The 72,089-nt window shown below is 40.1% G+C and overlaps 1 protein-coding gene across 2 annotated transcripts; it reads right to left on the bottom strand.

Moving 5' to 3' along the window:
- Nucleotides 1-35,993: 35,993 nt before the first annotated feature.
- pdgfab (platelet-derived growth factor alpha polypeptide b) lies at nt 35,994-59,158 on the bottom strand. 2 transcript variants are annotated; one of them, XR_011980694.1, is made up of 7 exons: nt 58,508-59,158; nt 57,903-58,008; nt 50,474-50,593; nt 47,800-47,990; nt 41,894-42,023; nt 41,286-41,422; nt 35,994-39,126 (listed from the first exon to the last, which is right to left on the bottom strand). XR_011980694.1 is itself a non-coding variant. In XM_072693698.1 (6 exons), exons 1-6 carry the CDS (start codon nt 58,565-58,567, stop codon nt 39,113-39,115), a joined length of 621 nt encoding a protein of 206 aa, XP_072549799.1. In that variant the 5' UTR covers nt 58,568-59,158; the 3' UTR covers nt 35,994-39,112. The 2 variants fall into 2 exon arrangements, 1 of the variants encoding a protein (XP_072549799.1); XM_072693698.1 differs by lacking the exon at nt 41,286-41,422.
- Between the last annotated feature and the right edge of the window lie 12,931 nt (nt 59,159-72,089).

Genomic DNA, 72,089 nt, shown 5'->3' with positions numbered 1-72,089 from the left:
TAGGAAGACGGATCCAGTGACATCACAGCATTTTTGATCTTTCAAAGATGGTGCATGAGTTCATTTGCCTCGTTATTACTGAGAAAATTGTTCCAGGGAACTGGCACACCCACGTTTGGTAGGCATGGTATTGAGCGTTGCTAAAGTTTTAAGAGAGTCCACAAGTTTTTACCTTTTGTCCTCTTGTCCATTGTCCTCCATTGTCTCTTCAATTCAACTATCATCTGTTTAAAAACAACTGCAGATTTGTGCAAATGGTTGATAGCCATACTTTTTAAAACACCATACATTACAGTTTTACAACTTATGGCAATGAGTCCAATGCCTTTCATTCTGGTCCATATTCACACTGCCCTTTCATATTCAGTTCAAATCTGTTCAGTGTATACACTATACATTCAGAGACTTGATATTGTCAGATCTTGGGAGTGACTTAACAGCTCCACCTAACAGTGCATCTCAAGGCTAATGTACCAACACTTTATAACCACATTACATCATATGTGTTCTCAGAGATATATTTAGACTGTAGGTTATGTTAAAAGACATTACCATAGTTACAGTCACAAACTGAATTATATAAATAAATATAAATGCTTTTACTTGTATTATCAGTCCAATCTATATTTAAATCCCCATATCTGAGCTTAAAAGGTCAATAAATCCATTTATGATACTCAGTTTTTCACCTGGCTTTACCCTTCTGCTTATCCAATGTATTCTTATAAGCAATCCAAGCTGCTTTGTGTTTCATTGCCTGTGCAACATTTTTGCAAATTTTAATTTCAAGTACACACTTGTTATGTAACGTAATATGTTACTTATGTTATGTAATTTGTAACTTTTTTAATGTTTTTGATGTTCACAAAATGTAAAAATAATGTTTTCAAATGTACCATTCACTCTCCAGTCCCTAGGGTCATATATGGAATCACATCTGCATTCATTCTGTTTTGATTTCACAACATTATGCTCATTTACATATATTCACCTATTCAGCCAACAAGCCCTTAACCTTGCCCAATCATAATAAGTAGTATTTCAGCTTGGACTGCTTTTGAATGAGATACAATACAGGGCAACCAATCAGAACCAAGCATTAGATGTCCTCTACCTTTTCTTACTTCAAAACTATGAAATGTGTGTTATTTTCATGATGATCTCAGCACATGTATATTAGGTGCCTGAGAAAGTCTGTTTAAGAAACAACACCCTGGGCTAAGGCCTTGTCTGTGCTCTCCTGTCAGTCTGTATGTGACACTGCAGCACCCCCATTACTTCACCCTATCTCTGTCTGTTTTTCTAACACACATGGGGAAAGCCGGTCACTTCTTTTCCAAACAGGAGAGATTTATTACACATATCACAGACCAGATCCAGTTAAGGGCAAAAAAAATAGACTTGACTATTCTCACAGCAGCTAATCATTACGGGATTATATTACTGGGAATGAAAGACTGATCTAAAAGGAAAAAATGAAAAGAAAAGTTTCACTTCTTAACTGTGTCTTTAAACTAGTGCTGTTGGCATTAATGCATAAAAGAACACCTTTTCTTTAATGCAAATTAATCATAATGTAAATCAATACCAAGTTAGGCCCCAACTTTGTCCCATAGGTCCCTCTCTTTACAGAGCCTATTGACTGTTTTATTTAGCGATGTAAACACAGCATCACTACTGTTGAGCTCAGAGGGTAAATTACACTTTATTTAAGCTGAAATATGGATGAATTTCATAATTCTCATTCTCTCACCCCTCCATCATCTCTCTCTCACACACACAGCTACTCCTCTTTTAGCTCTCATCTTAATCCAGCCCAATGACTGATCATCCATTTATCTCTTAAAAAGTTGTTGAAGCATTTTCACTATTAAAGCTACTGTGTCTGAGCTTAATCATGTTCAAGGCTACAGTTCTCAAAGTACTCTGAGATATTATAAGAAACAACTGCATTGCTCCTGCCAGTTTATTAGTTCTCCTGACCAAAAATTTAAGGGTGTGCTAGCTAGCATTTTAACTTGTGATTAACATGATTAAACGTTTCAATTGACACCACTACTTTAAACATGTTGAATTACCTGTTTAGTTCTAAAGAATTAGAGATTGGAAAATGGGCAAAACTCTATATTGCAAATTATATGATATGTGAACCAGTGATGGACATTGTTCTCTAGGGAGACATGTGTTAGCAGGTGTGTGTATATGACAGGGCGGGAGTATGAGAGTGTAAGGGGCAGCAGAAGCATGATTTAGTGCTGCAGTTTCATATTTAACGAGGGGAAGGATTCCCAGACTAATCTGTGGGGCCCTAGGAAGTGTGTGTGTGTGTGTGTGTGTCTGTGTGTGTCTGTGTGTGTGTGTGTGTGTGTTCGCTGCAACAGGACTGTGGTTGTTTACTGAAGAAAAAGTGAAAAGAAAACCTGTGCTGAGTGCTAGGATGAAATGAACAGAGTCACCTGCATGGTAACTCCAGCACTGTTCTACAGAACAACCTGCAGAATCAAGCATGGCTCGAACAGGGTCAAAATTCAGATTCCAGCCCTGCATACAATTCTGGTGTGTGTGGGTGTGTGTGTGTGGGTGTATGTATGTTGGTTTACATACATTGTAGTACAAATCCAATATGACTTTCAGAACAAAAACTGGGCTAATCTGACAAAATGCTCATTTTGCTTTCACTATTTTTCATCTCTTAATTTCAAGACACCATATTGTTTGTGACCTATGGCTTTACAGGTGGTTGACTACTTTGGCGTGTTTTATGGCTTTATTAGTCGAGGCATAAGATACCTGGCCTTGCAAACTTTCAAATACCTTTTGGGGCCTATAGATACTTACAAATACATATATAATGAAGATATGTAGAATTAAAGACTTAACAATGACCAAAGCATGTTATAGTTTATGTTCAAATAATTTATATATATTTGTTTTTAAGTCTTTAAACATTTAAAGAGCCCCCCGACCCCCGCCCCCCCCTTCCCTACCCCCCCCCCCCCCCATTCTGCCTTTTGTTGCCTTGGCATCCCCTTGTCAGCTAAAAAGACTCTCTGCCCTGCCACTTTGTTGGAGTTTCTTGGCATTCTTCTTTCATTCTGTTCTTGGCGCCCTTTCCGACTTTCTTGCCAGCCCCCGCTGTATGAAGCAACAGCTTCTTTCTCTTTTGCGGCATCTCAACTATGCCATGCGCATCATTCTTCACAGCCGCTCTCTCATTTCTCACTTTCAAACTCTCGCCTCCTCCACCACTTATCTATTTAAGCATGTGTCACTGGACCATGCATGTATTTTGGAACTGTGCCTTTGGCTTCTCCTTCTGAAATGTTGGAAGGGATCTTAATGGTCACCTCGGCGTCACAATTTTGTTTACCAACACAGCTTCATCTGTCGGTTTTGGAGGTTTTTGTGGCAGCCGCTGCCCCCACAAGCTCACCAACCTTTCAACCCACAGCCTAATTCCACTCCACCATCTTCCCGTTTCACGCAAATTCTGCCCACTCAGAATCCCAAGATTTAATTCTAAAAGCCATCACACTGAAAACACTATTAACACACTGGATCAGCTGGCAATCACTGCTTCCTCACAGCCATGAACGTTTTAGTTCATCATCTTCAGATCATCTCATCCCTTGACTAGCCATCTTTAGTTTTCTTCACGGTTCTGAATTTACTACAGCTTCAGCTACACACAGTCTTTTTCACCATCTGTGTTCGTCTGACCTCACCATCCTGAATAAAAAACAGTCCTTAAGAACCCTGAACCCTGAGGATTGTGGTCATCTTAAGCTTATCATAGTTACATTAGAACTTAGTTCTAAGACCTCTGAAAAGTCCACAAACGCTTGCACATGTGTGCAACATTGGGGCTTCGGGCTAGGTAAGGCTTCACGCACCCGCTCCAAACTCCAGCCTAAAAGTCCTCGGAGTTTGTCTCCCCATTACACTTCATTCTCACTCCCTGCTCACAGTCTCCCGAAACAGGACAATTTTGATGGGAGACCGTTGTCAACAGAAAGTGAAACAGAAATAATGTATGTGTTGGTGTGCTTTTTACATGGGACAGCAGAAACGGATCTCATGTGGTCACCCTGGGGATGCATGATGACCAACGTAAACAGAATCTGGTTAAAGTAGGTCCATATACTATCCGGATACAAAACGAATGTTAATGCCAGGTGTAAACAGGCCCGAAAACTCAAGTTTGCCTCCCCGTTCCAGTCTTCGAGGGCGTTGGACATACTAGTACAAAGTACATATAAAGGAGGAATACACAATTAAATTAAATACTTTTACAGACATCAAAATGTCACTCATCTCTTATGGCTGTCACATATGTATAACAGGGACATTTAAAGTTATATATATCTCCACATTATTATTACATAAAAAATAAAATACAAACAGAATAAATTATTAGTATTTTAAAAATAGTACATTATGGGACAGGTATATTGAATAAAACTTAACCTGTGTGCATGTGATGGCTTTGCATTATAATTGCAGATTAGCTGTAAAAAATCTGATTCCACTACTTTAATACATCAATGGATCAATGGATTCTTGATGGGTAATTTGCAACAGAATACATTTGAACATAATCTTTCTTGTGTGTGTATAAAATGGAAATGTTGAGGGAGGTGTGTGTGTATAAAGTGTCAGGTTCACTCCATAAACACACTTGGACTTACCCTTGTACACAAGCTCTACTAATTCTAACACACACACACACACACACACACACACACAAACTGCTTATAGCCCAGCTCCCTGGTAACTGAAGCCCTAATGAAGTTACAAGAGAGGTGATGGCAAGTCACCTGATTTAAAGCTCAGAGTTCAGCAGCTTGGCCTCAGGAGATGGGAAAGACACACATGTTCAGAAAGACAACAGTGTAATGTTGTTCAGTGAAGACTTAAGCAGCTGCAAGCAGAATAGTCTCATAAGTCTTAAAGATTAGGATAACTCTTGCCATTATTTGTTCAGATAAGGCAGATGGTAGAATGTAAAATAAGTTCATTTTTTTTTTTTCAAAATGAATAGAGCAAAACAATTAAAAATAAAAAAACATGAACTTATTTTACATTCTACCATCTGCCTTATCTGAGATAACTCACCCCACTACTGTAATGAAATTTCTAATGCTGATGTGGTAGAATGTCAAACTGAGTTTTCCTTGGCATATTTGAGTTCAGTAAATGAACCTGACATACTGTGCACGGTTGTGTCCTCCTTCATCAGAAAGTCAGCCAACGAATGAAAGCTCTAGTCAAAGCGTAGTCGAAACGATAAAATACAGTGCAGCTTCAGGAGAATATGGTGGTAACTAGGCCTTATAATGTAGCTTTTCCTGTGCCCGTGTCCACAGAAGGCGAGCTCAAACTCAGTACAGGATGAAACAAAAGCTGCAGAGGGAAACAGGGATCCATGCTAGGATAAATGCTAATGCTATTTGCTGCTAGCCTTTACCATGTCTTGCTTCCTCGAAAACAAACTGTACCAGGAAGGAAAACGCTGTAAGACTCGAGCCAAAACCAAGGAAGTGCTTGCAGGCAGGGCTAACAGCTAACATGGCTACAATCTCTGCAGCTTGCTAACAGCATGTTGTGATTACCACAAGGACCAAAACACTATTTAGGAAAACTCTGGAATAATACAAATATGCTAGATGTGACTTTTATGAACCTGTTGCAGAGCTTATTCATACATGATCAAAAAAACTGACAAATCTATTATTAACATATGGCTAACAGAACAGACTATCTCCCAAATAGCTTGAAAGGTGTAGGGATGTAGTTTGTTTTTTCTTTTTTTCTTTTTTTTTACTAAAATGATCCACTTTTAAACCCATACTGGAGCTTTTTCCCAATACAAGATTCATGATTTCCCTGCTTTTTTAAACATGTAGCTAGTTCAATACACATATTCTGTAAAAACCTCATGAAACAGAAGCAAAGTATCTAAGAATAAACACTTCTCTAAATTTGACTTCGGCAGTTGCTCTGTGGTTTAGGGGGCGGAGGTGGAGGTGGGGGAGTGCAAGAGAGAAAGTAATGTAGTGCTTGATGACACAGCTCACTGTTGACATAGCAAACTATCAGTTACGGTGTTAATTGAACATCTAATAGTTTGCATGCATAAGATAACTCACAGTAGGGTATATCTCATTGGGTTTATTTTGAGATTTGGCTTGGGGCAAATGTGCTGGCATACACACTCACGCTACAGTACATGCTGCAACTCCTCCCTCTCCTATTTCTCGAACATGTTTCCCAAAGCAAAGCTATAAAGGACACATTTGAGGGGATGGTTAGATATAGAGGACTTCTGGAGCCAGCCAAGCCAAATTTTACTTGCACGTTACACTTGTTGCTAAATATGCTTGGAGATTCGTGTAGGGGGAGCGGGGGTCGAGAGGTTGAAGATGGAACAAGTAAGGAGTTTGCCAAAGTGAAATCATGAATGCACTCTTTCACAAGCTCACACCTTTGAAGCAAGCTATAATTGCTACCCACTTGTTTCCCCCAGTTAGAGCGGTCACCGAGGAGATTAAGCTAAGCTTTTTCTGTGTGTTTGGGGAGAGCTTTACACTTTTAAAGATTTTGCCGTGTCAGCTAAATAACATTTGGTTTGCTGTCATTTGATCCTTGCTTCAGGCAAAGTCCCATTTTATCCTAAAAGTAAGAAAGGGGATCCACACTAGGCTACAAGCAAAGCTAGAAAGTAAAAAGTAGCAGCAGAATATACATTTTTATTTCGAATGAGTAACTTTACAGATACAATGTGTTTGCTTCTTTCCTTGGGTTCATCTTTAGCTTGTAAGGTAGACTGTTTTTTGAACATACTTTTAACTAGATCCTCCTAATAACACTTGTCTTTTGGTTAAATTAGGAGCTTGGTGCTCATTATTTAATTGAGGTGCTGATTCTGGTGGAGTTTCAAAATAGCTGAAGTGCATCAGCCATGTTGCTGGCATCAGATTGAATTAGATCAGATTGAAAGCCCTGACTTTGAAACTTCCCCTGGGTGTCTGAATAACAGAAGTTGCTTGCTGTCTTCAAATGCAGACTGAAGACCCATCTCTTCCAAGAGTACTGGGAAGAAGTGTAATGTCAAGTCCTGTGAATATGGATGTTGTTGATACTGGAGAGCAGCAAATCACCTTAAGCCTCTGCTAGTTTTGGAATATGATGTTGCTACGTGAAAAAGGCCTTATGATCACAGCTCTTCCTGTGCCAGTGTCCACAGAAAGAGAGATTGAAAGAACTTGGCATTTGATGAAGCCAAAGCTGCAAACAAGGATTTGTACTAGGCTACAAGCAAATGCTAGGTATCTCTTTGCTCAAATGACTGCTACCTCATCTAAACCAAACTGGATCTAAACACACATCAAAAGAGAAAGCACAGTCTTATTTGTTATCTGGTTAATAGTGAACTGGTTTCCTTAGAAATGTCCTGAGAAAATTCCTTAGAAATGAAAATCTTTAGAATTTTTGTCTGAAACATTCTATGAACAGGAGTTCATGTAAAGGGGTAATTGAAGAAGCCTGCAATCAGGTGTGAGTTTATCAGGCCCTCCCTTTACAAGCTTTACAAGAGCATAAACTTGGATCTTCACTATCAAAGTCTTCACACACAGGTTATGGAGGTGTACCATGCCTTCAAAAAATGAGCTCATCAAAGCTAACCAAGCTGAAAAAATGGCTACAGAACTATTTCTAGAGGCTGGCTTCCACTACCCCACTAAAGATGATACAGGAAATTCAGCATCGGTAATACTCTCTTAAGGAGTGGTCGTCAAGCAAAAATCACTCCATGGGTGCCGCAAATTATATTATAGGATATCCCAGATGTGAGGTCACATCTAAGGACATGGAGGCCTTTGTGCAGTACCATCAATGCAACTACACATGGATTAGGCAGACGCCTATGTTCTGTGGATAGAAGACTCCAAAACAGAACATTCGACATTTGAGAACATGAAACATGTACATTTTGGCAAAAAGCAAACAGAACCTCTTTCCAACTGTTAAGCATGAGGGTGGAAGTAACTGAATCTGGGGCTGCTTTGGTAAGAAGATTTTAATGTTGGATAAATTGGTTTAATTCGGTTTACTTAACCTAGTTTTATCACTTCAGGTCAAGTTTCTGCAGCTAAACAAAAAACTGCAAAAATATTTGTATTTCAAGATGTTTCTAATCAGCTGCAATTATTAAATGGAGATAAAGCAAATGACTGAATTATAATGCAATCCAATTTGTTCAAGTTAAGAGTACTGGAAAATCAGGATTTTAATATTTGGGAGCATGGGAGCTCTGTTGATAAGCTTCGTACTGTCGGTTCTTAACTAATTTGACAACTAAAATAAGGATGATGTTGGCTTGTTTGGAAACCATATCAACAATTTAACTAAGAGTGAAATTGTTTTTTTTTTTAAGTTAAAGGGAATCCTTGTTTACATTTTTCAAAATCCTTTTTTTTCTTTTGTTGTCTCCACACAGTGACGGTCCTTGCCTTTCTAGGGTAAGTAATGGCATTTTAATACCTGCACTTTTTGGTCCGGTTAAATCGGACTCTGGTTCGTTTTGATCATTGGTGTGATTTGTTTGGGCAGATGTGAATCACACAATACAGTAAGAGAGCCTTGAGAGGAAGTGGTCTCGGTCCAGTCCAAAACAAACTCTGGAGCAGTTTGTTTGTGGTGAGAACATGATCTGACCTTAATTCAACCCAACTATCAAGTTGTGCTAAACACGTTCTGCAGGTGTAGTTTAACCTGGTATAATGTACAGATAATTACTACAGTTATGAACAAAGGGCATCTCTGCCATTGCTCTATGTTGAATGGCATAGAAACATGCACGGGTCCAGAACACGGGAACTTCGTCCTGTGTTTACTTTCTTGCTCCCGCCCCAAACAGGTCTGACAAATAAGCAGAGAGGAAGTTCTCATGTGGTTTGTTGTGAAACATTTTGATGCATTTGGATTTTTCTGTGTGAAAGCAAAACAAACTAAGGAGGAAAAGCTCCAAGTTTTCAAACTTAGCTGGTTCGGACCAAAACAAATGAACTAGGTGTAAAACGCTACTTAGTACTAATGAACCTAACCTAAACTCTTCACAAACCCTTCTTTTTTTCCTATTAAAATCAGCTTCAGTAAACCCCTATGTTCACCCAACTTACAGTAAAGTTATTGATAGTATCTTATTAAAATACATATCTACTGATATGTTTAGCTTTACAATTATGTCCTTACATTTAAGCTTACAGATGACCTTAGTATTGACCGCAATTGGGACGAGCCCATTCAAAACTCTTAGCACATGAGTTTGGCTGTGTTAAATAACATTGCTGAATGATTATCATGACAATCAACTTCTACATTACATCTGTTTTTTTCTAGCTTGGCACTTGAGTTATAAAATAATAAGTGAATGTTTATTTGAGGCACAGTCATTCTCAGTCTTGTTCTGTGTCGTTGTTGAGATTTGCCACGTAAATATTTTTTTTAATTGTGCCAGCTGTTGCATACAGATGCTGTGAACAGTATGGAGAGAAGTGTTAAATATATATTACAATATTGTATAACAAATCATCAAAAGGAAGGTTTATATGTTTACAATAAGTTTCAGCTTGAATCTTAGCATGTCTCTCTGATGTCTCGTCTTGGATGGCAGCCCATCACCATAAACTCAACCCCAGCATGAACAAGCTGTACATCTCAGAAACTATTGGACTTTACCATGAAAAGGGGGAAAAAGAAATAAGAAAGCCTTGCTGGCCAAGAGAAACTTGTGAGTCCTTAGACATGACAAGGGACAAGGCTAAGGCTGGACTCAAGCATTACAACGCTAACTCATAGACAACCAAAATGGTGTCCAGCAAAGCTTTGAGAAAAAGGAGAAAATCTATCTCCCCTCTCGCTTTCAGGCTGAAAAATGCAAAGTCCATCTACAGAAAAAGAATTCTGTGGGTCTGAAAGGATGTGGAGATTTTTATTGTATTGGAGGTTTTTATTATCTTATTTACTAAGAAAGCAAACAGACAAAGAAGAACATTTACTAAGCAAACAAAGAAGCCCCTGGGGTCCAGACCTTAGCATTATTGAATAATTTTTCAATCATGTGAATGAAAAGAAACTGAAAAGAAAATGTTGCACCTTTCAAGATTGAACTTTGAACATCTTTTCTCAGATTTGTCAAAAGATCACTAAAGTGGATTAACTCAAACTAACACAAAAAAAAAATAGTTAGAAATACACTCGCAGGTGAATTCCTTCAGTTGTGTTGACTGAGTGAACTGAGTTGTTTCAATGAAATATGGCGACCTGTAAGGTGTGCTTTATGTTTGGCCAGTGCAAAACTCAAACCTTTTCCATTGGCTCCTGGCACCACCTATTTGCATATTGGGTGTGGGGTCCTTCCAATCCGCACTCACCATCATTGCGTAGTCACTCCCCCAGGCTTCCTTCCTGCCTGGCCTCAGTGTTTAAGGATATAGAAGCAAGTTACCATGTTTGTGCTTTTACTGCTCAAACAAACTTGATTCAACCAGGTAGGTTTGAATAGGTCTGTTAGAGCAGTGAAATGAGTATGCTGTGCTGGATTTTGGACCACACTGCGCTCTCCTACCCAGCTCTTCAAATCTGGACCTTGAATCCAGTTTCCAGTGCTGGATTTTCTTCTTCCTGGAAGCTAAGGGATGAGCTATTGAAATTAATTGACCACATAGTGCCACACTTATAAAAAGGAAAACAAAGTCCAGGACTAATAACTGGATTCAATCCTTATTTAATTTTATTTATCCTCATTTTTACAGTGTAATAAAAGGTGAAGGGTAAATACGCTAAACATTTGATTTTAATATTTGGTTGATGAGCATTCTGGGTTAAAAAAGATGCTGAAAAAGTATTATCTTGCCCTAAATAGTTGTTTTGACTGAAAATAAAACAAATGAAGGGTGGTCTTTGACCTTTCCACAGCACTGTATATTAAACCGATGAACTGGGGGAAAGTCCCACACGGTTTGCTGCCATTTTATTTGCTGTCATTCTTTCTTAAACCACTTCTTCCTTTCATTCCTACTCTCGTTCTCTCTCTTTAGCTAGGGCAGGAATTGGACTGAAGTCAGCTCCTTGCTGAAGTGCAGGGCCTGTCGAGGCAAATCCTTGAAGAAGAAAGAGCCTTTCTTCGGTCTGATAGTGCGATGTGACGAGGGCTCTCAATAGCTCGACTCCTTTGAAGAGTGACTTGTGAAGCCTGTCCCTGAAAGCAGGAATTTGATGTATTCAAGTATCTAGGCATGACGCCAAAGTTGCACTTCAACTCCTCTGGGTAAAAAGCTTTACCCACAGGCTTTTGCCTTTAGCTACAGAAACTGCTGCCATGAACTGATTTTGAACTGAGTGTTCAGCACTTCAGCTGCAGCTTTACTGAAAATAAAATCTTGACATTGTGTTTCTCTGGCAGATGTTTGGCTTGTTTAAAATGTTTTTATATATATATATATATATATATATATATATATATATATATATATATATATGTTTTATTATTATTTTATTCTTACAACAATCTCTTGGGAAACATCAGATTTGATATGAAATTACTTTCAGTATGTTATGTAAATACAGGACTATGTCCAGCGCTAGAGCTTAGTCGTTATTAAGTACACACTTTCACCTTTAATTCAAGGGGTTTTACAAAACATTGTATTAACCCTTTATATATTAAATGTATTTTTAAATACCCAATGTTCATAGACAAATTTATTCATATTTAAATTTATTTACATGGAAGTGATTTACGATGATCCTCATTTTTTCAAGAAAATCCTGCTTAACTAAAACAAATCTAAAAAAAAAACCTAAAACACAAACAACATATACCAAACCTACTGGTGAGACTAAATGCAATGGCTTAAATAAAGGACAATATAAAAGTGAGGCTAAAAACACTAGGTCGAGTGGAAAAAATGGCCGAAAGAAGATACCAACAGTAAAGTGAGTGGGTGCTAGGCTAAAAGCTAAACCAGTTGACTAGCTTCAGTCTCTGACTGACCGCACAATGCTCAGAGAGGACACCAAGAGCACAGGAACAATATCCAGTAAGACTCTTGTTACAGGGTTACAATCTGTGCTAGGCCTAACCTATGTGTCTTTTGTGAACCATCTGGGTGCCAATAAAAGCATTTTTTTTTCTTCCCCCACACGCCCAACATAAAAGGACAACAGCATGCCTGATTGAAATAGTCTTACAAAACGGCATCGGAGCATTTTTAAATCACACGCTTATTATTCATACAATAAATGCACTATAAGGAATCCTCAAAGGATTACTTCATTTTTACATAAATTTACTGTATTTTTAATGTGCATACTTTAATTTGGATATTTCAGAAAAAAAAAAAAAAAAAAATGTCTGCCCCCGCTCAACCAGAGCAAGGTGTTGACTGAATTTAGGCGGGTGAATCTGGCAACCCTCCAGCTATCCCATGGCTGTCTCTAATCTTGGTGTACACCTGTGTGAGTCCATGCTGGTTCCAGTGCAGAGCCACTATATGTCGAATTAAATGGTGCAGAATGTGGCTTTTTGATCCACCACTCAGGTGCACATGTGTTTGAGACACCATTCATTAAGAACAGGTATATGTGGTGCAAAACACCAACAAGCCTATTGAATTGTTTTTATTTTATTTTGAGGGTTTTTTTGGGACTTTACAGTAAAGATGATCCTACTGATCATATTCAACAAACTTTTAAGCCATTTTGTATTCTGGGTGGGTGGCTGAAGATCCTCAGAAAGAGAGGATCTAGAACTTTCACATGACTACAACAACAGTTTAATCTTTTCCTTTATTGCTCTCAACTGCTTTTTGCTGCAAGACCCTCCTGATCTTATATTTGAAATTGAATCGGAAAATGGGCAGTTTTTTAAGTCAGTTTTAAATTTTTGATTATACAACATCATCATCTGTGAAATTTAGCCACATATTTCATATAGTTCTTTATCAAGACTTAAAATTCAGCTTCTATTCATAATTCAATTTTAGGCACGATTACAAATTTCAATCATATTCAGAATTTTGAAATGAACATGTTGACATGATTCTAACTCCATTGGCCTTTTTATGCATGAGTTATTTTGACAGTAAACATGATGATAACTCCAGAGCATGATGAATCTTCAAACCTTCAAACCTTACACCTGGCATTGACATGCATTTTGTGTCTGGATCTACTTTGACTGGATTCTGTTTACACTTGTCATTGAAATGCTACCTAGGGTGACTAGATTAGACTCTGTAACACTGTACAAGCACGCCCATGCACACGCACAAGACAAGACAACCATATTCAATGGAATTTGGCCTTCGCCTTTAACCCATCCATGCAGTGAACACACACACACACACACACACACTAGTGACTAAACATACACGGTGACCGTAAGCACACGTGCAGAGCGGAGCAGAGAAGGTGAAGGGCCTTGCTCAAAGGCCCAACACTGCCAGCTTGCTGAGCCCAGGTATCGAACCTGCAATCTTGTCATTAATAGCCCGGTGTTCTGACTGCTGAACCACCAGAAAGGGAGCAAGAGGGAAAGAGACGTATTTCCCACTTGTCTGGCAGAATCCGATCACAGTAAACACATTCTGTTTACACTTGTATTAAATGTGGACAAGATTCATCTCTGACCACCACTGAACATGACTTGAATGATCCGGTCGTTATCCATGTTCAATGGTATTATTCCTTTGAAAAAGCAATTAAAGACACAATAAAATTTGGCCACTTGTATGGGTCCATCTGGGATCAAGTCATACTAAAATGTAGGAATTGCTGTTAGCAAATTGTTTAAGGTAGAATCAGAATAGCTTGGGTTCCAGGTATTTCCATTAGAAAAAAGGCTTTATGTAGGACAGAGCCTGGTAAAGTTAACTAAAGAGAAGTGAGCAGAGCCCTATGCGTGAGTTCCAAGCTGTGTTTTTCATTGATGCTATCAACATATAGTAAACAAAACAACAGATTCAGGACAGGCTGCAACCACATTCTCTGAACACGCAGTTCTCTGTAGATCTGAGAATACCAGCATGTATCCTTCCCCTTTCATCACTGTTCATTTTCTCCACATCTTTGTCAGAAACTGAGTGAGTAATGCAATTAGTTCTTTTTATGACCTTGGTCATGAGTTAGTTCTATGAAGCATCTCCTTTTGCTTCTCTCTCATATTCACATTTTTTCTAATTCAAGACTATCAAAGTTATCAACCCTGCCTGTTGCTGTTTTCAGAAGGTCTAAGCTGGTCTTTGAGGGTCAAGGTGGCTGAAAAGCTGGTTGTCCAGTTAAAAACATACCTTAAGCTAGTTGATCTGCACACTATACACTAAAGTAGGAAACTGTTCTGGATCTTTCTGGATCTGTGGTTGATGCAGGAAACTGTACTGGATATGATTGTGGTTAAAGTAGGAACCTGTTCTGGATCTTTGACTGTGGTTGATGCAGGAACCTGTTCTGGATCTTTGACTGTGGTTAAAGTAGGAAACTGTTCTGGATCTGTAACTGTGGTTGATGCAGGAGCATGTTCTGGATCTTTAAATTCGGTGCATTTTTTAGTAATATTTGATGTAGGGAACTGTTATGTATATTTGTAGTTGATGTAATTCATTACATGTGTTTAAAAAATTCTTGCTCTGGACACAAAAACACAGTTCACCCAGCACAGCTACTTCATGTCTCAATTGGAGATAAAATTAAAATCTCGCTAACATGGATAAAACTAGTAATTGGTCAAAGAAACCAGGATCTTTAGGCCCCATTTACACCAGGTATCTTGTGTGATTGGATCATATTTGGAAAATAGATACACAGATAATAACAGACAGAACTACAAAACCTTATATGGGCCCACCATGTGTATGAGTGAAAATGAGAGCAGCATATGAATAGAATAATTAACAATTAATGCGGTGGAATTGTGTAGGAAGCTGTACAGAAATGTTAGGAAGCTGGATGGTGTAAAGCAGTTAATTAACTTTTGTTAAAACAGGAAACTGTTCTTAAATCATTACTGTACTGGTTGATGGAATAAATTGTGCTGGAATATTGTCACTATCGCATGTATCATGTATGATATTAATTTCCACCCCAAATTCTACTAGATATTGTTCACGAGCCCCACTCAAACTCCTAGCATGTGTTAAATCTTCCCTGAGTGTTTCTAACCTATCCAACTCACTGCTTGTTATTGCACCTCCAGCCTTTACAGAGAAAATGGTTAGATGAAAACAGACTTGTCTTCCATACTGCATCAAAGTGTGAGAAAACAAACCATAGGGCATTAAAACTACAGTGACACCCAGAAACAACACTGTGAATAAGACCCAGAACTTTTGCAAAGCTTTGTGGATTTTTTTTATGGAAATCTGGCTGCCTTCCATAGTCAAGCAAAGTTGAAGACAAAGATGGCATGGAAGTTGTTTTATCTGATGTTATCAGAGGATTATTCAGAGTGTAGGAACTGTTTTGCTCTGGGCCTTCAGAGATTTGCGTTGAATAGAGTATTGCTACTGAAATGATCTCCTCACTTCCTAAGCTTGACATTAAGATTGGTAGCTTTTCTGTGAGCATGAAATGCATAATTCTGGAGCATATCTACACTTATATCTGCTGAATTGTCCCACATCATTGTATATCAGTAACAAGGAAGCTGCATAATTAGCAAGACTCTGTAGAATATAATGTATGTACCATTATAATCCATTAACTTAAGTATTAGAACGCAAACCTTATAAACCAACATACAGTACTGTGAAAGTATTTCCTGATTCCTTGTGTTATAACCTTTGGATGTAATACTAAGTAAAATGTCTCCAAAATGTGTGGCTTCTGGCCACAATACCATATACTTGCCAAAACACCTTGAAATCTTCCAGACAGTAATACACCATTATGTGTGACTTTGACGAATGGAGATAAACTGCAAGATGAGTCAGACTTGCTAGAAATGTTAGTAAGTGCTTTCATTTCCAAATTGGTCTCTTCTGAAAATAAACAGATAGCACTGGACTGTATATTTCAATATGCAAGGTGAGCTCCACAGAGTCATTTAAGACAAATGGATCAAATGAAATGAGTAGCAATGATAATGAAGTTATCAATCAATTAATAAGGATGATAGAAGAACAAAATGAATAAAGATGAAAATAAAGAAATGAACAGAAATGACCATAAAGAAATGAATAATGATATTAAAGAAAGTAATAAAGATAATAATTAAGAAGTGTGTAAAAATTATAGTGATAAAGACAATAAGATAATTCATAGAAAGGATAGTGAAGTAATGAATTAAGATTATGAATAGAGATGATAAATAAATAAATAAAATATAAAAGATCAAAGAAATTAATGGAATTGAAAGTGAAGAAATGAATAGAATTAATGATGGATGATTAAGAGATGATGGTAAAGAAATAAAAGGTGTTAGTGAAGAAATTAAAGATTAAGAAAATAATAGAAATGATGTTGAAGAAATGAGTAGAGATGATGAGATGATAGTGAAGAAATAAATAGAAAGGATATTCGAAAAATATATTGATGTGATAATTAAGAAATTAAGAGGTGACTATAGGGATAATACTAATTATTATGGGAAATATTAGTTAAAAAGATGGGACTGATGGATCAGCATGAACAGAAAGCAGTGATGAAGCCAGAGAATTTCCAGCCGCGGAATTCTGTATCCTCCCTCTTGTCATTCCGAGATTTGTTTCATGACACAGCCATACAGAGTACTGACTGTTGGGCTTTGCACAAAGCAGCCACTGTGATGTGACACACACACACACACACACACACACACACACACACACATCATAAATCCTTTTCATTTTCCATTTTTAATCCCCACCCAAACAAAGTGGGGAAAAATTAAAGTCCAAACTGTGGGAGATCTTACAAAGTCTACAGTCTGTGGAATACATACAGGATGTACAGTTTACCTTCTGAAATAGTCAAGGCAGAATGTGTACTTAATTCCACAAATTCAGAAAAGGCAAATAAAATAAATAAATACATCAATAGAAAGTAAAAGGTCAAACGTGTGTGTAATGGGACGTAAATGCTGCTGCACTGCAAAAAACAAACATTAAAGTAATTGGCAGCTCATGGTGGATTCAAGGCAAGGACAACTAAGCGAATGCATGTCAGAGCTACCAAAGCCCTGTTGAAGCATAGTGAAAATGCTTTCAACAGTTTTTTAAGAGATAAAAATGAGCGGTCATTGGGCTAGATTAAGCTGTGAGCTAAGAGAGGATCATCTGAGTGAGAGATGATGGGGTAAGAGAATGAGAGTTAGCTATGAGATTTAATCCATATTTCATCTTAAATACAGTGTAATTTTACCTGCAGCGATGCTGTGTTTATATCACTAAATAAAACCGCTAATACTTCACAAGGCTCTGTAAACAGAGAGAGCTGTGGGAGGAAGTTTGAGCCAAACTTGGTAAGATGATAAATTTGTGTTAAAACGGATAACGTGTTAAGTTTGCAGATGAATTGGGTGCGTTAACATTGACAGCACTAATCTCAAGTGATTTTAGTATAAAGACTCAGAGAAAAGGTTGTGAAAAATACTAGTCAGGGGATGGACACCAAAAATTCTAAAGTCCAGCTCTCTGAACATCCCATTGATTTCAGTAAAGGAATATGTGTAAATCATGCCTTGAGCAGAACCAAGACTTATGACTTCCCGAGTTCTTCTCCAGTCAAAGTTTTATGGGCGAGTGGCAAAGATAATCAAATATTGACAACAGTTCACCTAAAGACACGTGGGAGACTCCAAGGTCAACTGGAAGAAGGTTCCTTGGTCTTACGAGACCAAAATTGAGCTTTTTGGTCGCCAGGCTAGACGCTTTGTTTGGCGAACAACAAACACTGCACATCACCACAAACGCATCCATCTCCACCATGAAGCATGATGATGGCAGCAGCGATTTAACTCCGTCAGAGTAGTTGTATGGGTTTTTGTGGCCTCTCTCACTAGTCTTCTTGTTCCTCCTTCTTGCATGGTCTTTGACATCAGTGCTGGTAGTTAAAGGATCTAGTGTTGGTTTTGTATATTAGTTTTGTTGCCTGCGCCCTGTTCTGTGCACTTCAGTATGCTCTGGGGGGAGCACTGTATTGTATTACAGCCGTTACTGCTCATTGGGCTGAATATGAAAACAAGTAGAATCTGGGAGTAGCTGTATTGTACTGCAGCTTGATTACAGCCATTGTATTACACATGTATTGTGGTTCTTCTTTTTTGTGTGTTGCGGATGCTAAGTGCTTTAGGTAGGTAGGCTGGTCTGTGGTGCTGGTTTCTTCACTTTTTTCTTGGGGTTTGTAATTAGGTTTCTTTTGTGCACAGTTGACCTGCTGTGACCAATTTGGACCAGGTACTCTGCCTCCAACGGTAAGCCTTCGCCCTACTTATGGTTGGTTTTTAACTACTGGGTCTGCGAACATTTTACCATATTCTAACCATACATTAGAAGACTTTGTGAAGACTCTGAAAACACCTGTTGATGCCTAGAATTTGACAATCTCTCATGTCCAAAGACGATATTGTCATTACTCAAAGATTTTGCAAAGACTGAGAATCGTGCCAGGTCAGACAACTCACTTACTGCTTATTCATATTTATTATTCACAAATTTTAAAATATTAAACATGGTTTATTTTATTGGAACATCTTAATTTGCCTCACTGTAGGCTGGTGAATTTCTTGTCTTTGAAATCACTTTGTAACCCTTTTCAGCTTTATGTAAATCAACAATTTTTGATTAGTAGATACACATAGACTTAACAAGTACACTTAAATGAGGACTGCAGATACAATCAATTCCAGAAAAACTTCTTTTTAGTTCTTCAGTCAAGAGTTTGCAAGGCTTCTTTTATTTTTTGCTGATTATTTTCTTTATTATTTAATAAATGCTTCAGATAGTATTTTGTTCTGTTGAATAGCAATCTTTACACCTGGTAGTGCATATATGAAAAATCTCAGTACAAACAATTAACCAATATAATTAGTTTACAATCTTTGGGGATATTTTCATTACAAAATCCCATATAAACACCAAGGGTGCACAAAGATCTGGAAGCTCATGATAAACACATTAACTGAACTACATTTTTTCAGAGAGAAAACTTGTAAATCAGTCAGATTTTATCAAAACACAATAGCAAGGTTATTGTTGCTAATGCAACGCTCTGATTGATGGTTGAATTAATATGGTAACAGTGACTGATTAGAATTTAACATATAAAATATGGCCTAAAACTAGTGACATTCCTTGGTAAGTGTTCTTTAAAATGCAATATCTCTTTAGACACTCTTTTAAAAACACCCTACCCTAAAGCACTCTGGGCCCTGTCTTACACCCTATGCAAGGAGCGGTGCGATGCCCAATATTATCTTACACCAAGCCAACGTCTATTTTCACGCCTGCGATGTTTAAATACTTGCGAATATCTTTACACCGATGTGCGTGGTGGTCTCGAAATGAGGTGTGTTCAGGTAAATGTCTGGTGTATTGCTATCTTGGCAACTGAAAAACACAGGTGCACCACTGACTGACACTAACCTATGCAGACGTCAACAGTCAGACGTTCGTTGCTATCTTGGCAGTGAATTGTCAACACAGGCGCGTGCCCAACATGGATACACCCCCGCTTTACACCACTGAAATAGCAATACGCCAGTCAGACCGCACCTGTCTCTATCTGGTTTATAGCACATTACGCCCAAAACACACCCATGATTAATTAAGAGACTTGGCACATGCCTTTTGTGCCGCATGAGGCGCACTTTTCCTATCATTACGATAGCAAAGACACACTGACACCCTAAATCAAGCTGCATGGTTGCCGGCTAAAATCACTAAAATAGGGCCCTCAGTGCCCATTCTTTAAACACAGTTTTACTAACATTTTTATACTTGAAAGGGCAGAAAATTGTGTCATTATTTAATATTTGTTTTATTATAAAATATTTAAAAACTACTATTTACTATAGTAAAATAGTAGTTTGTTATATAATGTTATTTGACTAATAGTGGTGTTGCAAAAGTGTATGTATGAGTGAATGGGAGTGTTTTGTTATTGGTACTCATTGTGTAAGTGTGTAAACTCACACAGAGTGTTAGCTGCAGGGAACCCACTCAGGACTATGGGGGCAAGTGAGTGGGGCTACAGGAAAAAAAAGAAAAAAGCTGAAACCTCGACACTTAATCATCCATCAGTTTAAGGCAGGGATTAAGCATATGGATCCATCACCCTCTGTCTATCCTTAATGCCCTCAATCACCCCATTATTGTAAATAACACCTCCCCCTTCCTTTTTATTTTCCCTGTCTAAATACCTTTCATTCAGCAGTTAAGTGCCTAAAGCCCTCCATTCAACAGGAGGGAACAAAGAGCACAGAATCTGTACCTGTCCATCTAAGGCCCTCCTGACCGTTTCCCAGGCTTTAACCTGCAGAAACATGCAACGAAAGGAAAGTTTTTGGTGTTTTTTGTTGAAGGTGAGAGTGACATTCAGAATCTCAAATTTAGCTTTTAAGAAGACGTGATTGGTCAGATTAGTGGGTTTAAAATGCTTTCTTCAGTGCTGAAAAGACAAAAATGGTTCCCTACACAAACTAGCATTCAGCTAACACAAGATATTGGCTTAAAACACAAATTACAAAAGATGTCGACAAATCCGTTTTGGAGCTTGTAATACAGCAACTATGAAAGCCCTACATAGATAAAAAACATAGATTCACATGTTATTTATGTGACCATTATAAGTTTTAATATGTTTATCCTACAGAATTCTAAGGCAGTTCTCTTTCTCCATTATCACATCTACTTTGTGCAATGTACAACCAGTTCCACTGAGCATGTTTAATGCTCCCACCACCATGCTTAACAGTTGGCACAGTGTTCTTGATGTTGAATGCCTCACTATTACCCCTTCACTTTTGCTTTTTTGCTAGTATTATATTACAGTGACTGTTGTATAATACTTGTTTGTGCATGCCTAGAATTACCCTAACTGGGCAAGTCAACCAACTGGTTACGTATTCATCTGGAAAGTTGCTAAATGAGGATCCAGGAACACAATTTTGCAGATAAATATTTTTGCAAATTAATTTCTTGGTGTCAGCGAGAAGGGGTTAATATGATCACATTCATTTGAAAGTTCATGAAATAAAAAATATAGTATTATTTTACTCAGCTTTCTGCAAAACATCTGCAAGCTCTTTACTTAGAATTATGCAATGGAAAAGCATGTCCACCCTTTTAACCCTTAACTATTCACTGAACAGAAGATTTGAATCCTTTCACACAGTGCCTGCTTGTCTGTTTTTGTAGGTGCAGGTTGATGATTGGCCACCAGGGGAGTTTTCTAGAAAAGAGCCTGAAAAAGGCATGACCTGGAGAGACGTCTAGGGCTGCTTTGAGGACCTGGTAGAACATCCTGCTCAGACCAACACAGCATGTCCACTCTGTCAGCTTGTTAGCTTTGTTACATTTAGCAGAAAGTTTAAGTAGTTTTGTGTATTTTGGTTTCTATAGTTTCAGATTTAGTTAGTTTGTGTTTTGATTCAGTTGTTTTGTTTATTTTGGCTTTGTTTGCTCAACCTAAAGTCCTATTCCTCCACTGATTTACAATAAATTCTCACTGGTTCATTCCTCTACACAGTGTCTGGTGTTTGTTCTAGCAGAGGGTCTTGGTAAAGAGCCCACTCTTGATCCAGAACACTTTTAATCCCTGAATATTCACTGACCACACCACTTCTGATCTGTTTAACATTCACTGACCAGAACATTTAAACCCTTCAACCCTTCATGCACTAAACAGAACATGTAACCCTTTAATCTTCACTGACCAGGAGAATTTATCCATTGACCTTCACTGACCACACTGACCTGTTCAACATTCACTGACCAGAACATTTGAGCCCTTTAATCTTCACTGACCACAACATATTAACCTTTTAATCTTCACCGGCCAGAAAACCTTTAACTCTTTGACCTTCACTGACACTACATGTTTACGTTCACTGACCAGAACATTGATGGCAATGGTCAAAAGCCAATCCGCACTAAGAGCCCTTCGAGCTCCCTCAAAATCCACAGAAGACAAGTGTCCAGGCTTTTTTCTGTCCTGGCACCGAAATGGTGTAACGAACTTCCCTTGGGTGTCAGAACGGCAGAGTTACTCGCTGTCTTAAAATGCAGACTGAAGACCCACCTCTTCCAAGAGTAGTAGAGTACTATGAATAGTAGAGTACTATGGTCTCCTTATTGACTTGTGTTTAGTAGTGTCTAATCTTGGAGCTATCTTTGAATGTTTAGTCTATTCAAACTAGCTGAGGTTATTGTTGGGTAAATAGTGAAGCACTTTTGTAAGTTGCTCTGGAGAAAAGCTTCTGCTAAATGCCTTAAATGTAAATGTAAATTTGATCCTTTAAGCTTTACTGACCACACCATGTTTAACCTGTTTAACATTCACTGACCAGAACACTTCTTAACCTTTACTGATCTTTTGGCAGCTCCACCTTTCCTTTTCTTTTCCAGTTAACTCAACTCAATATTAACTTTTTTTATCAGTTTGCATGGCTTCCCTTGTAGTTACAGAACCACATGCTTTAGGGCATGGGCATACAATTGAGTTTTAAGGGTTAATAGAGAACATGAGAACCTGACCACAGGATTAGCAGGTAGTATCCACTACACTTATAAACACTGATGTACAGACTGATACATGAGAAATAGTAAAATACAAATGTGCGAAACTCTATTTGTGTGTACACATCTGTGTGTGTCTAACACAACGAAAGTGTGTGTGGTCGTCATGCTCATCTCATTTAGGGTGTCATCACATATAATTAGGTGTGTAAACTGCACAGTTCCTCTGAACACCAACTCTTACCTTCCACACAAAAACATGTGTGTGTTTGTGTAGCGCTATTGACAATAAAGAGATGTGTGTTTGAGATAAAGGAGGTGCTGCTGGTGGTAGTATAGTGTGTGTGTGTGTGGGGGGGGGTGTTGCTTCATGGAAGTTGTCTTTAGTTTTGCCTTATTATTAGCTGCAAGCACTGCATTGTACAAATGCAAATCCCTTCTAAAAATCTGCCAGGTTTGATATAATCTTTAGATAATGAGCCTGAGAGAACTGAAGTGCAGGGTTCAATTAAAGAGCCAAAACAGGTAAAAAAAAAAACGTGCTGGTGGTGTGTATGGCAAGTATGCTAGCTATCTAGCACAGTAACAAACAACAACAATAATAATAATAATAATAATAAGTTTGAAAGCAGTGTATTCTGGGGCAGCATTAGGGGTGAGGGAGAAGATGGTAAGTGAAAAGTTGGACAGTGACATGGATCCAAAAAATCATAACATTCAGAAATTATACCCAATAATTTTTTATAATCATAAATCATCATCATTACTGGACTTTTCTTGTTTTTGGCAAAAAAACAACAACCAGAAAGCCTCTGTAAAGCACCCCCATACCTCCGGCAACAAACCAGCCTAGTTTCCCCATATCCATACCAACAAGCCAGCTGGATCTACCTATGTTAATACCCCTACCAATGAACCAACCCAGTCTCCCCATACTCCTGCCAACAAACCAGCCCTGACTCCCCATCCCTATACCAACAAATCAGTTGGTTCTGCCTATCCTAATACCCCTACCAACTAACCAACCCTGTCTAGTCATCCCCATACCCCAACCAATTAAACAACTCTGTCTCCCCATACCCCTACCATAAAACTAGCCCTGCTTTCTAAACCCTTACCCTTGAATATTTTTTTTTACATTTGATTTAGGTTTATTTAAAAATATACTCAGTGAAACTGCAGTAGCCTTAAAACAGGCTTAAAAACGCTCTGCTTTCTTTAACGCCCAGCCTTTCCTTTTACCGCACACACCACCCATCTCGAGCCTTCATGCTCGGTTCCCCTTAAAGCCACAGGCAAGTAAGTGCCCACCTCTGAAAGATCAAAGTGAGACGAGCAGGAGAAGTGAAAAGAAAGGAAGAGATGCAAGACAAAGACAGATGGACATTCTCTAGAGAGGATGTCCGGTCCGCTCTGGTAATTTGAAGGAGTACAAAAACACACTTGAGTGGATAAAAAAGCACAAAACATGCCTGTATAAACACACACTACTGTCTCTCTATTGTCTTTCCTCCGAGTCTCTCTCACTCTGCTGACGGCTTTCTGACAACTCGCTTAAACAGCAGGACAGGGGTCAAAAGATTGACCGTGAGAATTCTCCTGGAAGATCCTTATTCATTTCACTTGTAACCAACATTAGTCAACATCCAGTATTGTGTTACTAGTGACATGCTGAATGAGTGTAGGTTATAGTAATATATAGTAATATAGTATAGTATAATATATAGTAAAATATATAGTAATAAAAACTCTATTATTCATGAATAAGCATTAAGGTAAAGTTGTCCCCATTCATTCATGTTAGGCTGGAACTTTTAAGGAAGACATTAACTGAACAAGTATTTTGCTGTTTTTCTCAAATGTTTGATTTATTATTTTATTAATTAAATGCATCTTTATGATGAAGCCACAACCACTTTGTGTCAGTTTCTCCAAAAAGATCATTATAATGCAGCCTGTTGCTGTGCATGGCCTCGCTTTGCTCTGAAAACAGCCTCAGTTCTTTGTGGCATAGACTCCACAAAATCCAGAAAACATTTCTAGCACATCCCAAAGATGTTCAATTGGATTAATTTAATGTACATGTGATGTCTTTACTGGCCCTCCAAAGAATCTGTCTAGTCTGAGACTCACTTTTTTGCACAACTATGTCTAAATCAGCCCTGACTTCATGACTACTGTTTCTGGACTACATTGTCAATGAAACTTTAAAAGCATTCTTTTAAATCATCCTTTTGAGTAATTTCTAGACTTGCCTTGAAATCATACATGTGATTATGATCTGAAGCTTTTTTCAGTTGTTCAAGCAAAGTTCTGTAGGAATCTTTTTGCTGGTCCAAAAGTTTACGCACTTAAGGCATGGTGACATATTCCTCAGTGGTGTTAGAAGCTTTGGCATGGTTTGATGATCATCAGCATTCAAGTTCTAAATATCCACAAAATATTTATGTCCACAATTTCGATGTTCTAAAAAGTTCATTTCAACCAGCCACAACATTTTCCAAAAAAAGTTCTAGGCAGGATTTCTCCGATTATCATTAGATTAAAAACATGACACTCGTTGTCATGTTTTTTAGAAGAACATTAGAAGATGCCATTAGAAGTTGGGTAATCTGCGGCCGTGAAGGGGTGCTACTCTGATGCCAAATTCTTACCTTACCATCTGTGTGCCTCATTAGTTCTGGCTACATTTCTCCAGTCTTTGTCTATTCAGTTTTGGAAAGCCTGTGCCCACTACAGCCCATCCAGATCAAGGTTGGATGCGTTGTTAGAGGTTGGACGAGGGCCTGCTTACATCCGGCATTTACATGCGTTTTGTAAATGGATCTGTATCTAGATCTAGTTTGACCAGATTATGTTTATACGTCTCATTAAAATGTGTCCCCAGTGTTACCAGATGAGATTCTTTACTTTCCCATGTAAACAGCACACCAACATGTACATTTCCGTTTTACTTCCTGTAAACAATTTTAACAGTTAAGAGGAGCAGTGAGGGTTCAATAGATGGTTCTCACATTCCTGTAATAGCTCTATGAGAAAATGTGATGAACTGTTCAAATTGCATGGGAACAAGGGTGTGTGGGAGAGAGAAGCCAAGATCCACAGTAATCATGACTCAAGGTTCCGCTTGCCGGATGGAATCCGATCAGGGAAAAAAGCATTCAGTTTACACTTGTATTACATGTGGACAAGATTCGTCTCTAACCACCTCCGAAAGTGGTTTGACTGATACATTCGTAATCTGATTACGATGCTTCTAGGGTGTTTACATCTGGCTTTTACATGTGAAAGCCAAACACAAAATCGCACAGTTTTTACCAGGTGTAAACAGGCCATGAGATGCTTTTCTGCTCAGCACAATTGTACAGTGCTGTTATACCGTATATACATATACTGTCTACCGTAATACCAGTCTGGTCATTTTCTGTTGACCTCTTTCTTTAAAGAGGCGTTTCTGTCTGCACAACTGACACTCACTGAATGTGTTGTCTTTATTACACCATTCTGAGTGAACTCTAGAGACTGCTGTGCTGAGATCATCAGTTCCAGAAATACTCAAAGCCAGCCAGTCTGACCCTAACAAATCAGAAAGTTTGATATGTTTAATACTGAAGTTATTAAAAATGAAACATTCTGTTAACCCTCTGCCTATACTTGGGTAACAGTCACACTGTGGTCTGATTTTAGGTTTTGTAGGGATGTGATGTATGTTGTGGGAAGACTAATTTGATGAACAAGTAGAAGTAAAGCTGACTGATTCATCAAAATAGCAATAGTGCTTGCAATTATATCTACGCAGATGGGGTAAACTTCTGGCGTATTTCTATCTTGGCAATGTAAAACACAGGTGGTGCGCCACTGACTGAAAACAACCTAGGCGGACGTCAACAGTCAGACGTTCATTGCTATCTTGGCAGTGAATTGTCAACACAGGTGTGTGTTCAACGCACATACACCCCTGCTTTACACCATTTTATTAACAATCCACCAAAGTCAGACCACACCTGGCTCTTAAAGGGAATGGTGAGTGACAAGCTGCTTGGTTTGTTGCATGTTACGCCCAAAACACACCCATGATTAATTAAGAGACTTAGTACATGATTTTGCAAGTTTCAAGTACATTTCCCATCATTACGATAACAAAGACACATTGACATGTCCTAAATTAAAGTGCACAGTGTGCGGGTGACGGCTCGCCTAAAGATCGTTAAAATAGGGCCCTTCATCATCTAAAACCTGGTTCCTGGTTCATCAGGAGACTGTAATGCCTTGTTCTGAGCAGAGCTGCCTGTTTTCCATCAAATCTTTCTTAAGTCTATTTATTTGGGGTCGGAATACAGAAGAAAACCAAAGTAAGTACACAGTACTCTAATACACAATACATGGTTTAAGACCAGCATCCTCAACACTCTCTTCAGTCTCGTCTTCTAATGATGTATCAGCCCTTTATATGTGAAAGGACCATTGGTCAATACAAAGCAGCTTCACACAGGGTGACTTCAATATATTCATATTCATATTTCTGTCTACTAGAAGACTGATGTCCTGGGACTGTCCTGGTCCTGGTATAGATATCTTCAGCAAAATGTGGACATTTGCCTTTAGGCTTAATGCCCATTCTTGCTTGAAGTCTTGCATCTTGAGTTGAAGCTGTTTAACTCTGTCAATACTGGCGATGCACTCTGCTCTCTGACAGCAGCTAGCTGATGAGCCTCCAGGCCATTCTGTTGCTGGAGTGTTCAATACTGAAAAGGGTGATGGGTCAGGGACACTGTCAGTCATAGACTTGCTCTCTTCACCAGTATCGGACAGGAAGGACTCGCCTGTTGAAGGCATATCTTCTGTGGGTTCATTGAGTTTAAGTGGGTGGGGGTGTCTGAGCATGTATAGGGAAAATATCAAATGTCCTGGTCCTCTAAGTTAGTGTTTATCAACCCTGGCCCTGGATGCACCCTGCCCTGCCCAAGGTTGATAAACACTGCCCTAGGTGGTCGGGAACATTAAGTGGCTTTGAGGAGGGGTTAGAAAGATGCACCCTGTATGGTAGCGTTTGTATTGACCCCTTGTGACCCTCCAGTGAGTTTGAGCGGTGGTCTTAGGGAAAATATCACTGAGGTGTCCTGAGGGGCAGTACCTGCCACTTTGGTGAGTTCACTTTTGTGTTCTATGGGAAAATTAGGGTTTGAAAATGCCACCACCATTCTAAAAATACCCCTTTCATGATAAAAACCCTAAGCCATACTAGAATGTGAAATGCTTACTGTTTCTGCAGACGTTTCTGTCCATTAATTTCTTAATTTTTTTTTTTTTTTTTGGAGTAAAATCCAGTTATGATAGGTTCTAGGGATTTAAATCAGTAGGTGGATATTGCATAGGAATCATTTCTTGTATTGATGTAAGTGGTTTTCGTATGAAAAGTAGAATATCATTTATATAGAGGCGAATGTTATGTTCTATATTAGGTGTTTCTGTTCCTTTTACATAGTTGTTTTGATGTATTGCTGATGCTAGTGGTTCGATGAAGATTGAAAAGAGGTAAGGAGAGCATGAGCATCCTGGTCTAGTACCTTGGTGGAGCATGAAAGGCGTGATTCCATTTGATTCCATTTTGTTATTGTCCCATTACTGTTAACTGTGGCCTTAGGCTTGGTGTATAGAATCTGAATCCTTTTAATAAATGATTCTTGTGTTTATTTAGCATCGTAAACAAGAATTTCTAGTTTACTCGATCACTGTCAATAAAAGTTAACAAACCAATCACAGGAACAGTGTTTATTGTTGCCATTTAACACAAATGATAGTCTTTTTACAGCACAGAAGTTTCTTTTACCAGTGTTTATTCCATTAAAAAAAGATTGAAAATCTAGAAATAATTTGAAGGTTTTAGTAACTAGAGTTCATAAATAACAGTAACAAGATTGTTGGTTTCTGTTGGTTGGTTTCCCCAAATCTTTCTTGGATACAAACACTCAGAAGAGAAGAACATGTTGCATGGGATTTCATGTTGTAGGAGCACTAGCATTTATTTAGCTTTTTTTTAGGTATTTACAGATTAATTACAGAAGTTAGAAGATAAACAATGATGTATCACCATTAGTAGAGATTTATGTATATTGTTGTAATAGAGATGTCAACAAAAGACTTAATAGAATAATTCTATAATAAGTCATTGTAAATTAATATATATTATGCAATTATATAGATTGGTGGGTTATTTGACTTTCCATGAATGTCTCAACCAATTACATTAAAAGTTGATGGGGAAAGGAACTTTCAGTGAACACAGTAGTTCCCAGCTACACAAGCTGCATCCAAGGTGACACTTTGTGCTTTTGATTAAAGGTATAATCAAGTAAATTTACTAGTGTATGATATCAATATCAGCCTTTGAGCAAACCTGTTTGGTCATGATGCATCAAATCATTGATTACTGATTAATGGAATTCTTAAAAATACTTACTTAATTTTTGTGTATGTGTTCATAAGTGATAGAGGTCTGTAGCTGGAGGGAAGAGTGGGGTCTTTGATCGGTTATTGTTGATAATTTCATATTGTATTTAACTTCCAGTATTAGTCTCTTAAAGAGTGGTGCTACAATTGGCCAAAAATACTTGGCAAAGAATCTATCTGGTCCTGGAGCCTTGTTGTTAGGCACGCGAAATTCTTCTAGTGAATGTTTGCTTTTGTTCTTCAGTTAATTCAGTTGAAATTGAGTTCAACAGAAATTCAGTTAAACAGTTGCAATTTTAGTTTCCTTATTTTGCTTTGTGCTTTAGATTGGGGTTTTGAAGATTATATTTTCTTGCTTTTTTCCATTTTCATTTCTTGTATGAAGCAAATGATATTTTGTCCCTCTTATGACAGCTTTGCCAGCCCCTCAAAGTGATGCAGACAAGGTTTCTGGAGAATCATTTCTCTCTAGCTAAGATGCTCACTATGAAGAAGGCATCGAACTCTAGATCGTTGAGTAGAAATTGGTGAGATTCTAGCATTCAGAGCAGCCAGCTGTTTATTGATAGAGATTCGAAGATCTCTTACCTTGGTGTGCAGTGATAATGTAAAACTATCCGGGTCTCCGGGTAAGCTGGGCGGACGCAGCCTTTTAGAGGTAAGTGTAGTTTTTGTTTTTCCTTTACTCTTTTGTCTTGATTAATAATGACGAGTTGGAAGTAGTATGTATCGATGAAGTCTTCTGAAATGCTTCCAGAGTGGCTGAATAGCGGTGTCAGTTAAGCTGGAAAGCCTGTTTACCCAAAAGTAATCCGGTGTTTGTTTTGGTTAAGTCCTGGGTGCCATCCATTTTCCTTTTTTATAACATAACAGGTTATAACATAACTTCTTTGCATACATGACAGGCTGGCTTGTGTGTATTTGACAAAAACAGTGGACATGAGCTTCTTGTGAATCATAAAATATGTACGGTCATGTCTGTGCAAATGTGTAAAGTTCTTGGGATGCACATTAGTGATATATGTATGAATTGTATGAGCTGTTGCTGAAAAGCCTTCTTAAAACTATATTCACTGGCCTCTAATTTTACTCTGGATGAGAGTATCGCATGCCAAGTCCTATAAATGTAAATAATCCACTGCAAAGACTTTTGATTGATTGCAATTATGTCATGCAAAGTTTAAATTTATAATTTGGGTTTGTTGTATGCAGCAACTTAAAAACATACTTTGAATATTTATCCCGATTCAGATAAAAATTGTTTTTTTTATAATAACCCCAATGTCTGTTAAAGCACCGCAAGCAATAGCTATTAAGTTATTACTTGAAGTTAACAGTTGAATACTGAATATAAATAGGTAGATGTGTTGTTGACATAAAATAAGATCCATGCACCTTTTATATCTACAAATTTTGTTTGCTTTAAGCTCTATTTTTCAGATGGATAAACACCAACTACCATGGTTGTACACTAACAGTGGTACGGAAGAACTTACACATGAAATTCAAAGTGTTAAAAATTTTAAATCACTGTCTCCTGTTTCTTATCTTTTATTGGCTTTCGTTCCTTTGTGGAGTTTCCAGAATGTACATTTTAGCCAGGCGTGTGTAAGTGAGACAGGTGCTTGGCAAATATTTGTAGTCTGTCCCCACAAGTCACATGTTCACAAAGTATGTTAAGCATCCTCATAAAGTATGTTTGGCCAGTATGTGTTTAAGTATGTCACCTGCCAGATGTAAGCTGTAACTACAAAACAGTGGATATGTTTTCCAATGTACACATGAGTACATTGAACTGCCCAGCCACTTATGCTATTTATAACAGAACAATCATTTACATAGGTTGGAACATGTGCCAACAACCAGTACTGTACTATAAAAATTATACATGTAGAAGAGGTTTTTCAAAAATGTCTGCAAAATCAGTAGCTAAGATATTAGATATTCAGTCATTAGTGTGGTGCTTATGTGGTGTAGTATGTAGTTCATTAATGCAATTAACAGATATAAGCACTAGTTTCCCATTAATTGCAATATATAATTTAATATATTGCACTACACAGTTTGCACTTCCGATATTATATATATCATACTTTTTTGTTTTATAAGGGCCAGTGTATATCAGTACAGTATGATGAATTGATGGGCTACTATAGTAATGTTCAAATAGACTGACCAACCTATTCATCTCTACTGGTCCACTGAGTCTTAAGGCATGGGTCTAATTATCCAAACATAGCTATTTGCAATGGATGAGAAACTTTGGTATCATTTTGCATATTTCTGCCACTGGAAGGATTATTGCCAGGTTTCCCAGCTCCTTCTGAAAACTTTCTGTAAGTATGGCGAGTGGTGTGAGTACATACATTAAACCTTGATGAGAATCAGTTATTGTGGGGGAGCTTCACATAATCTGTGATCAATGTCAGTCAGTTTTGCCAGAGCCCAGAGCCAGTTTCAGGACTGACTCTATCATGGCAGGTCAAGCCGAGCCGTACCTGAAGCTCAAAGGGCACTTGGTGCTAATCAGCTTTTGACCATTGTCATCAAGTACGGAGGGGCTGGTCCGTTCTTGGCTTTGTAGGCCAGGTTCAAGGTTTTGAATCTGATGCAGGCAGCAACTACAGGAAGCCAGTGAAGAAAACGCAGCAGTGGAGTGATATGGCTGAATTTAGAAATGTTGAAGACGACCCGTGCCGCTGCATTCTGGATAAGTTGCAGGGGCCTGATGGTGCGCAGAGGGAGACCAGCATGAAGAGAGTTGCAGTAGTCAAGTCTTGAAGTGACAAGAGACTAAACAAGCACCTGGGTGGCCTCTCTAGAGAGGAAGGGTCGAATTCGATGTTGTACAGGAGAAATCTGCATGACCGAGTTACGTTTGCAACATGACTTGAGAACAATAACTGATCATCCATGACTACACCAAGGCTTCGAGCTTCTGTAGATGGAGTGACCAGTGAGTTCTCAAAGGAGATGGCAAGATCGTTTTGAAGTCCAGCAGTTCCTGGGATGTACAGCAGCTCTGTTTTGCTGGGGTTGAGTTTGAGGTGGTGAGTCGCCATCCAAGAAGAGACATCAGCGAGGCATGCTGAGATGCAGGCAGAAACCTGTGTGTCAGACAGTGGGAAAGAAAGCATGAGTTGAGTGTCATCAGAGTAACAGTGGTAAGAGAATCCATCAGAGGATATCACTTTGTAGAGTGTGTAGAGTGAGAAAAGCAGAGGATCATGAACCGAGCCTTGTGGAATGCCAGCGGAGAGACTACAAGGAGTGAACATGTCCCCCTGCCATGTTACCTGGTATGAGCGTCCCTGCAGGCACGATGCAAACCATCGCCATGCAGAGCCGGTAAGGATAGACAGGAGGATCTTGTGGTCCTGTGTCAAAAGCTGCGGATAGGTCGAGGAGGATCAGAACCGATGACAGTTTGGCAGCTTTAGCTACATGGAGCTTCTCTGTAACTGCAGTGAGAGCAGTTTCAGTAGAGTGTGCTGCTTTGAAGCCAGACTGGTTAGGGTCCTGTAGATTGTTTAGAGTGACGAAGAGAGACAGTTGGTTGTAGACGGAACGTTCGAGAATCTTTGAGAGGAAAGAAAGAAGAGAAATGGGTTTGTAGTTACAGATGTCCAAGCTGTCCAGAGTTGGTTTCTTTAGGAAAGGCACAACTATGGCACCCTGGTACATGACCTGACAACAAAGAGCTGTTTATGATAAAGGAGATGTAAGGAAGGAGGTTTGGAGCAATTGTTTGGAACAGTGTGGATGGAACAGGGTCTAGTGGACAGGTGGTAGGATTATTAGAGGTGAGAAGATGTAGAAGGTCATCTGTGGAAAAAGGAGAGAAGCAGGACAGAGAAGAGGGAGGAGGAGGAGGACTGTGTCTAGAGAGGGGGTAGAGGCAGGGTGGGAAGGATTAGTGGATCTTGTCAACCTTTTCTTCAAAGAAGGAAACAAAATCTTCTGCAGACAGGGTAGTGGGTGGTGGGGGAAGTAGTAGGATTGAGGAAAGAGGGGAAGATGGTGAAAAGTTTGTGTGGGTCAGATGCAGATGTTTCCAGTTTCCCCCTGTAGAAAGATGCTTTTTCAGCAGCAACTTCCATTCTAAACCTGGAGAGAAGAGAATGATAAGAGAAGGAGACAGAGCAGAAGCAAAAGCTGAAATGAAATATGCCTTCTGCACTGCAAACTGGCAATTTCAGAGTCACCATCACCTTGGTATTAGAACAAGGTGGGTAAATGAGGTTGCTGGAATTGTCTGCTTCGGTGTCTGCACCTCCGGCTGCTGTCCTGCGAAGCACATCTTCAAGTACAATACAAAATAGAGTTAAAGGTGTTTGCAGCTGATATTCTAGTGAGGAGTCAGAGCGTCTAATAAACCGCTACAGACGTGCACACTTGATTTATGAAGAATTGAGGCTGTTGGACCCTCCTCTGCAATTCACACTTTTAGCTGACCTGAAACTACACCTAAATCAGCACCTCAATCAACTAATGAGCACCAAGCTTCTATGTTAACCCAAAGACAAGAGTATTAGCAGAATCTAGTTAAACGTATATTTAACAACCAGCCTACCTTACAAGCTAAAGATGAAACCCAAGTAAAAAAAGCATGCACACAGTTGCCAGTTTTTTGGCTAACTGATCAGTCTGGAGCTGCAGGAGTGAAGGCACTGTATCCTTTATGTCCAACTCCCATATCCTCCAACATCACACTCCCAATCCGCTAGTTAATTGACTCTAGGCAGGTTGAATGCTTTCACCATACTGCTGATGCTGTCTCTTACCACTGTAATCACATCACGCTGGACATTCCAATGACTCAGGTTCTCAGGTATTTTATGTGTTTTATCTGATGCAACTAATAAAGCTCTTGATATGAGGGATTCTATTCAGGGGTCTGGATAATTCTAAGACTGCAGTAAAAGCATTTTGCCATTTTGTGTTGAATTTGGAGAATGAACTTGTAGTAGTTGTGTTAAGTTCTTTGATTGATTTATTGCAAACAGTTAAAAACTATTTGCTAAAAAAAGTACTTGCAATGGGGGTTACATAATTCCGATTGCAGCTGTACCCATAAACATTAAACTACCTTCTGACACTGGAGCCCTGGGTATAAATGTACTATATAAAAGTCACCTCAAAAGTCATTCCTTCTTACCACGGCCATGAGTTCACGCATGGTTATGAACTAAAAACAGTTCCTCCAGAACACAGTGCTAAATTTAACATGGGGAAGAAGAAGACCACAGTACAAACAGACAATAGTTTGGACAGGAGAAACTGAACACTAAACTGTGGACTGTAGACTATTATTTAGTGTACAGTATAATAGTTGATCAGATAGAAAATATACATTTTCAGTTTTTCAGTGGACAACATTATTACTGCATACTGGTATTAATTACCTACCTACCTATCTGAATTACCTACTATTTTTCATTGAATCTAGCGATGCCGATAATTTTAGTCCAGTCCACATTCACGTCTTTGTGTTATTCCAGGCAGATATTGCCTCATGTTGGAAAAAAGGTTTTTGGCCACTGCTGCACACTGTATTTAGTATCCTAGTGCAGTTATCACAGCTTCTCCAGTGGATATTAAACACTTCCCTTGTCGCAAAATTTTCTAAAATTAAACATTTCTGGCAAGAATGGGCTGGAAGATATGGTAAAATATTATATCACAGCCACTTTCACAATAATTATCACAATACACATGATTGCAGACAAAATACATTGGTAGTGACAGATTAATTACACTGTTTACTGTTTGTAATGAAACGTGCATCTTCTTTAAGTGCTGACCATATCCCTGATATGCTTAGAAAAGTAGATTGTGTATCACGATTCCAAAATGTATCACAATATGATAAAATATTGTCATATTGCCCACCTCTAAATCAGATTGTTGTTGAACCGTTTGATTTGATTGCAACTGTTGTGAGTGTAATCATATGACAACGTGAATCACACAGCTCTGATGTCTGAAAAAAATCTTACAATGAGCTTGAAAAAATGTTTGTCCTCCTTTGTCCATTCTTCCTATCAGATGAAGGCTAGTTGGGTGTAAAGCCCCCTAGCACTGTAGCACCAGTGGTGGCTCAGTGGTTAGAGCTCTGGGCGATCGATAACAGGGTTGTTGGTTCGATTCCTGGGTTTGGCAAGCTGCCACTGTTGAGCCCTTGAGCAAGGCCCTTTACCCTCTCTGCTCCCCGGGCGCTGGAGTTGGCTGCCCACCGCTCTGGGTGTGTGTGTACTCACTGCCCCTAGTTCACTAGTGTGTGCGTGTGTTTACTACCACAGATGGGTTAAATGCGGAGGACACATTTCGCTGTACAGTGACAAATATGTGCACCTTTACCTTTTATTTTTGGGATGAGTTGGGGAGCTAGAGAACTCTTCATTTAATACCCTTGTTTTTGTAAGAAAAAATAAATTAGCAGGTGTCCCAATATTTTTGCCAATATAGTGCAACAGCCATATCTGCTGCTGCTATGGGGCAGTGTTGGCTTAGCTGTTAGAGCTTCGGGCTATTGATGAAAGGGTTGTGGGTTTAAATACCCTAGAGTGTGTGTGTGTGTGTGTGTGTGTGTGTGTGTGTGTGTGTGTGTGTGTTTACCACCACGGATGGGTCAAATGCGGAGGACACATTTTGCTGAACATTAAACAGTGACAAATGCTTGCACCTTTACCTTTTTTATATCTAAGGAGAATCTAGATATAGACTCTACCTAGACATGGCTGCTACACTATATCGTCCAAAGGACATCTGGTATATAGATACAGCATATATAATGTCAACTGTATGAAGAAGAACATCACCAATTAATCTTTTATATAAAGTTTAATGAGCAGAAATGTATTTTATTACTGAAACCATAAATATATAAATTATAGTCATTGTTATTTTATCCAATCAAAGGCATAGAAATGAAAACTGAAAGCTCAGTGATAATATGTACTGTTTACTCCTTGAACAATGGTCCCTGTTCTATATATAAACCTAAAAAAAAAAGTAAAAAAAAAAAAGTTTATATGAATGGCTAGGGTGAAGGTTGGCTATAACACATTACTAACTTGCATTATAAATATAGCACCAATTACATAATTGTAGACCTCTAATATTCAGTGAAATGTTGGAGCCATTAATACAAAAAAAAACAGCAGCAGGAATCCCTTTAGAACACCCAGTACACTCTGTACAAACTACACACCTTGTGTTCAAACTTTCCTTTACCTTCTGTAGTACTGCGCCAAGGGGATGAGGAGCTCTACATGGCCTCGTTGTTGTTTTTTTTTTTTTTATTAGAACAACAGAAAGGGGAGGGGAAAAGGAAAGGACATTTGGCAGGTTGCTTGAAGAAGTAGAGTCTAATTTCAGTATTGTTTTTAACATGTTCTTGACAAAGTAGCTCTCCATACCACACAGTGTTACCAAGCTGGGAGAGGCGCTTCCTCCGAGACATGTACACAGCCATCGCATCAAACTGCCACAAATGCAACATCGCTGTGCGGTTCGATGTGTTTGGAGGAAAATGCTAATGCACAGTTCAGCTGCATTAGCTTACAGAAACCCTTGTTGGCTAGCATCACACTAAGTGATGGGGAAGATCATCCTTTCCACCCAATTATGTTCTCTTGAATCCACAGTGACGTACGGCTGTGGCATCACCTGGGATGAGCTAGTCATGCATTTTTTGTTTGCCCGGCAATAAGCTTTGCTTTAGAATCATGGTGTATTGACTTGTATTGTGTACTGTCTTTTTTTGATGTTGCTAGTTTGGTAGCTCTTAGCTTGCTATTAGCAGGCCAGAGTTACATAATAAAGTTATTATAATAATTGTAAGGTATTTTTTGCTCTGGCTAATGAACAGCTGTGTCTGTGACCTGTAGATTTTACAGCTGAAGTGTACAGCCGTGTTTGCATGTTCCCCCACCCCTCCAAGATATTACAATAACGGAATGGTCCTTTAGGGACTCCAGGTTAACGACCACGTGTTAAAAATAGCACTGAAAAAGTCAGTGGTAGCTCATTTTCCTGGAAAACACCAGACGAATTCCAGAATTTCTCAGTTTATTGAGAAACCTCAAACTGATATGAGCGTGTGGGGAAGTCTTGAATGTTGATTATCATGTGTAAATCAGTGTGTGCTAAATTATCTGTCTCAAACATTCATTTACACTGTAGAAACCCACCTAAAATGCTAACAAACAGAACAGTACTGAGGGCAGGAAAACTGTTGGCTAATAGGCTACTTCAGGGCCAGTGTGTGACTAGAGACTGTATGTGTACATATGTTTGCATTGCCTTTTATATTTTGATCGTAGTAGCAATGTTTAAATGTAATTATAGGTTTGATCATAGAGCACTTTAGCTTATTATCTTAGCTGAAGATACAGCTTTGCTGAGGAAAAAAAAAAGATTAGACCTAGTCCAAGCCAGTTTATGTTGGTCTATGCTGGTTTATGATGGTTGATGCTATGGTTTATTCATCCAGAATTATCAGTCCAATTGACTAGCATACCAGCTTCCAAACACAACATATGGTGGTCTTGCTGGTTTATGCTGGGTTTATGCAGGTGTAGTGCTGGTTTTGCTGGGTAAACACCATGCTAAGTCTGGTTGACTAGCGAACCAGCATTTAAAGCACAATATGCGGTGTCAGAGTGTTAAAGAGAGAAAAGACAACATTGAAGTCTAAATGTCCAAAGATCAGTTTCTCTCGGGCCAAATATTGTCCGTTTTGCCCAACAACAGTACAATTCACTCTCGTCGGCTGCTAGCCATCTCAGTGGCTGGTAGGCTAGTTAGTGTCTTTCAGCTCAGAGCTTTAGTTAGCATACAACAAGAACCAAAAAATGATGAAATAAAAACATACTTCCTGCTGGAATATACATAAGGACAATATATTTTCTTAACAAAAATAAAGCATCTTTCCTTTTAGGTCTCTTCACACCTGTTCTTCCCACCACACACACTTTTGTCAGCTAATATGCTAGTTCTGAGATTGAGCATATGCTGTTATATAATAAGCAACATCATCAAAAAGCATTCATGGACAGTTAATGACATTGGTAATGCTGGCAATTGAGAAGATAACTTATGTGGATATTACATTGGTTTGTTTTGTTATTTTTCTTGTGCTAGGAGAGAAAGAGCAGGAGAGAGAGAGAGAGATAGTGAGAGAAAGAGAGTCTATAAATAGTTTATTCTGAAGTAATTACTGCATAAAAGACTTGTCCTCCTGGGCTACAAAGTTCAGACTGGCAGCCGTAGTTCCTGAAGGAGCAGTTAAGATACTACAGAATGGAGAAGTTGTAGGGCAGCTCAATCTGCCCGAAAGCAGCTGAAAGGATGTCCAGCAAAGCAGTGTCCCCCCAAATTCCCTTTTAATACCAGGCTTTACTCTCGGGAACACCTCACTCAGCACTGAATGTGGCTCCCTTACAGTCTTTCTCAGGGGTTCATCATGCTGAGCCTCATCAATCCAAATAATCCCAAAAATGACACATCCGTCCCATCAGGGCTCCTGTAGATGTCCTTGAGTGGATCGAAGCCTTACTAATGTGACAAGGTTCACAGGTCCTCCAAAGTTCAGTACTCCAAAATGTAGCTTCTCCAAAGGCTTTCTCCTCACGCTTTGAGTCCTAAATAAACAGTCCGTCGTCCCTTTCAGCCAGTGTATCATCATCATCATCATCATTATCATCATCAGCATCATCACTGTTGTGCTCTTCAGTGTTCGACGGAGTTTACTGCTTTGGGTGGGGTAGAAAGCACCTTTGGTGTTGGGCTGGTGTTTTAAATCTCAGGTTACAGTTTTTTTTTTTTTTAGTAATGACGGTCGCAGTGGGGTAGGTTGGCAGAGGTCAAGGCCACAGTGATGGCAGAGCACGGTGACGTTGCATTAGCCCCTCCGTCTCTACAGTCCCTCTTCTGGCCTGCTTTCACCTCACGTCCACTAGGAGAGAAGATGAGAGAAAATTGAGCACCAGTACAAATAGTACCACAATGAAAAAAGTCATGCAGAGTTAGCACTACATCAATCAGTGAAAATGCATGTTAAGCCAGGGGTAAGCTACACAATTCTCACACGATTCTGCATTTCAGGATGTCTACTTCAGAGATGAGAAGTCTAATAAGAGGTGTCTCTCGGACTCCTGGCTGCTTATGGCAAGGCAGCATGGCTCTGGATTCGAACTCATGACCTTTGGGCCATAGTGTCACACCTGAAGGACATGCTTTTTAAATGAGTTTTAACAAGCTGAGAGATACAGAACCATCCATGAAAGTGAAGGAAGCATGTGAACTGAGGCGGTAGAGTAATATTACAGGAACTTGCACAAATATGACTGACGAGTTACATACTGCTGTTTCTGCTGTGCTGAGCCTAAACGATAGCAGTGCTACTCTACATGCCTGCCCCCCTCCCCCCACACCAAACAATACACTTACTATTTATAAGTCAAAAACAACTTAAAGTACTTAATAAAGGCAGCTTTTGGCACCTTCTGTTTCTTGCATTTTAAAAATGTGTATTTAATATCACAGCAAGATTTTTCTCAACATCTCCTGAACCCACTGAAATGCCGGAGTGAGTGTAAGGTAATAGCACACAGAGTTAGTCTAGAGGCGATAAGGTGAAGAGATGGAGGAGCTGCTTGTTGAACTCTGCCAATTCAGCCAGTGCATTGAAAAGGTTTACAAATTAAAATCAGCTGCAAGTGTGCAGTAAAATGCTTCTCCAGCTCTCCAAACAGTATAGACTGCACAGCAGACCGATATCCACAGTTCATCCATCACCATTTTGCCTTCCTTTACAATATAACAGTGATTTTTGGACTATAGAGTGTTTGTGTAGCATACGTCTGGCTTAAGAAATTATTTTATTCAAGAAAGCAAAAAGAAATGATCTTAATATCATCATTATCATAAACACTGAATTACAATCAGCACACAATCAACTCACAGTCAGTTGGACACAGAGGGGCTGGTGAGGGGGACTATAGAAGGCAACACATTAAATCAACAGTCTTAACTGCCAGTTCTGTTTGAAGTTACTGCCGAGCCAGGCTGCAAAGTTTATGCCGCAGTGGCCTAGTTACCAGCCTAAACACTGCTGAGTGCACGAACACAGAGCATGATGAATGTGCTATTGTGCTTTTTAATAGCAGGCCTGTTAGAGCGCCTCTGTCGTTGCAGTAACAAAAACTGGCCTTAGATTTCTGATTGGGACTTTGGCCAGGCTCTGTTTACCCTGAAAGGATGTTTATAACAGTAAAGATCAAACTGCATTTTGCTAAATGGGTCTGGATTAAAGGTCCCATATCCCAGATAACTACATTTCCCTCACCTTTATGAAATTAAAGAGTGTGATGTAAACACTTGATTATCAAATCAGGCCTGAGACATGTCAGCAATCGTAATTAGGAGCTGTCAGCTAAATAAAACCTCCAAGCTTTACACCTTCTTTGACTCCTCAAACCATGTGTAACAACACTTATATATTTATAATTAAATAGGCCCCAAAATCAAACCCTGTGGGACCCCACAAGATATGCTAGACCAAATGGTTACTAAATAATTGACAATAGCTTCTGCATTAGGATTAATAATTGAATGCTACACAAGTTTCATTGGGTAAAAGTAAGAAAAAATCATGTGCATAACTTCCATATTTTAATATAATTATTAATACTGGCAAAGGTAAGGTTCAGGGTTACGTACTATATACTGTATCTATATTGGATGCTAATCTGCAACATTTTAAAGAAGTTCTTTTTGGGTTATAAAAAAACAACAGCACATTTACACACTTTAAGATAAAATGATGAAAGAAAAATCACAAAAAGATAAAATTCAGTACATCAAAGCATAGTATAGCCACACACACACACACAAACATTACCCCCACAAAGTAAGCATGCATTACGCATTAGGCTCGTACAAGCAAGTGTGAGTGAACATGCTGAAGCGCAATCGTGCAGCCAAGCCAAAGCCAAAGCACAGTCAATCTGCTCTGCCACTGGGTGAGGCACGGTCATGACTGGCTGCCCATCTTTCCCCTGATTGGCCCGTGTCAGCCGGTCGGCGGGTGGGGCAGTGGTTCTACAGTCCTACCTTGCAGTAGGCACAGATCCGCTGGACTTTAGGGAACGCTTGCCGTTTTTATTACGTCACCAATAAATCCTTGCTGAGATGGGATGCCACTGTTTTTTTTCTGTTTTTCCGTTTTTTACCTTTGACCTTAACGGGGCCTGGAAACATAGATGTGTGAAAGAGGTGGAGGGGGGCAGTTAGATGGAAGCGGGGGGGGGGGGCAGTTAGTATGGGGGAGCAAGGAGGAGGTGAAGTAATGAAGGAAGAAAGAAAGTGGTAAACCCAAAAAAAAACATTTTGGAAAATATTTGTTTTGTTTTTTTTACAGAATTTTACGGACAAAAAAACGGGAAAGAAAAGAAAAAGGGGGGGATAAAAAGGAAAGAGAAAGAAAGACAGAAAGTTTGTTAGTTGTAGCCTCTGAAGCGGAGCAGCCTGTAAATATTCCAGCCACTTTAGCACATCAGCACACACTTTCCTTTCTGAAAGTGTGAAGAGAGCACAGAAAACACACACACTAACTCACATCATACACTATTCATACACACATACATTCCCTCTGAGGGCAGGCTGGCAGCAGAAGTCAGATCGTTCAGATATCAGGCCATACAGTGTGTGTGTGTTTTTACCTGTGTCTGCTTCCACATGTTCCGTCACATGGTGCTGTGACACACACACACACTCCAGATGATCTTCTAACCGCACTAACACCTCCTTCAACTTAGGCTTCTTGCGAGAGGCAAACTCTACCTTCGCCACCTAGAGAGAGAGAGAGAGAGAGAGAGAGAGAGAGAGAGAGAGAAAGAGAGCAATGGCAGGGTTGTGAGTTTCACACTTGGTGAGTTCACCAAGCTGCCACTTTTGGGCCCCTTAGCAAGGCCCTTAACCCTCTCTGCTCCCCTGCCCACCGCTCTGTGCATGTGTGCTCACTTGTCCACTGTGTGTGTGCTTGCTCACTAGTGTTTGTGTGTGTGTGTGTGTGTTCACTGCACGAATGGTTAAAGGTGGAAGTCAAATTCCATCTGTGTCCAAAGCAAATGGGGATTGTGTCTGCCATTGTGTTACTTAACAACATATTGGCATCCACCTAGGACACCATGTAAATGCCTGGAATGCCATAGCAACCAAATAGCAACATGATATCAACCACCGAGGTACCACTTTTCAACACCATAGCAGCCACATGGGATACCATAACAACCACCTAGTAACACTATAAGAACCACCTAGCAAACCATCTAGAAACAATTTAGCAACACCACAGCGACCACCTTGCAGTAAAAAAAATCACCCTACTGACCACATAGCAACAGCCTAGCAACAGCATGGGAGCTCAATCATTCTAGTTATGTAACTTTCCTAGTTATTATATCTATATTATTTATGTTTTCGTCAAACAGTAGTAGTTGCTGTTAGCGCTGATGTTCTAATGTTTTGGCAACATTGAACTCAACACTCATGCCAACAAAACTGCCCTACACTGAACCTCCAGTCCCTTAACAAGACACTCTCCAGCCTTAGTGTGTGTGCGCAGACCAAACATTCGAGCGCTCCATCTGAGAGACACCAGGGGACACACTCTTTCTCACTCTCTCTCACACACACACACAGTGCTGTGGACGCCCTGCCCTCTTTGCAAACACTGTGCTGCATTTTGTTCTCCTGCTTCCTCCTGCTCCCTTCGTCTGAGTCTCTGATTTCTCAGCCGTTTCAAGGATTGCTGATTTTGCAAAGCCAGTCTGGACACTAACCAATCCGGTCAGGAACGTCTCCGGAGTCCAGCAATGGAACTGCCCTGTGGTATTTATTCTGACATTTAATTTAACCGGCAGTTGATTTCACAGCCCTGCAGCGGGAAACCCCAGTGTATAACTCTCTCTCTCTCTTTGACACACACACACACACACACACACTCCATTTCTCACCATAAAAAGCCCCCCACTCTGCAGGAGGCCCCTGGGGTGCTATTTATAAATCACTGAGTGCTAACCCTCTGTTTAAAGCCAAAGCCCTGCACCGGACAGCACAATCCATGCAAGCACACACACACACAGCCAAGTGCTTCACACCGTCCCGTCCCCACCAATCCACCAGTGTGCCCTCCAACACCCCCCTTACACCCCCTTTTCCACCCGCACTGTGAAGACTATTGTCCATGGTCGGCTGGGATTGGGAATTCCCCACGAAGACACAGTTAGAGAGAGAGAGACGAATTATGGTGTGGTGTGTGTGTGTGTGTGTGTGTGTGGGAAGTGGGGGAGCTCTTTTTGTTTCTTGGTCCAAAGAAAACAGGCCTGAAGGTGTGCAGTGGGAAATCAAGAGTGGGACCGGCATCGGGATAAAAGAAAATAAACACAGCGATATTTAATCTGTCAGCGAGCAAATTAGACTTCAGAGGCACTAAAGGTACTGCTTAGAGTGACAGACACACAGAGACCTTAGCTATGCATCAATTAAGGGATGTTCCGTACTATGTTCTAATGTTTTGCACTATGTTCTAGTGTCCCGTACTATGTTCTAATGTTCCGTACTATGTTCTAATGTCCTGTACTATGCTCTACTGTTTCGTACTATGTTCTACCGTTCCGTGCTATGTTCTGGCTTTCCTTCAGGAAATGCACAGGATAGTTGCACAGCTTAAGTGGCTCCAACTTCTTAGTGACTTCTAGGTTGTACATTTGCAGTTGTTATGGTATTCCTGGTGATTACTACAGTGTTACCATGCGGCTGCTAAGGTGTCTCAGATGGTTGGTAAGGTGCTGTAAAGTGGTTGAATAAAGGAAGTACTACATGGTTGCTAGAATATCCCAAACAGGTTGCTATAAAGTTGTAGATTGGTTGCAAAGTGGTTGCTTTGGCATTGCTAGGTGGTTGACATGTTATCCCTGATGGGTAATGGGCGTTGTTAGCAACTAATTGGTTGTAGTCCATGTGTAAGTGTGTTAGTCAGTCTGTCTATCAGCATGTCTGCCAATCACTGTTTTAACCATTCTGTCAGTCTGTCTGACAGTCTGTCTGTCTTTGAGTGAATGTGCTAAACTGAAGAAGAAAGAAACTGAAAAGTTGGGCTTGGTCAAGGTTGATTGTCATGGCAACTGGAAGGAGGGGGTTGACATGCAGAGAAGCGGCAGGCTGACACAAACTCTTTCAGCTCCTGCAGTGTGGAGGATTGGGGGAGAAGACTCAGATATTAAGCAGCTTCATGCAGAGGCTTACTGCAGAACACCGCTAAAATAATAAACTCTAATCTGGCGCTCTGAGAGAACTCTCAGTACTTCAAACGTGGACATGAAAGATTTTAAGATATCGTTTCTCTGCAGTTAAATAACACACTTATAATCACAAAACTCCCTATATGTGCACACAGACATACATGTACATGCATGCATATACAGACAATTTGGCAGCACAACTAATCTGATAAGCTGAGAATGAGTCCCAAAAAAACACTATAATTACAGACATGAGAGCAATTGCTTATCGCCGGAGGGGACGGGAAATAAATATACAGGAGAAAGAAAGAAAAAATTAAACAATTAAAGTGAGATAAGCCTGCTGTTCATGCGGGATGGGGAGGCTAGGCGGAGAACAAAGACAAAAAGAATGCAATTACAATAATTCCAGTTTCAGTAGAGCTGAAAAAGGAACGTATGAAAGACACTGAAGTGCGATTTATGAAAGTCAGAATTAGAAGAAACAAGTGATGAGCTACCGTTACACTGTTGTAGTGTTAGAATGTTACAATGAAATACAAGCACACTTTTTTTTTGTCTTGCCGTGCCACACTGTTACACTATTATACTGTTACACCTCTATACTGTTACACTGTTGCACCTATATGATCGACTCATATGTTCACATATGTCACAATGAAAATACCATTACAGTTATTCTGTAAACAGTGCTACTGTTACACCATTATACTGTTACACTGTCACACTATTATACTGTTACACTATTATACTTTAACACCATTGTACTGTTATACCATTACACTGGTTTTCTCCTGCCGTGCTACACTGTCACACTTTTATACTGTTACACCATTAGACTGTTACATTGTTACCCTGTTATACTATTATATTATAATGTTACAATTACATACTATTACGCCATTTATCTCTTGCTGTGCTACACTGTTACACTTATACTTTTAGTAGACTCTTAAAATGTAACAGTTATACCATTACATAGTACACATCTCTCTGTTATTACTGTTACTGTTATACAGTGACACTGTTAATCTACTACGACATGACACTGCAACACTGTGACACTTAATAACATCAGTTTCAGGGTTAATAAAATGTACATTTTCAGTATTAAAGGTAAAGTTGAATAAATCTCCGTTTGTGAACTGCGTTCCACACCCAGCTGCTGGCCTCTCCTTTGAGACAAGCTTATCGCTGCAATAAACCAAAGTACAGCAACCCTGCCCAGCACACGCATACACACACACACACACACACACACACACACACACACACACACAGTGCAGCCAAGCCTATTTACACTGGCTGTGAGGTTTTCTTTTTTTTCATATTCCTGCTCAGAACAGCAGCAGCCTGTGCAGGCCTGCTCCTCTTTTAGCAGAGTGGAGGGGGAAAGAGGGCATAAGCAAGATAAATATATAAATAAATGCATAAAGTACCTTGGCTCAATATATAGCACTGTCTCTGGAAAGAAACACATGGGATGTTTCCCCCCATCGCCAAAAACAAGTGAACAGAAGTGAGCAAGATGAACCAAGCGGTTTAAGCCCTTTTAATGAAGCTTTTCTAAACCACTGGAAACGAGTTAATACTCTGAACCGAACCATTCAGCTAAACCTGGAGAGGAAGAGGGTGTATAAAAGGATAGGGAGGAAAAGAAGAAGAGGGAAAAAAGGAAAAAAATGGGGAAACTTGGCAAGAGACAATGTTCCATGCAGCACACTGCACCTGTGTGTGTACCTGCTCCATTCCAGAAACCTCTCAGGTCCCTGTACCTCACCCATAAAAACTCGGTTGGGCCTGTCAGCTTTTTTTTTTTTGGCCATTCTTCACATACTGCCATAATTTGAATCTGTCATTGGATCAAAAATCCACTCACCTGGAATATAATCTTTTTACACTGACCTCCATTAAAAGTTAAGGTGTTTTTGCTTCTCCTGTAAAGTTGCTATGTTGAGACTTCTTGCATGATTGGGACGATACTTGGCCTAAAAACACTACTAGTGTGAATGGGTCCCCACTCTTCTCCCATTCTGCCTCATCCTTGGTCGACACATTGCACAATCCAGATAAAAACACGCCCCCTGTGTCGAAATTCCAGCAAACGCTTTGGAATACTTCAGCCGTTGATGTGTCCCCAACAGTAGCCCTCACAACACACACACACTCACCAGAGGCACTGAGGCTTCTGCTCTGTGTCAGACTGAACACTGGGACTAATGCCAAAAAGTGACTTACAACACACAGACACAAACAGACCCACACTCATACCTCAGCCCTGGCTCACGCAAGGGATTTATGGAGGTTGAAACACAAACAGTGAAAGGTGGCTCTGGAGCCACAAGACACTGACAGTTCACCGCAACACTTCTGTCTCATCTCTTCGTCTTTTCCCTGCATTTCCTCGCCTTTCTATCCTTTTACTTTCTGCCCACACATTCATACTGAGGTGCAACCTTCTGAAGGTCTATTCATTTAGTTAGTATTGTTGTCAAACTAGTTATATAACATGTAGCTAACTATGTTAAATAATGACAAATATACAATTTATAAATACAAAACAAATAATAAAATAATAAACTGCAAAAGAAGCTTCCTCAGGGTTATGATAAGAATTTAACCTAGCTAGCCATCTAAGAGTTAGCCACAACCATAACACTTTCATAGCTTGATTAAATTTTAGCCATTATTTTTGTCCTAATTTAAACTAGTTAGTTAGTTAAGTGTTAGCACTTAGCTAACTAGGTTGACACACCTACTGCCTTTAAATACATAGATATAAGCTCAAACACGAGTAGAGATTCAGAACCAGTCAACTTAAATTTCAGCTAGCTAGCTAACTAATTGTCATGATAGGATACTTAGGCCTATGCTAGTCTAGGCTGCTAGTGTAACATCTTTATAGACAGAGGTTTTGCTCAACTAGCTTAGTAAACCAATTAAGCTACAAATCATCAGAACCCTAATCCTAACCAGGATGGAGGAATGCCAACCTACACCCATAGCTTTTTTCCTGGTGTGCAGATGATGGTCTGCCTGCAGTAAGTGTTGAAGTATAGGCTAACTGTGTGTCCCTCTGGCTTTGAACTGAGTGATCTGGAGCTGGTCCAAATGAGAGGAAAGTGGAGCTGAGGGAGAGACCCTATAGCTTTCTCGGAACTGAGCTGAGGGTTGCATGGGGACAACCCATGTACAAGAATGGAAGAATACACATGTAAGGTTTATTGGAACAACTGCAGTACACCAGTGGTATTTGTGTGTGTGTGTGTGTGTGTGTGTGTGTGTGTGTGTGTGTGTGAATGTATGTGTCAAGGTCTACGTACCTTAACTGTGCGGTGGTGTTTTTTTGAGGCGTGGCAGCGCATGTTGCTGGTGTTGCAACAGCCTGTGCAGCGCTTCACCTCCACGCAGGGGGGCCAGATGAGGAAGTTGGCGGCTGTCGGATCCACTTGACTCCGTGGGATCTCGTAGATCACCGTTCGTGTTTTACACACTGCCGGCACAGCCTCCTCTACTGTGGCGCAAAAGAAGGGGGAGAAGGGACACGTTTAAGAAACTGAAAATGACTGTGTTATCCTGATCCTGGCCCTGCAGTGCCCCATCATTTCTCACTTATCACAGATGTGCTTAATTAGCCAATTAGGCATGTTCTGTGTTCAGATTTTGGTTTAGCACTGGAGATACAAGGCTAATGAAGCTCAGAAACATTAGAAGTAACCCAAATAACCCCTTTCTATAAATAAATGACCCAGTCTGCTCAAATCACAACCTGGTCTACTATAAGGTTGACTTCATATGACTTGTGACCTAATGTCACCATGTAGCTTCATAATATGTTCTAAACCACCTTATTGAAGACCTGGATGCAGGGTGAGTGGATTGATAGCAAAGAGGGGCACGTAAAGGGACATGCATTAGCCCCCCAAAATAAATAAATAATAGGTGACTATTGACTTTTAGTGTTTATTAGCAACATTAGGCTATATTCTCTTAAGCACTCCCAAAAACTAGGCCTCTGTAAACTTATAAACCCTGGACGCAAGTCATCGCGACATCTATCAAAGCATGTGCCATTGGATTTTAACCCAGGAACAAAATGCTGATACGTGTGCGACTGAAGTACACAAAGTACATTCGGAGTGTTTCAACTCTGAACTATGAAGCCTCACCTGACTTCTTTCATACAGCAACTTAAATATGGTTTATGGGTCAGCTTATGTTGGTTCTGGAAGGATTCTCTGTTCATTTGGAGCTGCTGTGCTAGCTCTGAGCCAAACGCACTCCTCCTTTATCAAACTCCCTTACTCTCTTAGCTAGAGAGTAGCCTAAGCCAACAAGCCCCCACGAGTAAGTGAGGGTAGACATAAAGGAAGGCTATTAATATGATGCGCGAGCCTCCATATTTACCCTGTGGCCATTCTAAAATAAGTTAGCGAGCACAGTGCCTGCCTCACAGCTCAAAGCCAGACATTGGGGCCCATTGAGTGCAACAGATATAAAACATAGCAACTAATCTTAGGATCAAACAGTGCATCTTTCTGATGATGGGCATAAGCGTACACACATAAATGGGCTACAGAGCAAGTCAGGAAGTGCATGAGTGTCGTTTTATGTTTCTGGCTCTACGTTGTACCAGCTAGTCTAAACGCTTAGCTCAGCGAGCTGCGACATGAACTCTGAATGCCAGGAATTTCTTCGCTCAGGGGTACTTTTACACCCTGTGTAAACCAAGCAGTGCAGCATGGCCAATCGCAGAGCCGCCTGGCAGATCTACTTCGTGCATTTCCCTGAATCAAAGCGAGACTATTTTTCTACTAGTGGGAAATAAACACTGAGGTAATTAGCGCCAAGCAAGCTGACTGAGAAGATTGTGCTTTCCAATGAGCCTTGTGTTACTTCAAAGGCATCCTTGGAGCGGATGCATGGTACGGACCTCGGATTTTGCTATTTGAATTCGCAAATTTTTTTAGATTTACTTTAAAAATAACTTATTGCCTTCCATGGGTTGAGAAATTTTGTTTGGATTAGGTTTGAAGGCTTCTGTCTGAAAGTTATCCAGATGATTTTTAGTAGGTAGCCTCCAACCCTGCTTCTGAGAGTAACCTTACCACAAACTTTGGATTCAACCCTAATCCACCCAACCTGATCCAACTAATTACTGCTTTCAGAAGCCCTTGATTGACTTGATGGGCTGAGGATCAAACCTGCAGAAAGGTAGTCCTTCATGAGCATTTAATACACTTAATTCAGTCTAACATTCTCAAGTTCAAAATGCAGTGTCAGATTTGCTTCTTTGTCAACCATGGAATTTAGTTTCAGATGTCACAATACACATTTTGCATTCGAATTTCTAACTCAGCAGTATATATGACCACGATAATTGAAATGATGATTTTTATGTCAAATAAAATTAATGTCTACTCATGTCCAACTGCCAACATATCACTTTTTGTACGATCTCAGTAAAACTAACAAAAGTTTCCTTTTTACTGACTATCACCCACACAAATGGTATGTATTTCAAATCAATTTTCTAAATATTGTTAACAGCTGATGAACAATTTTGAAATTGTGTTCTGACTTGGCTACATTAAACTACCGTGTGAATTAGTTAGTAATTAAAACAGATAAATAAATAAATAATAATAATGATGATAATAATGATAAACAATATTCTTAAAGCATCCAAAGCCTAGTAAATATAACAAGCATAAAAAAGTTTACAACTTTTAAAGTTTTTAATATATAAAATACTTGTAGTAATGTTGTATAAAAGTAGTATATTACATATATATAATTTTATATATATATATATATATTTTTTTTTATGTGACCTTAGACAGTTGTATAAGCATTTATACATTTAGACTGTACCCTATTCATCTATAGTGAATATATCACTATCACATTAAGTCTATATACTGTAAGTATATATAGTCTGTGGTGTATTACTGCACATTTTCCACACAAAACACCCACTTGCTAATCCACACTTACCAATGCTCCTCTTGCGTCGGCGGTGCACCTGGTTGCTCTTGAGCTCGTAGCCATGGTGGTGCGAGTGGCCTTTCTGGTGGTGCTTCTGTTTGGAGTGCTCCATCACTTCATTTCCCGAACCTCATCAAAACACAAGTCACCCATGTTACTTCCATGTTGAGTTAAAAAGGGAAAAAAAGTAAATAAATCACCCTCGCCCCAAAGGCAAGTCACCGCCGCGTCTACAACGAGCCTTTTTTCAAAGCGCTCACTAACTCCCTGAGGCTTAATGAAGCCTAAATTACTCTGTGGTAAGTGGCTGCACCAAAAGCACCCAGTAATTTCCCATTAAAGTTCCCATTTAAAGCTTTTACAAGCTCTTTCCACAACAAACAATGGCTGCTTTAGTCACCGGCTTAATTGGAAATTAACTACCCTCGATTACCTTGGGCTGAGGAACGCTGATGTCATTCCACCACATGGCAGCAAGCAGTGACCGAGCTAGCCTTTAGACTACAGGGCGATTATACGTCTTTACGTGTCACTTAGGCACAAACAACCACTTTCTAGAGCAGACGGTGACCGCTATGGCCAAAGATCTGACCTGCTTCCTTGTAGACACTGACATTGTGCTAGAAAGACGTGAGTCATGCAGTTCAACTTCGTCTTTCAGAGTTGCTGTAGCTTTTATAACCAATTCATGATAAGAATTCCTCACATAACACACCAGTGAGAAACCACAGACACTCAAACAAAACTCAGGCTGAGCCATGTGACTTCTGAGCATAACTGCACTCGATCCGGAGGTTGCTGTGAGGGCAGCTTCACGGCACCAAGCACTCCTCAACAACGCCACGTTCTGTCTCCATAGAGACGAGATCCATTTTCCGGCAGTAAACAAAAGCACCACGTCCACAAAAGCGTTCCCCCATTCATTGATTATTCTGAAGGACAGCCTCCCCCTACTTGCTTGCTATACACACAGCCCAGACGAAATACCAAGAAACAGAATGTTCAGAAGTGGAAGGAATCATGACTGGAAGTCACAAATAGGGAACCCACTGGGCCTTCAAAGCCTTGACAGAAGGTCTAATGATTTTCAAGAATGTCTGTAATTTCTGGTTTATTTTTTATAAATAAAAAATCTATGTTCAGTTACTCTTGGTAACAGCCCAGCCAGCCATCTCTCCACTTGGTTAAGCTTTTAGAAGCTGGACTGAAAGTGTATTTAGAAAGTGACAGATGAATCAAGGTCACTCTAGACCTTCTAGGAGTTCTAGATATGTCACTATTGACTGTTGACTATGAAATCATGCCATGGGAGATACCATATGCTCTCAGATTAAGTTACAGATGTCTCATGTTACCATATCCCACATAACACCTTATGATAGTGTCTTTTATATGTCAGTAAGTACTTTCAGTAATTTTGAAGTAGTCCCTTGCACAGAATCAGATGAGTTAAAGATGAAATACAATTGGATTTACTTGCATAAGCTGCTTCTGCAACTAGTCTGTGGTTTAAGTACACTGCCAGCTTGCAATTCACCATCTAACTATAATTCTGCTAGTAATAAAGAACGGAATCACAAACGTAATTACAAACTTTACCATCTGAGGCCACTTAGCTTCTTCCCTAAAACCCTTTGGCTTCAGACCGCTCGAAACGGCTCACTTAGCCAAATGTATGAGCTTACACATGATTTTTCTCATGAGACACGATACTGTTTAGTCTGACTTCTGAGACCTGACCTTGTGGTCTGAGGATGTCCTAAAATGTACACCATACCATACAGACAGCTTTTTGTACAGGCATGATTTCTGCTTGCAGCCACGTCCAAGCTCAACATATGAATTTTAGAACCTTGTCATATGTCAGGTATCTTAAATGTTGTATTATCAGCTCACCCAGCATGAAAAAAAGCTTAATCATGTTCATGTTAGGAATATTGATGAGCAATGAAAATAAGCCCATGCTCACTCATAAGCAATCACAGTGCATCCAACAATAAGGACAGTGCGACTTTGTGTGAGATTGAAAAAACAGGTTCATAAATAAAGAGGTAATAAATGTATACATTTTTACTGTCTGTTAGAAAGGTAACTTGGTTCTTGGTCATAGGTGAACTTAAATGTCAAGTATATTTATATATGTATCCCAGCTTGGAAAGCCAGGTTCAGAGCAGAAAATCAGCCATGATATGGCACCCACTCGAAGGCCTTTGCTCAACAGTCCAACAATGGCTGCTTAATGGACATGGGTATTGAAAACACAACCATGTGGTCAACGAAATGTGAAAGTAGTGACTTGGCTGTTAAACTCAGAGCATGCAGGTGTGCCTTAAGCAAAAAATAGACTTCTTCTTCTTACTTAAATTGATGTGTAATAGTTTTGTCAGATGGACTAGAAACGCACTTCAGTGGTGTGAATTGGCCTTGACCCCTAGGTTTTAGCATTAGTACCTTTACAGACGCCTATCCTTACGGGTCATCTGCAGAGTTTGCTTAACCATCCCCCCTGTCTTTCTTTCTCTTTCTGTGGCTGTCCCAGAAGCCCCCTCCCTCTGAGACACAACGTGAATGAAGCAGAGCCGAGAACAGAAAGCGTTTCCTTCCAGAATGACTTCTGCTTTCTCCTGCAACTCGGCACCCTGCTGCCTCTTTGCTGTATTCTTTTCATTGAGGGGGAAAAAAAGCAAGGTGGTAGTGAGAGGTGGACAGACTGAGATGGATAGAGTGGTAGAGTGAGAGGGATGGGGGGACGAGGGACGGGGGCTGGGCTCGTCGTGCTGCATTGTAGTGTGGTGGTCTGTTGTGAACAGAATGTAAAGGACTACGATCTCCAAACGGCAGGAGGCTCCTCCATCACTAAGGCTTTCAGTGCCGTCTCCCAGTGATTAGCTTCAGGGCTAGCTTCCCCTTCTTTTAACCCTTTAATCCCTTTGTTTACAATGACGACATGAGTCAGTGATGAGCAAGGAAATGCCTGCTCGCTCAGAAACCTACAAATCATAGTGCATCCAACAAGGATGACACATCTTTTATATAGTTATAGAAAATTGTGTAGAACATGGAATGGAATTCCACTAGCTGATCTACTGCCAAAATAGCTATTGTAACTATGCACGAACACCAGAAAAAGGGGAAAATGACTAGTTAAGAATCTCAGATCTCACACCCAGTTCAAGTCATTAGTTAATTACCAGGTTGAATAGAGAAATCACCAGACTGTGCTGGACTTTGGCCTTTCATGACTAGATCTCAATACCACTGCACTAGAATTTATATTGTATATTATGTCACAGATGTAGGCCTACAGACATAAGAAGTGCAGCATGTGTAGGCTACATTCAAATTCAGCTAAGCTAAAAGTAATAAGGTAATAAAAGTCAAGCCTTTCATGCTAGTATGGGCCATTCTGAAGATAAATGGTAGCTAGTCTGAGCTTTATCTCCATTCATGTTTGTTTGTTCATTAGGGATTTCATACAGATCACCTTTTTGGCCATGATTACAGACTTGAGGATAAACCCAGAACCTCCTGATCTGAATGCAAACCACACAGCTAACACCAAGGAGAGGATCTGTGAGGTAGTTGATCAAGGGTAGGAGTCAAGCACCATCTCTGCAGTTGGTTTAGTGTTTGCAATTACTGGTTTTGCCTTCTGTAATGTTTATTATTATAACAAATAATGCCATTTTTAATAGATTATCTGATCTTTTTTCAGTGCTTGGACCTCTAAAAATCCTAGTAAATCTAAGAATTCTAAGAAGGGAGAAGAATTCGCAATGCTCCTGGGAACTGTTCTTAAGGAATAGCCACAATGTAGGCTATAGCAATCAATTATATATTTGTATATAGATTGTATATAATTTTATATAAAATGTGTGTATTGATATCAGCATTGTATGTGGAAAATATCAGACTTCAGTACTGGCCCAGAATTCCCATATCGGTGCATCCCTAGTCTTAACCACCTCACCTTAGTTCCATCTAAGCAGTATTGAAACGATTAGCTCAATGAGCTAAAGGCAAATTTGTTGTTACTGCCTCCGAGACTGGCGTGATGACTGTGGCAGCAGGCAGTATAAAAGTTCATCACTGATACAGGCAGGAATAATCACTCATTTAGGGGGCCATAAGCAGGTGTGAAGTTTCGATGATTATAAACTCATAAACTCATTTGGAACAGATTGCATGAACTTTGGAGTAAGTAAAAAATGCTGAGGACACCAGTTCTGAACCTGGGAACATGTTCAACTCTGTGGCCAGCACCAATGTTCTACACTCCCATAATATATGTAAATATCATAATTATCTTATTTTGGATTTCAGATGATGTGTGTGTGTATCTCCCCTACTTACAAAGTCCTAAAGCAAGCTATTGATTTTTTTATGCGCTTGACACTTAGACCTGACACAGGGTAGCACTCACTTTGATCATCGGGGCAAAGCATTTTAACAGGGCTGAAAAAATAATTATCACTTTTTATGGTGATGTACTGGCAAATGCTTGGCTGGACACTGCTTTTTTGGTATGTGAGATGCCTGATTCTAAAATGGGGATCTACACTCACATAATAAAGGTTCCTTAATGGTTCTGTGTTAGCCACACAGTTCTTTAAGTTAGGGATGGCATTGTACCTAGGGTTACCATATGTCAAAATATTGCTCTGTGTCTATCTAGCACATGGCCAAATAAGCTCATTCACCCATGTGCATTTAAAATGGCCACAGGGTGGGGGCACTGAGGGAGCTCTGACTGAAGACTGATGAAAACAGGCTTATGCTAGTTGCAAACTGAGCAAAAGTCCTTCAAAATATAAGGAAGAGCAAGCAAACCCAGGTGAACCATTCTGCTAAGTGTGCCTGAAAACACTGCACTTCCATCTAAAAAATAAGCATCCTTGATCTCTACATGGCTCCCATGTACACAGTGCAGGCTAGCTAAACCAACCCTAGTTCAATTATATGCCACGGATCAGCATCTACCAGAACACAGTCGATATCAACTGTTAAGTTTGTCTTAAGGCCATTCACTCGACTTTGAGCTCTCAGATATGAGGCTTTATCCCCTAAAAGAGTGTAACTTGTGGTAGCCTAGCCAGCTAGCAACGAGCCCAACATACAACAGAACCATTTGCATTTCAATTGTCTGTCAAGACTTTTCTATTGTAGCATCTCTATGTAGACCATTGTAGGCTCATCCTAACTCCGTGGCTATTATCCCTAGCTGAACCCTAAAGGCCCAAGGGGATTCAATAGTCAAAAGGTCTGCGGGCAGGCCAAAGGAGCGGTCACAAAAGTCCTGTAGTCTAATTCTGTTTCTTCTGCCAAGCCAACACAGCAGCTATATCCACACAGACAGGTGTGTTACATCAGGTGTGTTACATCACCCCAGTGGCATTGAAGGCATCTGGTGGTTGGTTTAAAAGTGGCTATGGCACCACGCTGTCTCCAAAATTTGCCCTGATGTTTACAATGGAATTATGCAAGGTGGGGGGGTTAATGAAGACTGAATGTAATTTGATAATTTGAATGCCCAAATTATAGGTATATATACAGTAATGATGCTAAATGCTTCTGAATGCTACTGGAATGTCAGGTTCGTCTTACACACATGCACACGCACACACACACACACCTGCCATTTATCCGCACAGTCCACTTTAGCATGCCGCAAAAAAAGGGCTGAAAACGGCCTGTCTCTGGCATCAGCTCACTTAGCTAAGAAACAGTGCAGCAGACAGGCCGATTTTAGGCTGGGCTAATAATAATCACTTCATAACTGTCACCAATTCCTACTGCTGTCCCACCCAACAGCCCACCAGAAGCATTTTAATTCGATTATAAACACCCTGACTGTGCACCGGTCAACTCTCTAGAGGGACGGTTAGCATGCCTGACCTGCACTCTGGACAAATGCCTCTGGACAGGGGGATGAAAGTGAAGCTATTCTTTTTAAGTTAGCAGGGCCAGCATGCCAAACATGCCAATCTATATTCATCTGTGTGAAGTAAATACTAACCTTTTTTTTTAGGGTGTACCTTAGAGCTATAACTACAACTATGAATATCACTTGAGTTTCTATGGAAACACAAAGTGTTCTTATCACAGAGGACAACATGTTTGATATATAGCAACAGTCTGTCCAAATACAAGCTCCAGTGAATATACGATCTAGTGCCTCTGCACTCTGTAACATTATCCAGAGAGAGACAGAGAGGTTAAATGACAAAGAAAAACCTTTGGGAAGTAGCATGAACTGGAATTTCTAGGAGCAGGATTTGTAACCAGCTGTTAACTTCAGGGCCCCAAACTGAGCCCCTGATCATTATTGGAGCTTTTAGTATGTTTCTACTGTTCTTGCTAGTGCTAACACCTTGCTTTTCTAACACCATGCTTTTTCTAACACCATGCTTTTTCAAGGTTTACGTCTTTAGGGAATTCCAGCTATTTTCATTTTCTAATTTTATGCAAAATAAAATGAAACATGAACATATCTAGAGTGATTTTACATGGAAGGGTTTGTTTTTGACTAATAATAACTTTCTAAAGAACCCTTTAGAAGCATTAAACACGTCTTATACAGAAACATATCTTACAGAAAGTTTGGACATTTCACACTTCCCCTTTATATCCATCAGTTGCGTATCATCAGCGTCAAATAAGGACTAATGACTCACACTGACCTCACTATGAACTGAAATAATGCTGGGAAAAAGGGGAAAGAGCTCAACTTGCACCGTCCATCTGTTGGAGTATGTGTTGAGTCTCAGTTCAATACACACTTCCAATTTTCACCAAATCAGCATTTTAACTACCCCCCTCCCCGACAAGGGAACTGAGTCTGTTTTGTCTAGTTTTGTCTGTCCTTCATAGAGAGAATGTTTAACTCATAGTGAGCAAAATGTGAATCAGCCCACACACACACACACACACACACACACACACTCTCTCTCTCTCTCTCTCTCTCTCTCTCTCTCTGGGTCATACGGTGATATACAACTAAAAATGTGAGGGAAAACGCACCAGGCCTAGAGTGGCAAACAACAAACAGGGTCCAAAATGGATTTAAATGTATTTACACATGAAGTGTTTTTATATTTGAACTTAACACTTAAGCACCATTTTTATGCACAAAATGGGTAAAAATCCCAAAACAAATATCCAAAAGGCAAATTCCTAATCTTTTAGCAGATCATACACAGAACACTATTTTCTGCTTTTCTCTTTTTGAGCTCATGTGACTTCAAAGTTGTGGGAAAAGTTTGTGGAGCGAGCCGTTTCTCTGTGCCCCCTCTAAGGCAATCTGTTTCTACACGTTAGCTTTTGGCAAACCCAGCTAAAAACACAGCATGCAATAACAAAGCGTGATGAATGCACCACCTCACTTGCTTTTTGAGCAAAGTTCACAAAGGGAAAGCGGCCATAAAAAGTAGAGCTGTACCTGCAGAGTGTCCGGAGTGTAAGTCTAGCAGCCGCTGGAGGTCGCTGATGCTGTGGATTTCGCTGTGAGCCAGTCTGTCCATCAGATCCTGAGGAATCCCCAGCTCCTACAGCCAGATGGAAGGTGGATTCGCAACAGAAGACGTGAATTAGTTTCAGTAGTTTGGGAAGATCTTGCTGCATTCCCTTAAATGACGGTGCGTTGTGGCGATTTTCCACCGCGAGCTAGTTTTTAGTGGCACTTAGGCACGCGTTACGCACTTGCTGCACTTGTTGCTGTGCTCTTTAAAGTACAGTAAGACTTACATTTAAACTTTATACTGCCACCTTAAACTGCTCACGCTGACGCACCACCGAATTGCGGTGGACAGCGGCGTTCAGAGTCTATAGGTTTGCTGCGCTTTTACGCAAAAAACTGAATGGTTACCAAATGCACGTCTGGTACGAGATGTTTGAGAACCAGTTATACTAAACCAGTGTGGGATATCTGCAGCTCTTGCTGTTCCTCCTGCATTTTTCTAAAGTGCCACTTTACTAAACTATACTAAATGAGCCCCCAGTACACCCCCACTACCCTCAAAGTGTTTGTGCGTGCACGCGTGTTACCTCAGCAGTGCTTATCCTGAGGCAGGTTAAGAGCAGGCAGCAGCACAGAGCGGTCTTCATCTCCCCTCAATCTGTGTCCACCCCGAAACGCAGAAGGACGGCGCGTGGAGGAGCGGCGCGTGCTGCGGGGCTCCTGAGCCTGAAATCGATGGATCCACCACCATCCCTCGGACACAGCCGGGGAAGGAGGGAAAGTAGGGCGAGGAAGAAGAGAAGGGTAGGTGGCTGGAATAGAGGGGGTGTATCTGGCCGCTGAAACGCTCGCGCTGTGGTCACTGTGAACTTCCAGCGTCCCCTCTCACAACATAAGTGACCGGGCGCGAGAGCGACATGACCGTTCCCAGCAGAGCGCGTGCACAATCCTCAGAGAAGCCACGTGCACAGCTTAACTGGCCGCAACGTTTGATATTACATGCAAATAAATAATAATTCAATTCAGGTTTAAATTAAACTTTAAACCTTTGGAAAGGCCAGAAGAACATTCTCAGATATCCTCAGAGAAGCAGTTGAATTCCCAGGCTCGTGTCCGAGGAGGAGGGAAAAGCGCGCACACACACAGACGCACACAGAAGATGAAAGCTGATCAAGCTCGCGGAGTTTTTCTCCAAAGTGTGGAGGCAGGAATGCGTGCTTTCCTGCAGAAAGGCTCTGTCCTACTCCGCGCGCTGAGTGAGGAGTACAGCGCGCACCGCTGCATATAGCGCTCCGAGCGCTCAGGCACGCGCCTCCCCCCGCGCGCTCCAGCACGGAGCTGGTTGGTTGGTCGCTGAATGCGAAATATAACCCTGCCTACTTTACGCGCGCGCGCGCGCTCTCACACACGGTGCGTCTGCGAGTAGAACTAAATCAGTGCGCGCTTAACATTTTATTCACATTCTAAGAAACACCTACCTTGTGCTTTCTCTCACTGGCCACTTTATTAGAAACACCTACCTTGTGCTTTCAGTCACTGGCCACTTTATTAGAAACCCCTACCTTGTGCTTCAACTCAGTGGTCACTTTATTAGAAACCCCTACCTTGTGCTTTCAGTCACTGGCCACTTTATTAGAAACACCTACCTTGTGCTTCAACTTATTAGAAACACCCACCCTGTGCGTTTAGTCACTGGCCACTTTATTAGAAACACCTACCTTGTGATTCAACTCAATGGCCACTTTATTAGAAACACCTACCTTGTGCTTTCAATCACTGGCCACTTTATTAGAAACCTGTATATGGATTGTGTGGCCTTTTTCAGTTTTCTATGACCTGCACCCTTCAATACTCTTTTTAACTACAGCACCAATCACATTCTGCTACAGTACACAGCCAAAGAAGCATTTTCTAGTACAGCAGCATTACTCAGTCTGAGTCTGCGCCTAAGCTGATTTATTATTTGGGCGTGTAATATCAAGAATGATTTGCCCAGTCTGATCAAAGACACTAATGGAAAATGAAGCACGCCTAAACATGCTCAGTGGAAGTAACATGTTAGCAGGGCAGACGAAAACAGAGAAGCCCTGGGGTCTGGTAGATTATGAGATGTGGTAAAGTCGCTACAGGAATCACTGTAGCTTCTGTGAGAAAGGGATCCGTTTTGCAGGGTCAGGTTAAGGCAGGGTCCCTAAGGGGGGGTCATTCCAGCACTTACACCTACAGCCTATCAGCAACACATGCCTGAAAAAAAGGACCAATAGAAACAGAATATATATATAGATAGATAAATTACTGTTTTGTAAAGGGGCAGTTTGGGTAAATGGAACAATTTGCTCATCACTACACCTGCTGTGAACATGCCTACACATCCCTGACATCAGTGCCGCTGATTGTTGAGAGCAAGATGTTCCCAATTAAAAACATTAGGAAAACCCCTTTCTGATGATGCATCGTGAAGATGGGAGGTATTTTTGAAAAACTGCAAGCGCTAGCTGGATAATGCAGAAGTCTGTATTTACTGGATAAAACACATCTGTGTTTATTAGCGTATCCATCAGGGGCTGTGCTACCAGTCAGGAATTCTTTTAGAAGCATTCCCAATAGTTGTGTGATGCATGCATGCAATGCATGCTGGTCATTGCAGTGAAAGAGCATTGATGAAACACAGAATTCACACAAAACCATGAATCCTATCTAAACGAGTGGCTTAGCATCTAAAGCTCTACCACTGTGGCCAGGGGGTCGCGACTTTGAATCCCGAGCCATGCCGATTTGCCATAGATAGATAGATGCTTTATTGATCCAGAAGGAAATTTAGCAGCCAGTAGCAGTTACACAATACAGCATAGTAAATACAATACAATAATAACAATAAATAGAATACAAATTAAAAATATATGTATTTGAACCTAACCAGAGGCTGAAGTCCAAGAGAGCGCAATTGGCCGTGCTCTCTCCCCTCAGAATTTTTAAAGCGATGTTTGCCGGCACAAGCATGTGTTGGCTGATGTGGTGGAGCTGGGGACGCTACATTTCTACCCAGAGTGTCAGCTACTATTTCAATGGCACAAAGCAGGGTGTACATGCGCTGGGCACACACCTTACCCTTACCCTCCTGGTGTCAAGAGCATTTCTAGTGCTAAGAGAAGTTAGAGGGAAGTTTCAGATGGGTTAAACGGCAGTTCCAATGTTGTTGACTGATGCAATACTGTGCTTAAGAATATTACAAGTCATGAAGAATATATAAGTCATGGTCCTCAGGGATCTCCAGATAGACCAGATGTTTCTCCAACCCAGCTGGCAAATAATGAGTAAAAATGTGGACCATTTGAGGAGCCCTGAATCACCCAATGAAAGGTTCTTTAGGGAACCAAAGGTGCTTTTTCTATGCTGTCGCTCCATAGAGCCCTTTTTGGCACCTGAGTCAAGTATTTATTCCCAGCTTTTGCACAGAACCTTCTTTGTAAACGAAAGGAAAGATTCCACTTCCCTCTGTGCCACTAAACTTTCCGTGGCTTTGCTGTCTGTTCCCGTGGCTGCAGAATGCCGTGAATAACCAAAGAGCAATGAGCGAGCCTTTTTCTCTCGATGGTCTGCAAGGTCCTCCCTGGAGATAAACGTGTCATCACTTACTCACCTCAGCACGGCAAAGCTGACCACACTGACCCCTGCAGGAAAGGAAAAGGGCCAGAGGAAGGTGAAGTAGAGGAGGGGATGAGTTAGAGGAAAAATGTAGCAATGGCAGAATAGTGAAGGCACTGTCCTTAAAATATTCCGTAACTACAGTTAGGGATTTAGGGATGTCCTGATCCTGTATTTTGGTCTCCAGATCTGATCCAAGTACTTGATGTTGAGTATTGGCAGATACTGTGCCAATGTTCAACTAAACAACTAAACTGCCATAAAACACCTCAAAAAGACCTTGAAAGGTCAAGTACAGCAGTGACTCTAAGTTTAGCACTTTGAGTCATTCCTCAAAGAAGCTCAGTAACACTGAGATGAACAACTGATCACCAGTTACGTAATTAGCTGACTAACTAGCAGGTTGTCTTACTAAACCTTAAGTAAATAAATCCAGTAAATAAATAAGTAAAGCCAGTCAGTCTCTAGTATTGGGAAAGAAGAGACCCAGCTAGCAGAGAACATTGTATAAATGTATTGCAACATTTTAAAAAAGTTCCAGGAAGGTTAGCCTGTAATGTTACAGAAATAATGCTCCAATAAGGTTTTGAAAATGTTTTAGAACATTTCTTACACAACTTTCCCAGTTAGACAAACAAACATTATGGAAACATCTGACATAACTTTCCCAAAACTCAAAATACGATAAATAAAATACAGTACAATAAAAACATTTATTAATGATACATAATTTTTAATGAATGTGTCAGGAAGCCTTTTCCAAAAATAAGAACTGGAGCATTTATTTAAACATAGAATTGAGTATTGTCAAAATGTACACAGATAATAAAACACATGCCTAATTAAACTATACAAATAAAAATAAAAACATTCATGGTGCCACTAAGGCCTGGGGTTGCAAATTCAAATCCCAAGCCACACTGCTTTGCCATCAGCAGCCAGAGCCTAAGAAAGCACAATTGGCTGAGCTCTTTTCAGGTGCGTAGATGGCGCTCTCTCCCCTCATTACACTTAAAGCGATGTTGGCCGGCACAGGCATTTGTTAACTGGTGTGGTGGAGCTGGGGACCTGGCGTTTTCCTCGGAGTGTGTCGGCTGCCCAGCGAAGCCGCATGAAAAGAGGCAGTGGCTGGCTTTGCATGTATTGGACGAGACCTGTGTTAAGTCCTTACCCTCCTAGTGTCGGGGGCATTGCTATTTGCTTGGTCCAAATGGGGGTATAAGGGAAGAATTTGATAAATGAATTGAAAAGGGAGGTCTGAGCTCTAAAGTGTTGTATATTTTTTGATTCTTCGAATTTTACAATATATATTTATTTTTATTGTATATCTCAGACGTCTAGTGTCTACTGAAAGTAACAATATATGGCATATGTGAGCATCTAAAATAACTTTTTTCCAGAACTATTCCTTTTAATTGAACAGATGTTGCACAAAAGTTACACTGATGCATTTGTATGGGTACCAGAGTGTAACTCCTTAAGTGGAACAGAACTTCCAATTTAAAGCTACGTAATAATAGCACTTTGTCTAAATGAAATAATTATATAGACCTCTGCCTGTCGCTCAACACATTACTACATGAGAGCCTGAGAGTGTTATTTTCATGACAGCAAAGTCAATAGCTTCCCTCAATATCTATTCATCCATTTGGGGCCATGTCAATGTCCCAGAGAAAATAGAAATCGGGCAGCAGACCGCATGTTTTTTAGCCTCCAAATGAATGTTTGTGTTTAATGTATTTTTGTCCAGTAGGTGTTCGAACATTCTGTTGAATGTGTGAGATCAGAAACTATTCACTGCCTGGCTTTCTTTTCATTTGCGTAAATCCACTTTAAATTCTAAAATAACTCCATTTACTTTGTTTTGTGTTATGTAAATACGCTGATTTCTTCATGTTATATGACTTGAGAATGATTCTTCATTTGGGGGCTCTTTTTATCATCATCTTAACTTAAGAAAAACAATCGAATTGAGATAATTAAAAATTATGTTTAAACTATTTCAAGACAGTGTTTACACACTTTAAAAGTTAAGACTTAATGATGGCCAAGACTAAGCTTTCACAGAATTTAATTATTTTATAATAATTGCCAAGTGGCGTAGTGCAGACATACACTTACATTCTCATTCTTTACCTTTAAATGTTCAGTATTCTCTAGAGCTCAAATTGTTTAGTCTTAATTGTTTTGCTGTATGTAATAATGCTAAATAAATCAACACCATGGTCAGGAGGGGTTACATGATGTAAATTACTCACTTTTCCAAACATCAAAATGTCAATCATCTCTAATGGCTGACATGTGCTCCCCTGTCATTCTTTGTTTCTATGATAACGATATAAACAAGAGTTTGTTTAAAATAAATCTTACAGAAATCACAGGCTGTTGCAGGAATGACAGTAAGAGTTTTGGTGTCTTTCGACAGCTCTTTGGTCTTCACCATAGTGGAGTTTGGAGTGTGACTGTTTGAGGTTGTGGGCAGGTGTCTTTTATACTGTTAACGAGTTCAAACAGGTGCCATTAATACAGGTAATGAGTGGAGGACAAAGAAGCCTCTTAAAGAAGACGTTACAGGTTTGTGACAGCCAGAAATCTTGCTTGTTTGTAGGTGACCAAATACTTATTTTCCACCATTATTTGCAAATAAATTCTTTAAAAAATCAGACAATGTGATTTTCAGAATTTTTTTCTCAATTTGTTATAGTTGAGGTCTACCTATGATGTCAATTACAGGCCTCTCTCATCTTTCAGTGAGAGAACTTGCACAATTGGTGACTGACTAAATACTTTTTTCCCCCACTGTATTGTTCAAAAAATGCTAATTTTGCTAAGATACAAACATAAATAATATCTGTTATAAAACACACAATGTGATTTTTTTTTTTTGGAGCAGAGAAATAGGATTCTGGGTTTGGGACAAGGCCAAAGTAGTACATTTTTGCTGTTTAAAACATAAAAAACTCAAATATGATTGATTTTGGTATATAATGTATTTAGTACCTAAGCTGTTTATTTTATGAATTTATGACCTGGAAACATAAAAGTTCCTCTAATTGAAGAATCGTTAACAAAACAGTAATTCAGTAGCCAGCCAGGAATGTATCGGGAATGTATGCTAGTTAAATGTCCCCTAGTGGTCAGGGCCCCTGAGCATGTGCTTAGTAGGCCCAGTTGGTAAACCATCCCTGCATATTCCAACTAACTGTATTCTGTTACATCTCAACTCCTATATTGTGTGTTGGGGAAAAGGGCCGTCTGCTGGCCTGTGAGGTGTTGAAGTGAGAGAAGACTGGAGGAGAAAGAAAGAAAGTGATAAACGTGAGACTCAACAGAAAAAAAGAAGAAAAAAAAACTGGCATGAAACATGGGAATGAGGGAGTGTAAAGGAGAGAATGAAGGTGGTAGGAAGAGAGAGGTAGAGCACGCTCATCCACGCAACATGCTATTTAACAACATGTTTACTGGCAACTAGACTGTGTGTATCTAACAACATCAACCCCAATAAACTGCTTTATAGAGGCTGGCGTACCGTAAATGTGGCCATAAAGCCGTGCAGCGCAAGACGTTTTTTTATTCTCAAAAGCAGATGACTTCAGTTTTCCCCAGCAGCACATAACTCCAGATAGAGTGAGGAAGCTGCTGAGATGAAGCTGAGTAAAGCTGAATAGCGGTGACTCAGTCTGCTGTGAGACATACATAATGTCAGACATAATGCATTAAAGCAACCGTTCAGCCAAAAAAAAACAAAAAAAACAATTCCAGTAAGTACCTCCCCCTTACCCCAAATATAGTTAGTGTATTGAAATGGACTAAAGTGCATGGGATAGATACAGAAGTTGACAACTGAATTTCATTTTGACTTTGAAACATAGTAGATTTCAGTGGTGGAGAACTGGTTTTGCTTTTTGTTAAATATGTTTTGTTAAATAATTAAATATATGAATACTTCTACAGAAGCAACTGAGAGATTTCCACGACAAAAGAAAAAAAAAGTCAAATTTGTTTCCTGCATCAACCATTTATGAACAACTCATTCTAGCTGGGCTTATGCTAACAGGGACTAGCTGTAACAGTTCCTAAAATATTTGGTAAATCAGTTTAGAGAATATTCTGTACAATTATTTAAAATTTTTAACGTAAATATCTAAACATTAAAAAAACTTATAAATCAAAAAACTAAATCACCAAACTAAATCATATTTATTGAAAATTGATTTATTGATACTTTGTCTTGAAGCAACACTGTATGTCATATGACCCCATATCGTCCCAACCACTCCACGGACGATGCCATCACCACCACCCTTCATCTCTCCCTTACCCACCTGGAGAAGAAGGACATCTACGTCAGAATGCTGTTCATAGACTTCAGTTCAGCATTCAACACCATCATCCCACAGAATCTCACCAGGAAGTTAAGCTTGCTGGGCCTCAACACCCTCCTCTGCAACTGGATCCTGGACTTCCTGACAGGGAGGCCCCAGTTAGTCCGGTTCGGGGACAGCAGCTCCAGCACCATCACAATGAACACTGGGGCACCCCAGGGCAGTGTACTGAGTCCTCTGCTGTTCACCCTACTGACTGTGTTGCGAAACACAGTTCTAACAGCATCATAAAGTGATGAAACAACTGTGCTGGGTCTCATCAGCAAAGGCGACGAGTCAGCATACAGAGAGGAGGTGCAGCAGCTGACAGACTGGTGTACAGTCAACAACCTTCCCCTGAATGTAGACAAGACCAAGGAAATGGTTGCTGACTTCAGGAAAACAAGACACAACCACTCTCCGCTCAACATCAACGGCTCCTCTGTGGAGATTGTTAAGAGCACCAAGTTCCTTGGTGTCCACCTAGCGGAGAACCTCACCTGGTCCCTGAACACCAGCTCTACATCCAAGAAAGCCCAGCAGCGTTTCTACTTCCTCCGGAAGCTGAGAAAGGCCTGTCTCCCTCCACCCATCCTCACCCTCAGAGGGACCATAGAGAGCATCCAAAGCAGCTGCATCACTGCCTGGTTTGGGACCTGCACAGCCTCTGACCGCAAGACCCTCCAACGCATTGTGAGGACAGCTGAGAGGATCATCGGAGTCTCTCTCCCCTCCGTCATGGACATTTACACTGCCCGCTGCATCCGCAAAGCAAACAGCATTGTGAATGACTCCACCCACCCTTTACACAAACTGTTCTCCTGCCTGCCATCAGGAAGAAGGTACTGCAGCATCCAGTCCAACACGACCAGACTCTGCAATAGCTTTTTTCCCCAAGCCATCAGACTTCTGAACTCAACTGAACTTCTGAACTGATGTCTTTTCTGTTACATGCACACACTCTCTCTCTCTCTCTCTCTCTCTCTCTCTCTCTCTCTCTCTCCAACCATTTACCCTAGATAAAATGGGAAGCATTTTTTTGCATAAAACATTTGCACTAATAACCTTACTACCTCACTGGACTCAATATTTATTACACACTGCATAATTTGCACACTACCGCCAATTATTTATTATTCTCTGTCTGTACTGTGTTGTGTTGTCTGTCCGCACTTGTATTGTGTTGCACTTGTGTTTTGTATGCACTGTGTCTATGTTGCACCATGGTCCTGGAGGAACGTTGTTTCGTTTCACTGTGTACTCTGTATGTAGTTGAAATGACAATAAAACCCACTTGACCACTTGACTTGACTTGACTTGACAAATATGAAATAAAATAAAGTATGAAATGATTTGAAATTGATATTTTCAAAAATTGGAACAATAAGAAATGTACTAGTAGGCACAAATTTCTAAATAAATATATAAATTGGAATGGACATAGACATCTAGCCCGTAATACCGCTTAAAGTAAAATATGTTAGAAAAAATATTCTGAAAAAACTAATCAATAACTGCAGATTTCTTTGAAGTGGGTAAATACATGATGGTTCACTTGTTAAGTCACATCCATTCCACAATCACAAAATGTTTCTTCTAGGCAACATTTATATTTAAGCAATTTCTCATTGCATGCATTAAACAGATGATACTGACTGGTGTTAAAAGTCTTCCTCTTTTAGAGGTGAATAGAAATAGAAAGCCATTTATTTAGCCATATATATAGTACCATAAAAGTTTAGACACACCTAGTTGAATGTGTGCTGATAAATATCCTAAAAACATTTCTGTCCACCATGGTTAGGATTTTGTATATAATAGAGTAATATTACAGGATATTTTATTATTTACATGAATATGGCTGAAGTTATGCAGTTTTGGAGAGCGGTCTAGTGAATCTCAAAATCATTAAAGAATTTAACCGTTTTCATACTTGCACTGTGACATGGCTGTGTGGCCATATGAAAACCATGCATCAAGGCTAATTGGGAAAAAAAGGTTTGCTTGGAAGCATAAAGATTGGACTGTGGAGCAATGGAAAAAGGTTCATGTAGTCTGATGAGTTAAGATTTACCCTATTTCAGAGTGAGAGGTGTGTCAGGGAAAAAAGAGACAAGCATAAAGTGATGGGCCCATAAGGTCTAGGCTAAGCAACGGTATGTGGCAATAAAATGAAGTCACCTGAATGAAATGAATGACCAGGTTATCCCATCAATGTTTTCCCATGCCTGATGGCATTGGCATACTCCAGGACAACAATGCCAAAATATATCTAGCTCATTGGTGTGAACATACGCTATGCTAATTAATGGGGTATATATATATATATATATATATATATATATATGTATATATATATATATATATATGTATATATGAGGTCTGTCTGTCTCTCTGTCTGTCCGTCCATCCGTCTGTCTGTCTGTCTATCTATCTATCTTTGTGAGGTTAGCATGTTCCACTTGCTCTCTACTTCTGTAATAATTTGTATCTTTCCGATCACTTTGAATGTTTCTGCCTATATTCACAAATACACTTGTGTTTGCAGCTGCAACCGTCTTCTTCAAATCCCAACAAAGATTTTCTGGGGGGTTCAAGTCTGTAATGCCCACTCCAGAATCTTTCAGGACTTCGTCTGGAACCAACCCTTGGTGGGCTTTGAGATATGCTTGGCATCAATGACCGGTTTAAAGGTCCAATTTACACACATGCTTCAGAATTCTCCAGAAGACATAAAGTGTTTCTGATACTTGATTGACTCCATCCTGCCCTCCACACACTGCAGGTTTCCAGTGCGAGTAAGAGTAAGCAAACCAGCCCCAGAGCATCAAAAAGAGTTCTTTTTAGCATATGCTTCATTCTACCTTCTCCAGACACACCACTGATTCAGTATCAGTGTCCTTTTTTTCTCTCAAGACAGACTTTGATCAGTTTCTAGGTCATAACCTGGAGGACGTAGGGTGGAGAAATTCAGGAAGCATCAACTGGATTTTTCAGATCCACCCACGGCCAGACTGGAAACCATTACCTTAAAAGGTGGACCACCAGCATCACAAACACAGAACGCAATGACTTTGAATGGCTTTGATCTGAAGCATATCTATCTAGTCACCTCTCAAACTGTTGACTTATTATGGGTACTGAAGTATTTTACACTAAGTACTATCTGTCTGACATGTAAGTTTTGTAGGTATGAGAACAAATAATTAAAGAGTGGATCCACCTATGTACACATAGAGGGAAAAACTTCTCTAATCTCCTCAAGTTAGATGCCCTTTTGTATCATTCCTGCCAACAAAGAAAAGGAAGCGAGGGATTGGATAGATTTGGAGAGTTTTCCAGACAGGCTGTGGTGTTTAAGGCCCACGCACTGTCCCCCCACAACCCCTATTTGAGAGAAACCAGAAGGAACCTTCTACTCCTCCATATTCTGATAGCTGAAGTTATATTTAGCCATGTGCCACATTCGTAATGGGCGAAGCAAGGGGGAAACCCATCCAGACAAATTGGTGCACATCCTCAGCGGTATCAGTATCTGAGGGCAAGAAGAGTTGGGAAACGTCAGTTCTCTTTCTCCCTATTGCTCCTTCTTATTTCCTAGAGCTAAAACAAGAGAAGCCAATCCAGCACTTTACAAGCCATGATTACACGGCAAGTGCTATTAGTGGTTTCTGATTTGACAGTTTTGGATGCCGTTGTACTTTATCACGCAGAGCCCACAACTATTTATGACTAGTGCTCCTGACACAAGCACACACACACACACTCACACTCATACATGCATTGCTATTTAAGAGAGGTAATTGAGAGAAGGTTGCCTGTTCAAAGGTGCATAATCATTGCGTTACTCCACCAAGGAATCTGACCCTCTACACCCATTCTGAACAGCACGATCCACAGGCTCTTCACTGTAAACAATGACACAGCTTATTCAATGTCAAACTTTAATTGCAGCTCAAGAATGCACTGGCTTAACACTTTTCCTACTCTCTTTCTCTCCTCCCTTCTCTCTCTTGCACATAAACAGGGACATTTATTCAGGCTTTTTTATGGCTTCTCATGTATAATATTCTCTTCAGAATATTATTTCTTGGGCCAATGCAACAGTTTTTATGTGCACAATTGCATAATAAATGTTTTCAGATACTCTTGTGCATCTCACTTTACCCTCAGCTAGCTGAAGATAGACATAGTAGATAGACTTAGTAACTTCTAACTAAGCAACTAACAAAAATATACCACAATATACACACATTATACACATAGTTTAAAGTAACATAGGTGGCCAAATTGAGTCCTCAGGAGTGTGGGGAGAAATATTGCCTTAGATCCATGAATAACAGTCACACCGATGCCCAGCATTGGAGAGCTCCAAGCCACAATATAGAACCAATGGAAGCCTGGGAAACATCCCAGCTGCAATGTGGAGTCACACTGGCAGTGGGATATGGAAAAATCCAAACCACATTGTATGGTCACTCTGGCAATGGGGCCTGAGAAAAAAAATCCAAGCTGTAGAGTCGCTTGAAACAGAGGGTCTGGGAAACATCCTAACCATGATGTACAGCAGTGGTGGGCAATTCCTATGTTTGCGCTTTGCCCGCTCATGCACACCTGATTTAACTTACTCATCAATTGCCAGGGTTAGTAGTTTTGTTGCAGGACTCTGACCCCTGTTGCCCACTCTTGATGTAAAGTCACTCTGATGATATGCCATTGAAAAGCATCTATGCCAGGATGCATAGTCACTCCAGTGCTCCATGGGTCGGGCTAGGGACTGGCATGGCTGCAAGGTACAAACATTTAGATGAGAAACTCTCAGAAGTATGTGGAAAAGCCGCTTGTGGCAAGTCGGAAAACATCAAAATAATCCATAAATGATAAAAGAAAAAAAAAACAGTATAAAAACTAAACAAATTAAACCTTTTACTTCCACTGTATAGTATACTACTTCTAGTATATTACTTTTTTAGTGAGGAAAGTAATCTACTCTTTATTTGGATTCATTTTAGTCCTTTAAATTTAGTTCCTAATTGCTTTTCGGGTTTAATTTCATTCTGTTCTGTTGGTTCAGCACCTGGATGTAATTTTAAGAAGTTTATTAAACAAGCTTAGAACACACAACTTAATGTAGACCAGATTGGACTAGCATGAAACACCAAACAAGACCACATGAAGGGTAAACTAAACAAGGCAATCAGTCAAACGAGACATTGGCGTCAGTTTTTTGAGTAGTCAAAAAGGACATAGACCTTCCAAAGCATCACTCCTGAGGTATTAGAATGAAAATCAAGAGACCTTCCCAGGGGCCATGAAGCCAGCCAGATTATCTACTGGTGGTCAGATTTTAAGATTCCCTCATCTGGTACCCAAGAATTCTCTTCTGGTCTCTGGTGTGTGGAGGTCTTCAGCATCTTGCAGGGTTCCTGGACAGCAGACCAAAGAGAAGAGACACAGAAGCACAGAGCTGGTAGTATGATGGTAGCTGCAATTTCCAAGTCACTCAGTTGATCTTCTTGAAGAACGTGAAAGGATGAGTATAATAGGGCCAAAATAAATGTAGTCATTAGCAGTGTCTTTAGGCATTCCATGGTAAAAAAAAAAGCACATTCACTACTTACAGTGCAGTGGTGAGACCTGATATAGACACAAAACAACAAGATGATCAGTGCACACCATGAAGGGATGAATGAACCTCTAGAGCCAATGATAACAGTCATGGAAGTCTTCTTAAATTCGATTAGTTTTGTAAAGAAGGTAACCAGGTGATGTTTTGCTGGGCAAACTTGACATTGGACAGTCCCCATACCCACCTTGGAGGATTTATTGTCAAGTATGAAACAATGTTCCTTCAAGGCCTCTGTTTAACATGCACACATGGCCTGTGTTTACAGGACCACAGGTCAGAAAGACAAATACTACATAGAGCTTTAATGAAGCCATGTTTGTCCGTAGGAACATCTTCTCAGTTGTGACCAGTGCTACCCTGGAAAACTGTGGAGCATGTTGGAATTAAGCAGACAACAGCTCTAATGAACCTAAATGCTTACACTGGTTAAATCAAGTATGAACCTAGTCGATACCACCCTATTGTGGTCAGTTTCCTCTTTCAAGCTTGCCGAGTAGATTAGGATGTCATTTCTACAGGCTGTAATGAAGT

Source organism: Salminus brasiliensis, chromosome 12, assembly GCF_030463535.1.
Source record: "Salminus brasiliensis chromosome 12, fSalBra1.hap2, whole genome shotgun sequence".
NCBI lineage: Eukaryota > Metazoa > Chordata > Actinopteri > Characiformes > Bryconidae > Salminus > Salminus brasiliensis.
This window is presented reverse-complemented; position numbering and strand designations above follow the sequence as displayed.

Bases quoted from the DNA above. Each gene is read 5' to 3' on its own strand.
- pdgfab (XM_072693698.1), bottom strand. From the start codon at position 58,567: ATGAAGACCGCTCTGTGCTGCTGCCTGCTCTTAACCTGCCTCAGGATA. The intron at 58,009-58,507 runs GTAACACGCGTG...ATCTGGCTGTAG, and splicing joins TCAGGATAAGCACTGCTGAG to GAGCTGGGGATTCCTCAGGA. The intron at 50,594-57,902 runs GTACAGCTCTAC...TGTTTTGATGAG, and splicing joins ACACTCCGGACACTCTGCAG to GTTCGGGAAATGAAGTGATG.